The 72,089-nt window shown below is 43.4% G+C and overlaps 1 protein-coding gene across 6 annotated transcripts; it reads right to left on the bottom strand.

Moving 5' to 3' along the window:
• Positions 1–15,795: 15,795 nt before the first annotated feature.
• Positions 15,796–70,006, bottom strand: RHOH (ras homolog family member H). 6 transcript variants are annotated; one of them, XM_010384623.2, is made up of 5 exons: positions 69,806–70,006; positions 68,010–68,179; positions 63,903–64,082; positions 17,547–17,668; positions 15,796–17,210 (listed from the first exon to the last, which is right to left on the bottom strand). In XM_010384623.2, exon 5 carries the CDS (start codon positions 16,999–17,001, stop codon positions 16,426–16,428), a length of 576 nt encoding a protein of 191 aa, XP_010382925.1. In that variant the 5' UTR covers positions 17,002–17,210; positions 17,547–17,668; positions 63,903–64,082; positions 68,010–68,179; positions 69,806–70,006; the 3' UTR covers positions 15,796–16,425. The 6 variants fall into 6 exon arrangements, with proteins under 6 accessions (XP_010382925.1, XP_030777597.1, XP_030777601.1 ...); XM_030921737.1 differs by lacking the exon at positions 63,903–64,082; XM_030921741.1 differs by lacking the exons at positions 63,903–64,082; positions 68,010–68,179; positions 69,806–70,006 and adding an exon at positions 62,542–63,473.
• Between the last annotated feature and the right edge of the window lie 2,083 nt (positions 70,007–72,089).

Here is a 72,089-nt window from a genome sequence, read left to right as displayed (position 1 = left end):
TACTAAAAATACAAAAATTAGCCGGGCATGGTGGCAGGTGCCTGTAGTCCCAGCTACTTGGGAGACTGAGGCAGGAGAATCGCTTGAACCCAGGAGGTGGAGGTTGCAGCTAGCCGAGGTTGCACCATTGCACTCCAGCCTGGGTGACAAGAGCGAAGCTCCTTCTCAAACAGTAATAATAATAATAAAGGAGTTAAGAAGAAACTGCTTAAGCAGATGATGAGGGTATGGGAATCTTTGGTAAGGTTTTCCTTTTTAATGAAAAGTAGCCCCCAAATCATTTTCTAACAAAGAACAGCCTGTAAAATCGAGCTGCAGACATAGACAAGCAAGTGGAAAGCTTGCACGAGTGAATGCCAGCAGGAAAAAAGCTACCTGGGACTAGGCATGTTCAAAATGACAGCTCCATCTTCCCTTCTCTTTGCCAGCTGCGTGTATAGTAAGAAGCAGACAATATGGTGCCAGGCAAGTGGAAAGTCCATTTAATGGCATGGTAAGATTAGGGTGGGGTGGCCAGGCTTCACTGAGCACTGTGTAAAGGTCACACCGGATCAAACCAATCTGTGGGTCCTACGTAAATCAGACACCACCTCCTCAAGCCTGCCGATAAAATCCGATGCACTCTGCCACTGGCTTGTCTTTCCTTATGGAAGGCACTCTCTTTCACTAGAGGAAGAGCTATTCTCCTTTCTCTTTATTTTGCCTGTTAAACCTCCACTCCTAAATTCCTTGTGTGTGTGCACATCCTAAATCTTCTTGGCACGAGATGATGAACCCTGGGTATTTACCCCAGGCGATGCCGCTTCATAATAATAATTTTAAAAATAGATTTACATTTTAATATGCTCTTGGTTTTTGTTTTTGTTTTTTGTTTGTTTTTTTCATTTTTTTTCCTGCTAACTCTTTGTCCTTTTCTTTTTTTCCCCCTGCTTAGAATTCACTGTGCTTTTAAATCACTATGGAGCTTTTGAAAAACAGAGATAAGGCCAGGCACAGTGGCTCATGCCTGTAATCCCAGCACTTTGGGAGGCCGAGGCAGGAGGAACACCTGAGGTCAGGAGTTGGAGACCAGCCTGGCCAACATGGTAAAATCCTGTCTCTATCAAAAATACAAAAATTAGCCAGGCATGGTGGCACAAACCTGTAATCCCAGCTACTCAGGAGGCTGAGGTAGGAGGATTGCTTGAACCCAGGAGGCAGAGGTTGCAGTGAGCCAAGATCACACCACTGCACTCCAGCCTGGGCAACAGAGCAAGACTCCATCTCAGAGAAAAAAAAAAAAAAGAACTCTCTGGACTTCTTTTAGTATGGACATCTGTCATACTTTTATGACATTTTAGTATGGACATCTGTCATACTAAAATTTTTCTTTCTGGGACTGGATGTTCCCTATAGGCCTTCCCAGTTTATGTAACCAAGGAGTTAGAGTGTGTAACCAAATAGGTGGGCCCATTATTGGAAGGGTGGTAGTCAGGAGGCCAGGCTGGGGGCCAGGTTGCCTGGACTGAATCCTGACTCTACCACATGCAGTGTCTAACCTTGAGTAACTTTTCTCATCTGCGAAGTGGGGATGAAAATTGTACTTTTATCTTGGGTGCTTACAAGAAGTAAATAAAATAATATATGTAAAATACATAGTGCTGGATATGTCTGAAGTTATTACTATGAGCCTAAGCAAGGCTATTTATATATATGTGTATCCATATATATGTGTGTGTATATATATACACACATGTGCATGCACACACCCATACACACACACCCACCTTAGAAGCCCATGAATACAGTAAACAAACATAGTTACAGGTTCCTTGAAAAAATCTAGGCTAACTAACACACTGCCATTACACAGTGTAGGAGTATGTATATTCGTTAACATACTGATACTGAAAGCTGTTCACAATAGAATAAATGAAAAAAGCAGATGGCAAATCAGATTGCAACATACGAGCCTATTTTTGTAAAACTACACACATATGTGGATAAGAAAAAGTCTGGAAGGGTAGAGACAAAAAAAGATGTAACAGTGGTTATTGAAGTGATTTTTATTATCATCTTTTTGTTTCATTGCTTCTAATCTTTTCACCAATGAATGTGCAATATTTGTGGGTTTTCTTAGGATAGACCTAGAAAAACATCAATATAAAGAATCTCTTTCTGTTATGATTTCTTTCACTTGTGCCAACCAGGCTAGACTGCAGATGTTCCTGAGGAGCATTTGGGGAGAAGGGTGGGAGAGGATCCCTGGGGTGCCCCTGAACACACAAAGCCCCAGCCTGAGTTGTTCGGGACCCACAGCTCTAGCGGTTGAGCTTATTGCTAATAAGCCAGGCAGTGTTTCTGGCTGACTAGCATGTCCTGTGTCTTCCTGTTCTCTACTCTTACTGGTTTCATGTGCTGGCCTTTGTCTCTGACATTTTCATTCTTTTTTTTTTTTTTTTTTTTTGAGAGATGGAGTCTCTCTCTGTCACCCAGGATGGAGTGCAGTGGTATGATCTTGGCTCACTGCAACCTCTCCCTCCCAGGTTCAAGTGATTCTCCTGCCTCAGCCTCCCAGGTAGCTGGGACTACAGGCACCTGCCACCACGCCTGGCTAACTTTTGTATTTTTAGTAGAGACGGGGTTTCACAGTGTTGGCCAGGCTGGTCTCAAACTCCTGACCTCAGGTGATCTGCCCATCTCGGCCTCCCAAAATGCTGGGATTACAGGCGTGAGCCACCATGCCCAGAAGGCTTTAAACTTCCATCACAGAAACCTGAAATGAATAGGCAGACTCTAAAGCTCCAGGTCAGAGGCTGGAAGTTCCGAGGCCTGCAGGAAGAAGTGAGGGCCCTTGAGAGCCGAAGCCTGGCCCTCAAGTCCCGACTTGCCCGAAGCCATCTGTGTATCTTGGGCAATGAGAAGAGTCAGTTTCTTCATCTGTAAGATGATAGGATTGGGTTAAATCCTCCCTGAGGTCCCTTTCAACTCCAGAAAATGGGAGTCCAGTAAATAACAGAGAAGCAGGGGAAAATGTTCTGCCATGTTGATTTAGGTTTGGTCTCAATGAAAGGATCTACACTAACTAGAGAGGAAAAAAAAATTGTATGGGTTTGCATGCAGTATCCAGAGAAGTAAGGCAAATACAGTTTGAGGCCTGGATTTATGGATTATTTCCTTCTTTCTGACTATTCCATTTGTTAAACAGAGATAGCATCGATATCTGTTTACTCAATGAATGCCTAGCAGACAACCACACAGTAAGTGGGTTCAGTTAAAAAAATATGCTCTGACGGTAAGGGTGAAAATAGTGACAGGCAAGGCTTGGATGGAAGATCTCACTTCTGGTCAGTGAAGGCATGTGTGTGGCCTGGATGAGCCATGTCTCCCTCCTGGACCTCATCTCTTACACTAACACTTCACAGGGTCATCCTGAGCCTCAGATGAAAGCATCATCAAATGGAAAAAAGGGAGTTTGAAGCGAAAGATCTAAGTACAAATCCTGATTCTGCCAAGCATTAGTTACGTGGGCACAGATGAGTCATTTAGCCTTCCTGAACCTTAGCTTCCTTGCCTGCAAAATGAGTCAAGTAATGATAACCCACAGCATTGCTGTGATGTCATAGGAGACAGCGTACACAAAGTACTTTATAACCTCTAGAGTGCTGAGCAAATACTGGCAATTATTATAATAAGACAAGGAAAAGCACTTTGGAAAATTTTAGAGTACTAAATGAATTAATGTGCGGAGATGATGACTGAGGACTGATTCACTTAAGAAATGTGGTTCAGCATTACTATGGGCACAGCACCGTTTGATGCTAGAGCAATCAAAGTTGGGTAAGAGAGGCACCCCCAGGCTGCAGACAGAAGCCATGAAGAGGAGGAAGAGAAAGCGGAGAGGGAGGAGATGTATTTGAGAAGTACACATGTGCAGTGATTTATCTAGGGCTGTCTGAAAACTTTTTTAAAAAATATCTTCAGTCCAACACCCCAGTAAGTCAATTCCCCGAGACAACAGATCTACAATGCAAGGATGCAACGACTGCCCTTGGGTTAGCTCTGGTGACTAACTCGAAAATTGCACCCCTATCTGTTTCAATTAGTGTAAAAGTTCTACAGACAGGCCGGGTGCGGTGGCTCAAGCCTGTAATCCCAGCACTTTGGGAGGCCGAGACGGGCGGATCACGAGGTGAGGAGATCAAGACCATCCTGGCTAACATGGTGAAACCCCGTCTCTACTAAAAATACAAAAAAATTAGCCGGGCGCGGTGGCGGGCGCCTGTAGTCCCAGCTACTCAGGAGGCTGAGGCAGGAGAATGGCGTGAACCCGGGAGGTGGAGCTTGCAGTGAGCTGAGATCCGGCCACTGCACTCCAGCCTGGGCGACAGAGCGAGACTCCGTCTAAAAAAAAAAAAAATTCTGCAGACAGATTGGGCCGCCTTACTATGTTCTATTTAAACATGGCTATGAAGGACGCTCCACTGCATCAACAGCTGGGCTCCAGCAAGCTGCAACCTCGCTGCTTCTCAAGCCTGTGCTGCCACAAACATACATGCTCAGCCCGCAGATTCTTGGAATCGCTTCTCAGGGCCCTGCAGGCGAGCTCTTCACTCTACTTTGAGTCTTTTTTTTTTTTTTTTTTTTTTTTTGAGACGGAGTCTTGCTCTGTCGCCCAGGCTGGAATGCAGTGGCTGGATCTCAGCTCACTGCAAGCTCCGCCTCCCGGGTTCACGCCATTCTCCTGCCTCAGCCTCCCGAGTAGCTGGGACTACAGGCGCCTGCCACCTCGCCCGGCTATTTTTTTGTATTTTTTTTAGTAGAGACGGGGTTTCACCGTGTTAGCCAGGATGGTCTCGATCTCCTGACCTCGTGATCCACCCGTCTCGGCCTCCCAAAGTGCTGGGATTACAGGCTTGAGCCACCGCGCCCGGCCTACTTTGAGTCTTATGTAGGCCCGGAGTTCTAGTCATTTCCTTCCTTTTGTCCAGAATCCATTAGAAACCGCTTGCCTGTGTAACCCCCAGCACCACCCTGCTTCTATGAATCATACCAATTTTCTGTTCTGGTCTATTTGTAATCCATCCCCTGAAACCGCCCCAGTTCAGTGGTTCCCAGCAGGCAGACAGATGGATTAGAATCCCCAGTGAAGGCAGTCGCTGCTGGAGGGCGCTGTGCAACACCCAACACTCATCATGGCAAAAAGCACGTGTGTCCCTCTCAGGGCAACAGGGAAAAACCGAAGCCTGCTTTCTTTTTCAAAGGGGTTGTTTGTGTTAAAACCAGATCACTGCCGGGCGCGGTGGCTCAAGCCTGTAATCCCAGCACTTTGGGAGGCCGAGACGGGCGGATCACGAGGTCAGGAGATCGAGACCATCCTGGCTAACACTGTGAAACCCCGTCTCTACTAAAAAATACAAAAAACTAGCCGGGCGAGGTGGCGGGCGCCTGTAGTCCCAGCTACTCGGGAGGCTGAGGCAGGAGAATGGTGTGAACCCAGGAGGCGGAGCTTGCAGTGAGCTGAGATCAGGCCACTGCACTCCAGCCTGGGTGACAGAGTGAGATTCCGTCTCAAAAAAAAAAAAAAAAAAAAAACCAGATCACTGATGCAGTCTGTCAACATCATTCAGACCTCTCCTCAATCAGGCCTCTCTCTCCTACCAAAATACTAAATATCCTCTCTCTCTTTTCCTAATTTATTTTCTTCACAGCACCCATCATCCATCTACATTGTTCGTTGCTCTTTTTTTTTTTTTTTTTTTGAGACAGAGTCTTGCTCTGTGGCCCAGACTGGAGTACAGTGGCATGATCTCGGCTCACTGCAACCTCCACTTCCCGGGTTCAAGCAATTTTCCTGCCTCAGCCTCCAGAGTGGCTGGGACTACAGGCACCTGCCACCATGCCCAGCTAATTTTTTATATTTTAGTAGAGACAGGTTTTCACCATGTAAGCCAGGATGATCTCGATCTCCTGACTTCATGATCTGCCCACCTTGGCCTACCAGAGTGCTGGGATTACAGGCGTAAGCCACCGCACCCAGCTACATTGATCTTATCTATTTATTTTATAACTACTGTTTGAACCCCTATCCCTAACTAAATCCTTAAACTCCATGAAAGTGGGAACTTTGGCTATTGCACAGCTTGACACTAAGGCCAAGGTGCAATGATAGAAATACAAGTAAATAGTTAGGAAACAATGCAGCAAGTCCAGCTATGGAGAGATGCTCTGTTAGTCATTGAGTCCTCCACTTTCCCTGAATCAACCCCGTAAAGAACCTAAAGAACTCAGTACATTCTGAATGAATAAACTGGTGAATGGAGATGTCTTCACATACAATAAGGGATTGAGCCTCCGTTGATCCCTTTTGTGAGATACTCAAAGGTGCCTATTTGTGCTAAACAATACTAGAAATAATTCAAGTACAGCAAACATGGATTGAAAGGCAAATATATGAAAAGTGAACAAGTAAAAACCCCAGGTTCCTCTCTTCTTAGGAAGTTTACAGAAAAGAGAAGCAAAGAGTAGGAAGAGTGAGGTGGTCTGGGTCTGCCACAAATTTGTGAGCTTAGGCAGGTCAGGCAATGGTCTCAATACCTGTGTCTTCATCCATAAACAGCAGAATCCTGCCAGCTCTGAGGTGTAAAACAATGGAATGGCATAGCTGCCATTATTGTACTAGACATAGTGTAGCCTTTACCCACATTAGCTCCTTTAATGCTCACTGTATTATTTTCTCCATTTTACAGATGAGGAAACTGACACACAGAGAGGCTAGTTAACTTACACAAGGCTGCAGAGCTTGTGTAAGAGGTTAGTTAACTGATAGAAGGTGGCAGAGCTGAGATTCAAGTTCAGACAATTTTGCTTTAGAACTTGAACTTTAAATTTTTTTAAAGTAATTGTATCATGTACACAAAAGAGTACATAAAATATATCTGGATATTTTGAAGAATAAATAATAGAAAAAAATTAATGAACACTCAAGTACCCATGTCCCAAACTTAAAAATAGAACATTACCAATACCTGTGACACCCCTATGGGCCCCTGATCACCTTTCTCCCCCAGAAGAAGTAATCACTTACTTGAATGATGTGTTAATGATTTCTGTACTTTTTTTTTTTTTTTTTTTTTTTTTTTTTGAGATGAAGTCTTGCTCTATCACCAGGCTGGAGTGCAGTGCCACCATCTCAGCTCACTGCAACCTCCCCTCCCCAGTTCAAGCAATTCTTCTGCCTCAGCCTCCTGAGGAGCTGGGACTACAGGTGCATGCCACCATGCCCAGCAAATTTTTGTGTTTTTAGTAGAGACAGGGTTTTACCATGTTGGCCAGGATAGTCTCGATCTCTTGACTTAGTGATCCGCTCCCCTCAGCCTCCCAAAGTGCTGGGTTTACAGGCGTGAGCCACCACACTCGGCGGAAAACAATTTTTAACCCTAATACTATTATGTTTTGCTTGCATTTGATCTTCATATAACTGAAATTATGCTCCATATATTATTTTACGACTTGCTTTTTTCCTTCAACATTGTCTGTGTTCATTCGTATTGATATGTATATCTAAAATTTATTCTTTTTTTATTGCTGCATAGTATTCCGTGTGTGAATACACCATTTTTTAGCCATTCTCTATTGATGCCATTGGGTCATTTCTAGTTTTTGCTATTACCTACAATGCTACTAATAACATTTTCATATATGTCTCCCAGAAAATCTATGCCAACATATCCCTAGAGCATGACATTTCTGGGTTAAGAGTATAGGATATTCAACACTACTGGGTAATGCCAAAATTTTATACCAATTTACACTCCCGCAAGCAGCATCTGAGTTCCTATTGCTTCATTTCCTTATTAATGCTCAATAGTGTCATGCCTTTCCCCTTCCTTTTTTTTTTTTTTTTTTTTTTTTTTTTTTTTGAGACAGTCTTGCTCTGTTGCCCAGGATGGAGTGCAATGATGTGGTCTTAGCTCACTGCAATCTCTGCCTCCCAGGTTCAAGTGACTCTTCTGCCTCAGCCTCCGCAGTAGCTAGGACTACAGGCACATGCCACCACACTGGCTTTTTTTTTTTTTTTTTTTTTTTTTTTGAGATAGAGTCTTGCTCTGTAACCCAGGCTGGAGTGTAGTGGTGCAGTCTCAGCTCACTGCAACCTCTGCCTCCCAGGTTCAAGCAATTCTCCTACCTCAGCCTCTCGAGTAGCTGGGATTACACGCATGCATGCGCCACCATGCCAGGCTAATTTTGTATTTTTAGTAGAGATGGGGTTTCACCATGTTGGGCAGTCTCAGCTTCCCAAAGTGCTGGGATTATAGGCATGAGCCACCATGCCCAGCCAATGTCATATTTTTTAATTCTCTTTCCAATATGGTGGTTTGAAAATGATATTTTATGGGTAGGTTTTGTTTTCATTCCCCTGAGTACATGTGAAATGAAGCATCTTTTCTAGTGTTTATTGGTCATGTATATTTTTTCTTCTGGGAAGTATCTGGTTTAAAACTGGGCTGTTTTTCTTATTGATTTATGGTTATTCTTTATATATTATGGATAATAGCAGAGCTTCTTGAATATAAATATATTGTTAGAAGATCCACAATTTTTGAATGCTGCTATCCCAGAACTATTCTTTTGTTCATTCAGATTAGAATTAACCAACCTTCTCCTTTCTCTTCCAAGCAAATAGATACTGAGTTGTATTTCCTAGGTTTTGAGGCTCAGGAAAAGGCAATTGCCCAGACCTCTAACTCATCTCTTTCAGTAGGGATTTGAGTAATCATTTAATGACAGACTATGTAGATAACTAATGAGTGCATCACTCAGAGTTCTACAGGAAATGAAATTTATTCCAGGTAGTTCGAATGAAGAGACTTGAATGAAATCACTACTAGGTCAGGGTCAAGGGACCACATCAAGGATGCTGCTGCATCCAAAGACGAGGACCAGCAGGAAGCCATTACCCCGCGTAGGGCTGAAGGCGAGGAGAGGAAGTACCGCCCTAGGGCCCAGTGGAAGCTGGAGCCATGGAAGAGAAGCTTCCCAGTAGGAGCTGGAGCCACGGAGGGACTCATGACTATTGCCAAATAAGTAGCACCAAAGCCAGAAATGTATAGTGATAAAACACCCAGCTGTTCTCCCCTACTACCCTCTGATTTCCTGCCAGTGTCCTACTGGTTGAACTCAAGTGGAAGACAAGCAGGAAGAGATCCAGGTGATTCAGTCCACAGGCTTAGCCTCCCAGGCGCAGAGGAGGGCAGGGAAAAGTGGAAGATGGAAATGGGGAAGTGGGGGCAGCAAGCAGAGAGCAGCCAGGACAGTGGGATGTGAATTACCTGAGACTTTATTATGGGAAGAATGACAAAAGGAAGCTCCTGTAGGAAGACTGCCAAGTTCGCATCATCACCATTTCCCCGCAGTATGTAACAAGGATCGTTGTCACCATCTTAAATTAGCAAGTGTAATGAACACTTAATATAATTATAGATATAATTTTTAGCTGGTCAAGTTTAATTATGCCAAAATTACGTGGTAAAACTGGAACATTTTGTGTTTTGTTTTGTTTTGTTTTTTGTTTTGTTTTTTGTTTTTGAGACATAGTCTTGCTCTATCCCCCAGGCTGGAGTGCAGTGTGCAATCTTGGCTCACTGCAATCTCTGCCTCCTGGGTTTAAGTGATTCTCCTGCCTTGGCCTCCAGAGTAGCTGGGTTTACAGACATCTGAAACCACACCTGGCTAACTTTTGTATTTTTAGTAGAGACAGGATTTTGCCATGTTGGTCAAGCTTGTCTCAAACTCCTGGCCAAAACTGGGACATTTTGAAAAGTAACTGTAAAGGGGAAATATCTCTATATGTCTGTCTCTCTCTCTCTCTTTTTTTTTTTTTTTTTTTTGAGACAGTTTTGCTCTTGTCACGTAGGCTGGAATGCAATGGCACGATCTCAGCTCACTGCAATCTCTGCCTCCCAGGTTCAAGTGATTCTCCTGCCTCAGCCTCCTGAGTAGTTGGGATAACAGGTGCCCACCACCATGGCTGGCTAATTTTGTTTGTTTGTTTGTTTGTTTGTTTGTTTTTTGAGACGTGGTCTTGCTCTGTCGCCAGGCTAGAGTGCAGTGGCGCAATCTTGGCTCACTGCAACCTCCACCTCCTCGGTTCAAGTGATTCTCCTGCCTCAGCCTCCCAAGTAGCCAGGACTACAGGCGCCCGCCACCACGCCCGGCTAATTTTTGTATTTTTACAGAGATGGAGTTTCACCATGTTGGCCAGGATGGTCTCTATCTCTTGACCTCGTGATCCACCCGCCTCAGCCTCCCAAAATGCTGGGATTACAGCTGTGAGCCACCGCACCCAGCCCAATTTTTGTATTTTTAATAGAAATGGGGTTTCACCATGTTATCCAGGCTGGTCCTGAACTCCTGGCCTCAAGTGATCCACCTGCCTCGGCCTCCCAACGTGCTGGGATTACAGGTGTGAGCCACCGAGCCTGGTCCACAATCATTATTGTACCAATATTTATAGAGTATCCTAGGAATTCATATCTCTGCTTTAAGAGAGGGACACTAAGGCTGAAAGACACACAACCCGGATTTTCTGACCCCAAAATACATCACAATTGTATGGTCTCTCCACTCCCTCATCATGGCTTTCTATCCACCATTAATATTGAGTTCTAAGTCAGGATGCATTTTAGAATCCATCAAAAAGTTAATGTAGACTTTAGGTTTAATCAATAACTTTTTATGAACTTACAGCACAAATAATTTTTGAGCTTATCATTTCCTGTGAAAACCTGCTTGACATCTTTGCCATTGATTATGTTTCTTTGCTTTATCCAGACAGATACAGTCTCAGGAAAAGTAGGTTCCTACTATTGAGTTGTACTGATCCCACTCACCTTGTAAGCATTGCTTTCTCACACTGGGGCTGAGCACTCACAGAGCCCAGTCCCCTCTGTCATGTCACTCTACAGATGCGCCAAAGTGGGTCCTTCCATCACATCTCATTCTGGGTAAAGGGCCCCTCCTAAGTACCAAATCCTTGAAAGAAAAGAGGCAGACTCTCCTCTCCCCTGTCACTCCTTTATTCAAAGGAAATACCTGAAACCTGAGGGGTGGAAAAGTGAGATAAGAAAAAGAGAATATTGACCAGGCACAGTGGCTCATGCCTGTAATCTCAAAACTTTGGGAGGCCGAGGTGGGTGGATCACCTGAGGTCAGGAGTTCAAGACCAGCCTGGCCAACATGGTGAAACTCCGTTTCTACTAAAAATACAAAATTAGCCAGGCATGGTGGAACATGCCTGTAATCTCAGCTACTTGGGAAGCTGAGGCAGGAGAATCACTTGAACCCAGGAGGCAGAGGTTGCAGTGAGTCGAGATTGCACCATTGCACTCCAGCCTGGGCAACAAGAGCAAAACTCCACCTCAAAAAAACAAAAACACCAACCAACCAACCAACCAACAAAAAAACGAAGAGAAAGAGAATACTGGCTGGGCACAGTGGCTCACACCTGTAATCTTAGCACTCTGGGAGGCCAAGTTGAGAAGATCGCTTGAGCCCAGGAGTTCAAGACCAATCTGGGCAACATAGCAAGACCCCGTCTCTACAATAAATTTTAAAATTAGCCAAGTGTGGTGGCGTGCACCCGTGGTCCCAGTTACTTGGGAGGCTGAGGTGGGAGGATCGCTTGAGCTCTAGAAGTTGAGGCTGCAGTGAGCCATGATCACACCACTATACTCCATTGTGGGTGTCAGAGCAAAACCCAATCTCAAAAAAAGTTTTTTAATAAAAAAAGAGAAAGAGAATATTTCCCAAGCTTTTTATAACATTAAATCATAGTGTATTTCATCTCTGCCAATTTACATCCAATCAGCCTTTGGAATCATGCTTTAAATACCAAGGGTTGGAATGGAGACCTTTGCAAATGATGGTGTTGTGTGATATAGGTGGATCCCATTCTCATTGCCAGAAAGAAAAGGGGAGGACAAAGGTCAGACTTGGAAAATTTTATTTAAAAATATATTTTTAAAAATACAGGCTACTTGACTGACGGGGGCAGGGCCGCAAGCTACATGAGGTCGGATGTGGCGAAGCCATTCAGTCAAGCTGCTCTGGGAGGAAGTGGGGCAGATGGTTTTGAGCAGAGCTTTGGAGTCACACAGACCTACTTGAGACTCCTGGGGCAGCCACTCACCTGCTGCATGGGCTCGGCCTTGTCACATCAACATGCTGAGCCTCAGTTTCCTCATGTAAGATGGGACTCGGTATAATGTGGGCCTACACACATGTGGCAAAAGAGTGCTTCACACAGTGGCTGGCACAGCACATCTGAAGCACTGAACAAACTTAATCAGGATGCTTCTAGATTTCTTGTTACCACACTGGATTCTGCTGCCCAGTTAACTAGTCAGTGTAAAGTTAGACAGAATAGAATTGCTATGGATGGAATGTTTGTGTCCCCACAAATCTCGAAATGTTGAGGCCTAATCCCCAGTGTGACGGCATTTGAAGGTGAGGACTTTGGGAAGTATTAGATCATGAGGGTTGAGCCCTCATGAATGGGATTAGTGTCCTTAGAAGATGAAACACCAGAAAGTTGATCTCTTTTTTTTTTTTTTTTTTTTTGAGACGGAGTCTCACTCTGCCGCCCAGGCTGGAGTGCAGTGGCCGGATCTCAGCTCACTGCAAGCTCCGCCTCCTGGGTTTAGGCCATTCTCCTGCCTCAGCCTCCCGAGTAGCTGGGACTACAGGCGCCCACCACGTCGCCCGGCTAGTTTTTTGTATTTTTTAGTAGAGACGGGGTTTCACCGTGTTAGCCAGGATGGTCTCGATCTCCTGACCTCGTGATCCGCCCGTCTCGGCCTCCCAAAGTGCTGGGATTACAGGCTTGAGCCACCGCGCCCGGCCAAGATGATCTCTTGCTCCACCATGTGAGAACACAGCAAGAAGACAGCCATTGCAAACCCGGCAGAGGGGTCTCACCAGAACCCAACCATGCTGTCCCTGGCTTTGGACTCCCCAGCCTCCAGAACTGTGAGAGAGAAATTTCTGTTGTTGAAGCCCCCTAGTCTGTGGTTTTCTACTATAACAGCCCAGACTGACAGAGGCAAGAATGAATTACCTGACCATGAAAATTAACTCTTTAATGTCATCAAGAACATATTTAATGTTGCTACTTGGAATAGTTAAGAATCAATATGCAATAGTTTACAGAAAGGTACCACAAATTTTGAAGTATAAGAAACCTGTGTGTGCATCTAGGCAGGCAAAAGTAAGTATGTGCTCATGTAGAACACACAACACATGGATTCTACCCAGATGACCTGTTTTTCTTCTTACTCCTGCAAGGCTAGTGAGCGTCTGCTTCCTTTCTATAACCACTGTGTGGCACAGAAGCCCAATTACTGTCTTTCTTTCCAGTTCAGTTCAACACAACTTTAGCTCCATTGCCTTCCCTGTGCTGAGCCCTGGGGACACTGAGGACACCAGGAGCCAGTGCTGCCTTCAAGAACAGCAGTCTAGCAGGAAGAAAGACACTTATTGGCTCCATTTCTGCCAGCTTCCGCCACTGGAAAGGGTTTACACATAGATTCCTGGTCTCAGGTGTGAGGCTTCTCAGAGGGAGCTGTTAAGTTTGGCTCCTGCCAACAGGTGGAGGTCTCACCTGTGTGTCCTTGGCCAGGTGACAGCAAAGCCATTTGACTGTGCTGTCTCTGGTCTTCCCTTCCTGCTGTGCTGCCACCGTGGAACCACCTCCTTTTCCCTTACTTAGGATCATGTATGGTGGCCCTTCCCACTTTCAGATACCCACCCGTCTCTCTTCAACAAGAGAGAAAGAAAAGCCTTGGGGACAGCCCACTGCAGTGAATAGAAATTCCTTCCCACTGACATGTTAAATACCTCTCACCACAAAGGCTGGCCCTGAACACCTGCATTTCGTGATTTAAGACTCTGTGTGTTGAGAGAGAAGAAGAGAATCCCAGGGATATCAGAGGATATGAGATCCCTTCTCCTCCCCTGCTCAGTCATCTTTCAAGCTCCCCCTCCCCACCCTGGGCTGAGAACTAGAGACAGGGCTCTCGAATCAAGGGAGGCAGGTGACTCAGAGGTGAGTACAAGCCTGGAGTGCTGAGAAGTCTGGGTGAAGGCAACTGTGTCAGCCCCCAGGGAACCGAGGCAATCCTGCCACCGGAGATTAAGACCCCAGTCCCAGGCCTTTTACTGGCTGTGGATAGGAGGAGAGAGAGAAGGAGAAAGCAATGTGTGAATGAGCACACATTTGGTTTTTGATACTGATTATAGCTGTAAGGAATTGACCACACAAGGGAACAGAGAAACTGGTTTGGCTATGTCAACATAACTCTAATCAAAGTCATTTATGCCAGCCACCTTACCTTTTGTGTGTAATAGTCACATTAACCCATAACAATGATGTACCTTCATAAAGGTGGTTCAGAGTGTTTCTAAGTTTTGATTAGAGCAGTAATTGATTGATCTATCTAGGCTCCAGCCTTTGCAATTTCTTTCTTTCTTTCTTTCTTTTTTTTTCTTTGAGATGGAGTCTCCCTCTGTTGCCCAGGCTGGAGTGTAGTGGCACAATCTTGGCTCACTGCAACCTCCTCCTCCCGGGTTCAGGCAATTCTTCTGCCTCAGTCTCCCAGGTAGCTAGAACTACAAGCATGTGCCACCACACCCAGCTAATTTTTGTATATTTAGTAGAGACGGGTTTCACCATGCTGGCCAGGCTGGTCTCGAACTCCTGACCTCATGATCCACCCACCTCAGCCTCCCAAAGTGCTGGGATTATAGGCACGAGCCACCGCACCCAGCCCAGCCTTTGCAATTTCTACCTTAAGTTATGTAGTCCTCTATTCTCAACTTTAACAGATGAGCAACACCATTGCTTTTTTTTTTTTTTTTTTTTTTTTGAGACGGAGTCTCGCTCTGCCACCCAGGCTGGAGTGCTGTGGCCAGATCTCAGCTCACTGCAAGCTCTGCCTCCCGGGTTAACGCCATTCTCCTGCCTCAGCCTCCCGAGTAGCTGGGACTACAGGCGCCCGCCACCTCACCCGGCTAATTTTTTTGTATTTTTTAGTAGAGACGGGGTTTCACCGTGTTAGCCAGGATGGTCTCGATCTCCTGACCTCGTGATCCGCCCGTCTCGGCCTCCCAAAGTGCTGGGATTACAGGCTTGAGCCACCGCGCCCGGCCCACCATTGCTTTTAAACTATTCGATAGAATGGGGTTTGAGTTGTGTGTGTGAGAGCAGGTTGTGTGTGAGTATGTGTGTATCTATTTATTCAGTATTTCCCCTGATAACTTCCTGTTATCTGAGCAGTTGCTATAGAGCTTTCTTTTTCCTGGGTTTGGAATTTGATTTTTCTTTTTTGAAGGCTGTAAATTCTACCTTTTCCCTTACATACACATATATATGTAGATACCCTCCCAATAATCCTAATTAGATCCTACAATTCATAAATTATATTGCCACAACAGCTCAGTTTAGACAAATTTATAAGAAATTTGTCAAGTTAACAGAACTTTGAGCCCACTGTCTTTCACAGGACCTGCAGTCACCTGGGAACCACCCTACCAGAGGTGAAAATGACACTCTCTCCCTTCTGTTTCAAGTTCTGTTGCTATTGCTTGGAGCAGTCTGATTCTCTACCTGAAAGATGGTGTTTCAATCAGTCATGGTGAATGAGAGGAGAATATTTAGTGCATAACTGGAGCTGAGTGAAAGACAATATTGTAAATAAATGAATGATGTTTTATCATTTCAGAAAAATACAGTGATAACTTTAAAATTATTAGGCAGTATTAGGATATCCTATGGAACTGTATTTTATATCCAACTCTGAATAACAGGTAGGTAGAAAACAAATTGCAAAGATTCATTTATGGTCATTTTTACATTTGATTACCCATTTAAATCCAGCAGCCAAGTGGTTTCAACAGACTTTCTACTTGAGGTGAAAATAATAACACCACAAGCATATGGCAGAGCTCCGTACAGGTATTTCACTCACACGGGAGGTTATGTTTTCGAGGATGTAGGAGAAGATTTTCCGAGTGTGAAAACTAAATATATACAAAAGCAATCCATTTTGTTATTAGTTAAATAAAATGTGTCTTTAAATATGGAATTCTTTGAAAAACTCACTTCATCGTCCAAAATGATGGAGACTATTTCACTATTTTAATCAAAAATGGAATAGTCATTACAGTTCCCCAAGGGATTTTCTGACCGGCCCAGGCAAGGAGTTCACTTGTAGAGTGTAGTTAGTGAAAACATCCAGTGGCCAGGCCTCATCAATAACTGTATCCTAAAGCAGACACTGCTTGGGGAGTACCCAGAGAAAACACCAAGCTTTCCTGGCTTCCCGGCCCTCCCTCTCCCCATTAGTCTTTGGGGTGCATACATAAGTGTTGTGTGAAGTCTCTTGGGGTTCAGAAGATCTTGCACTCGTTGATGGAGAAGAGTCTTCTTCTGTTTCGTCTCCTGGCCTGGTTGACGGCAGTTCGGACTGCGCACTCAAACACCTGCTGTACCCCCCGGTTGCTAAGGGCTGAGCACTCCAGGTAACCCTTGGCTCTGACATCCTGGGCCAGTTTCTTCCCTTCCATGGCATTGATGCAGGAGGCCCTGTGGGGCCCCATCTCCCGCTGGTCAGTCTGGGTGGCCACCACCAGCACAGGGGTACAGGGCAAGTTGCTCCTGATTTCACCAATCCACTTGTTTTTCAAGTTCAGGAATGAGTTATGGTTGGCCACAGAGTAGCACATCAGCACCACGTCTGCCTGCTGGTAGGACAGGGGCCGGATGCTTCTGAAGGCATCGTTGCCGGCTGTGTCCCAGAGGCCCAGGCTGATCTGGATGCCATCCATGAAGACGTCCACCCCCGTGTTCTCGTACACTGTGGGCTTGTAGGCCTCCGGGAAGGTCTCAGAGGTGAAGCGCACCAGCAGAGAGGTTTTCCCCACAGCAGAGTCGCCCACCAACACACACTTGATGGAACTCAGCATCTTCCCAGCCTGCTGTCCTACTCGCAAGTCCAGAATCCCAGGGAAAAGAGCCCTCAGTGGGCGGCTGCAGCACACGCCATTCAGCAAGGGGAAGGCAAGCCAGGTAGGTCTGTGTCCTCAGGACCTCTGACGGCGATTTGCAGAATGTTACTTCTCCCCGCCCATCCAAGCACTGTCTACTTTGAAAACCTCCAAAGCCCAGTCTTCAACTGGAACAGAAAGAGAAGGGGGAAAATGAAATCTTTCTTTCTTGCCTTTTTTGAAGATAAGAGGCTTCCTCATTGGCAAACAGATTAAATGTGGGGCAATCTCTGTATAGCCAACCAACCCCACTTGTGCAATCTACTCTTCCCCTCTCAGGGAGAGCTTAGATCTGTCTTCGCCCAACACACACACACACACACACACACACACACACACACACACACACACACAACGCCTCCCAGTCAAGAAGCAGAAGCTGACTTTATCTCTAAAATCATTCAAGCCCTAAAAAACACAAGCAACTGTTCTGATTGCAACATGAAAAAGACCTCGGTAGCAACCTGGTGTGTGAAGGAGATGTTTCCAAACAGGTCTCTGTCGGCTTCTACTCCAAGAAGTGGCAAAGGCCCCTGAGAGCGTTCTCCGCGGCTTCAGTTTCTGATGGATCTAGCCACCTTGGAAACTGCAAGAAACAAGAATGTTATGAGTGACAGATACTTTATGCATTTCTTTTTGTTTATTGACTAATCACACAGTCCTTGGTTTATGGGAATACGTGTTGTAATAGGGGAAAAGAAATTACTAGAACTCTAAAAATTTGCTGTGGTTTTTCCCTTGAGGTTTTTCCAAAAACTGGTAAGAGATGCAGCAGACTGGCCTTAGAGTTATCTGCATCTGAAATCAGGTACTGTCACCTACACATGGCTTTGAGCACACTGCTTGAACTCCACGCCTCAGCTTACACATCTGCAAGATTGTGATAAATTTAGGAACCACTTCTCAGAGATGCTGTGAGGATCAAGTTATTTCTTTCTTTTAACATTTTTGGATGGCCATCTGTGTATCCCAAACTCTGCTAGGCCCCTAGTCAAACAAAATAACTTGCCTGAAAGCAGCCATATTCAGTGCCTGTCACTTAAACAGGACTGCATAAATGGAACAATCTGAATTTCGTGAAAGGCCAAATAAATTCTCGTTCAGTGCAGTGGGAAAACTCCAGGCAATGAGCTCTGCCTTGGAGACACTGTCGGGTCTGCTGCGGCACGGTATCACAAAGCCAGCCCAGCTCCAGACGAAGGAAAAGTCTTTCAGACCAAAATTCAGAGTAAAGGTTATTACTGCGATCTGGGCTTATAAACTCCCCTCCTTGACGATCTTCCTGACATGTGTCATGCAAGACAATACAAAGCAAACCTACAAGTCTGATGTAAGACATAATTTTTAAGTCACTTCTCTAAATCCTGGCATTCCTTTCCAAAACATTTCTTTTTCTTTTTCTTTTTTCGGAGACAGGATCTCACTCTGTTGCCCAGGCTGGAGTGCAGTGGTGTTATCACGGCTCACTGCAGCCTGGACCTCCTGGGCCCAGGTGATCCTCCCACCTTAGCCTCCCGAGTAGCTGGGACTACATGTGTGTGCCACCAACCTGGCTAATTTCTTGCTTTCTTTGTAGAGATACAGTCTCACTATGTTGCTCAGGCTAGTCGTGAACTCCTGGCCTCAAAGACCCTCCTGTCAGCCTCCCAAAGTGTTGGGATTACAGGCGTGAGCTACCACGCCCGGCAGCCAAGACATTTTTATCCTTGTCAACCCACGGTCTCTGTTGTTTAATTATACCTAATAGCCTTTGCAAATGAGTTAGCCAAATAAATAATTCACATGATATTCACATATTCATGTTTTTAATGAATATGTGAATATATTCATTAAAATATATTTTAAATATATTTTATTTAAAAATTCACATGTAAGCCAAGTGACCTTGGCCAAATTACTTAACCTCTCTGAACCTTGATTTTGTCATAGAAATGAAAATAAGAAAAGGACTTTCTTCATGTGATCATTGTAAGGATTCAGAATGTGAAGAGTCTGATTTAGCACAAAGCCTGGCATCTGGGAATTACAGGAAGCCATCAAGTTATCCACTTCACTACCATCTGAAACACCAAATACTGAATGTCCGTAGTGGAGGGACCACTTTGCCAAATGTTTACCTGGACTCTTTCTCCAGACTGACACCAGGTTACTGTCACACACCATGGTCATGGACCCCATTTGAGACTAGACCTTTGAGGAAGGACTCCTTGAGGGCTCCATAGGCTTTAGTTAGACATTAGATCCTTAGACCAAGTGGCAACTTAAATATATGCATTTGTGACTTAGTCCAGAGCCAAGAACTCTTAAGATATTTTTACGTTTTTTTATTTAATTTAATTATCTTATTTTTTATAAATGGAGTTGGCAGTCTCATTATATTGCTCAGGCTAGTCTCAAACTCCGGAGTTCAAGTGATCCTCCCACCTCAGCCTCCCAAAGTGCTGGGATTACAGGCATGAGCCACCATGCCTGGCCTTAAGTTTTTTGTTTTTTTTGGAGCGCAATTATTGCATTGTGCGTTTTAATATTTCATTTTTGAGAATTTAAACGAGCATTTAAATATCAAATATTGTGCTATTATTTATTTTTATTATTATTATTGCCTATTTCCTCCATATTTTATTTATTTATTTATTTATTTGGCCTTAAGTTTTATTTGACCCCAGTGTAGCAGGGCCAGAATTAGGAAAAATGTACACACTTCAGGCACTTATTTGTTTATTTATTTATTTATCTTAATTTTATTTTTTTGAAATGGAGTTTTGCTCTGTTGCCCAGGCTAGAGTGCCGTGGCTCGATCTCAGTTCACTGCAACCCCCACCTCTCAGGTTCAAGCAATTCTTATGCCTCAGTCTCCTGAGTAGCTGGGACTACAGGCATGCACCATCACACCCAGCTAATTTTTGTATTTTTAGTACAGATGGGGTTTTACCATGTTGCCAAGGTTGGTCTTGAACTCCTGACCTCAAACGATCCACCCGCCTAGGCCTCCCAAAGTGCTGGGATTACAGGCATGAGTCACCGCACCCAACCACTGGCCACCTTTATTTATTTTTTGAGACAGAGTCTTGCTCTATCTCCCATGCTGGAGACAGAGTACGATGGTGGCTCACTGCAGCCTCCACCTCCCAGGCTCAAGTGATCTTCCCAGCTTAGCCTCCCAAGTAGCTAGGACTACGAGCACTCACCACTGTGATGGGCTACGTTTGTTTAGTTTGTATAGAGACAAGGTCTCACTATGTTGCTGAGGCTAGTCCCGAACTCCTGGGCTCAAGTGATCCTCTCGCCTCAGCCTCCCAAAGTGTTGGAATTATAGGCATGAATCACCACACCCAGTCCTTTCAGTTATTTGAATAAACTCTCCAATAAACTGACTGAGCTAAAGCCAAATTTTCTGAGTGAATATCTGCAAAAGGAAATTAATAAGGCATAATTGTTAAGGTCATGGGCTTTAAAGTCAGGTAAACCTGGCATTGAATCCGAGCTGCCCAACCGACTACCTATGTGACGAACTTGGAAGATTTTCTAACCTCCTTAAGCCTCAGTTTCCTCCTCTGTAAAATCAGTGCAATAATATTATATCTGCATCACAGGTTGTTGAGAGTATTTAAGTGTGCTTAAAGCTTAAAGCTTAGAGCACAAAATTCTTTCTTTTTTTTTTTTTTGAGACTTGAGTCTCGCTCTGTCGCTCAGGCTGGCGTGAAGTGGTGTGACCTCGGCTCACTGCAACCTCTGCCTCCCAGGTTCAAGTGATTCTGCTGTCTCAACCTCCTGAGTAGCTGTGATTACAGGCGCCCACTACCATGCCTGGCTAATTTTTGTATTTTTAGTGGAGACGGGGTTTCACCATGTTGGCCAGGCTGCTCTCAAACTCCTGGGCTCAAGTGATCTGCCTGCCTCAGCCTCCCAAAGTGCTGGGATTACAGGCATGAGCCACTGCGCCTGGCCTAGAGTGCAAAATTCTTAGCAGGTGCGTAATATAAACATACTGTATGTACATAGTAAACACACAGTAAGTAGTCCCTATTAATAATATTCTGAAATAACAATTACTAAATATAATGATAAACAGTTATTAACGCTAAGTAGGGAATTTAAAGTAGCACAAAAGAGGTTTCTCCAACAAAGGGTGTTCTGTGTGTATCACACCCAGACATGGCTACAAAAAGAGAGAAAGAGAAAGAGAGAGACTCCTGTCTAAGCTTTGCTACCCAGCGAGTCAGAAAGGTGAAAACATCTCTGTTCCATCAAGTGACCCTCAGGTGCCAGCCAGTTCTGACCCCAAGTGGCTCATCAAGTCAGCTTTCAGGGCCTCAGTTTCATAAACTGTAAAGTAGTTCTTGACAGTTTTATTAAAACTGAAGCCAAAGTACCTGCTGCTGTGAATACAAAACATAAACCACTGCATTACCGTGCGGCAGTAAAGATGGATGATAAGCCTTGAGGACAGGAGGAGCCTTGGAAGATGCCTAAATATGGAGCTGGGGGAGGAGGGGAAGTAAGGGAGGAGCTGCGGTCCGAGGCAGAGCCATACCCTATATGGACACGACAGATAATCTTCAGAATGGGTCACATGTGTCCAGGAGTGAGCCGCCTCGAGTTACATCATCAGCATGTGAGTCTGATGGGCTTGATTTCAGCGAATTTCTCCTAAAGAAATTCTCCCTAGAAGGGCTTCTGGGTGAAAAAAGTGAGTCTTCCATGGTATTTCCCAAGTGGCTAACTGGCAAGAGTGGCCCAAGTATGTCTCTTCGTACGGAAGAGTTACGAGAGCGTCATGGGTGACGACACTGAGTGGCTCTCCAGGCTGTTCTTCTCAGGCCTTGAATCAGATAGAATCAATGAGCCTTTACCTCCAGAGCCTCCGGGGTCTCTGTAATTTGATGCTCTTGCCCTTTTTCTCTTTCTACCATTTTCACAGAAAAGGGTCCCTCAACAGGCCTCCAGGGTTCACACGCACAGAGACAGAGGAGGGAAGGGAGGCTTCATGTTGCAAAAGCAACAGGGTTGGGCCTTTCTGCCCACTCTGGCAAACAGACCAAGATACACACAAGTGAGGGATTAGGGGAAGAGACATCCTAACCCATTTCCTCCTCCGGAGAGCTGAGGGCTGTCCAGTAGGAAATCCTGGTTTCCTTTTGGACTCAATTCTAACGGCCGTGCTAACAGACACTCATTCTCCACCTGACGCCCTCCACAGGCTCGCTCTGTGCCATCCTACTGGCTGGAAAGACCCGCTCTTCACTCAGCCCCCAACTCACACTCCTTCTGGAAAGCCTTCCTTGACCACCAGCGATCCCCAGCCCCTGCCAGATCAGATGCCCCCTGCTGTGTTCCCAAAATACCTCTACGTACATCTGACACAGAAACTACCACTCTGCCGAAATGGCTCATCTTCTCAGTTGAAAAATGGAATGAGATCTGCGCTGCCTTCTTCACTGGGAGCTCATAAGGATTAGGTGGAAATGGTAACAATACGGAAATAATTTCGGTTTGTACTTTTACAATACTTTGTACGTTTGGAAATGCTCTCTTGTTGGTTTTGCAAGAAAGTCTTTTTATAACAATACAGCATAATATAGAGCTAAAGTGAAATTATGACTACTATTAACTGATTGTTATTATTGCAGGTTTGAAGTTAGCTGGGCTTTGGTGGAGGTAGCTCACTTCAAAATGCTGATGGAATCCTCAGCTGTCTTTTTAAAAAATATGAGTCCATCACCAGTTGGGGGTGACCTATCAATTATAGACAATATATCTAAATGTCATCCTCCTCAAGGAGCTTTGGACAAAGGACCTGTGCTGGTAGCAGCCGATTCGTTCAGTAAGGAAATGGATTCCACTATGAATCTAACACAATTAAATGGCCAGGAAGTCACCACGCTCCTCAGCAACCTCTAGCAATCTCTAGCCTGCACCTTCAATAGCCCCTTCCTAGCCTAGCAGGGACATCACAGCAAAAGCCAGCCTTTCTCAGGATGGGTGAGCCCATGCAGGGGGCTCCCCAACTGGGAAGTGGGGCTGAGTGCTTTGTTCCTTTACGGAGTCTCACTGTGTCCCCCAGGCTTGTATGCAGTGGCATGATATTGGCTCACTGCCGCCTCCGCCTCCTGGGTTCAAGTGATTCTCCTGCCTCAGTCTCTTGAGTAGCTGAGATTACAGGCATCCATCACCATGCACAGCTAGTTTTTTGTATTTGTAGTAGAGAAGGGGTTTCGCCATGTTGGCCAGGCTGGTCTCAAACGCCTGACCTCAGGTGATCCACCCACCTCGGCCTCCCAAAGTGCTGGGATTACAGGCGTGAGGCACCATGCCCAGCCAGTGCTTTGTTCTTGTGGGGGAAGGGAAGCAATTCCAAAAATCTTAAGCAACTTTAGAAAAAAGCAGTGTAACCATCTCTAAACTTTTTCACTCCAAAATCTTACCGGTTTTCACTATCTAACAAATAGACACTTGTATGTATCTTCTAAATATTTTTCAGATTTAAGCTTTTTTAAATTTCAACATTGTCTACACACTTGCTAGATTTCAGCTAAATAGATTTCCACTGTTTCAACAATTCCTAACTGCACAGCTATTCCTCATTGCCTGTGGGTTAGTTCCGTATTTCACCATAATTAGCTACATATATGTACATATGTGTATGTGTAGAGATATAACTTTATATATGTAAGGTATAGGTAAGTAACTTTTTTTTTTTTTTTTTGAGATGGAGTCTCACTCTGTCATCAGGCTGGAGTGCAGTGGCGCGATCTTGGCTCACTGCAACCTCCACCTCCCGGGTTCAAGCAATTCTGCCTCAGCCTCCCGAGTAGCTGGAACTACAGGCGCCCACCACCACGCCTGGCTAATTTTTTGTATTTTCAGTAGAGACGGGGTTTCACTGTTAGCCAGGATGGTCTCGATCTCCTGACCTCGTGATCCACCTGCCTCAGCCTCCCAAAGTGCTGGGATTACAGGCGTGAGCCACCGCTCCAGGTTGTAACCAGCTCTTCAGATCAGGTCTCCACTCCTCTTCCTACAAATAAACCAGTTCTTGATTTTTTTTTTTTCTTTTTTTTTTTTGAGATGAAGTTTCACTTATTTTGCCCAGGCTGGAATGCAATGGCGCGATCTCAGCTCACTGCAACTTCACCTCCCGGATTCAAGCGATTCTCCTGCCTTAGCCTCCCGAGTAGCTGAGATTACAAGGTGCATGCCACCAAGCCCGTCTAATTTTGTATTTTTAGTAGAGACAGGGTTTCACCATGTTGGTCAGGCTGGTCTCAAACTCCTGACCTCAGGTGACTCGCCCACCTTGGCCTCCCAAAGTCCTCGGATTACAGGTGTGAGCCACCATGCCCGGCTCAAGTGCTTTATGTTTTAAAGGACATCTGTTGCTTCCTGATCTGGATGCTGGTTTCACAAGTGTGTGCAGTTTGTGAAAATCCACCAAGCTGTATACCCATGAGGTGTTCACTTAGACAAAACTTCAATAAAAAACATTTTTAAAAATAAGGTTACCACCTTTGCGGTGAACATCTTCTCAAGTGGTATTTTATAAGTTTTACTTGCAAGAGTTTATTTCACTAATCTGAATCCTATCTGAATAATTCCCCCTACTGTGTTGCTAATTGCTACAAATAATCACTAAATTTTCTCTCAAAATCACAAAAAGAAATCATTTATAAGTCAGTGTATTTTCATACATAGATCATCTCTGAAACAGATTTTGTTCTGAAAGTTTGTTTGCAAGATGCTGGTTTGCTTGGCCAGGCACAGTGTCTCACGCTTGTAATCCCAGTGCTTTGGGAGGCTGATGTAGAAGGATCACTTGAGGCCAGGAATTCAATGCCAGCCTGGGCAACATAGCAAGACCCTGTTTCTATTAAAAAAAAAAAAAATGCTGGTTTGCAACTTTTAACATAAGTTCACCAGAATAAAAAATGTTAAGCAGTATTTATATTCCTAAGCCTGAAGCATATTAAACCCCTTTGTAGTTGAATTCAAACAAAACATTGCCAAGTCCTGAAGCCTTTTATTAGTTCAACATATTAAACTCTGAAACCTCTCTGAGCCGTGTGTCCTGCCCTCTGACTCCCAACCACGCCAGGACCGTGGTCCCCTTCCCCTCCTCTGGTCCAGCAACTCTGCCCTGACTGGTCTCTTCCACTCCAGGAGCACGATCAAGGAATCATTGCCTGAGGTCTAGAGTTCTTAGCCTGGTTCAATTTCAGAGTCAAATACAAGACTAGCCAGCTAGACAACTGCCCAGAGCACCCTTACAACCTCATCTCAAAACTAAAGTGATGGGGAAATGCATTTCCTACTACTTTTCTCAAAATAATTGGAATACCCTGAAAAACTGCTTGGAGTTGAGGGTGCAACCCCAGGAGGTACGCTCAGGGAAGGACACGTGGTCTCTGAACTTCTTTTAGGGAATGTGGATCTTGTTTACCAAAGGACTCGTGTTTTCTCAGTTGGGTATCCATTTTTGGGGCCTGAGCTGAACTATTCTAGGAAAAAGAGAGCAAAAAGGCAAATCATGCCTATCTAATCATTCTGTAACGTCACGATGCTATAAATTAAGGTTGTCAAACTATGGTTCATCCATGGCTGAACCCAGCCCGCCACCTGTTTTTGTATGGGCCATAAATTGAGAATGGTTTTTACATTTTATTTTATTTTATTTTATTTGAGAGGGAGTTTCACTCTGTCACCCAAGCTGGAGTGCAGTGGCATGATCTCAGCTCACTGCAACCTCCGCCTCCCAGGTTCAAGCGATTCTCCTGCCTCAGCCTCCCAAGTAGCTGGGATTACAGGGAGTTTTTACATTTTTTAATGGTTGAAAAAAATCCAAAGGAGGAAAATATTTTATGACGTGAAAATTACATGAAATTCAAATTTCAGGGTTCATAAATAGCATTTTATTGGAACACGGTCATGCCCATTCATTGACATGTTGCCTATGACTGCTTTCTTGCTGCAACATAAAGTTGCAACCAAGTCTAAAATATTTTCAATTTGGTCTTTACACAAAAAAGTTTGCCAACGCCTACTAGACAGAAAGGTAGTTCAGAGTAAGAAGGGGCACATAGACCTGGGGTCTGGCAGGCTTGGTTTGGCTCTAATGTCTGCCACTTAAATGCATGACCTTGGGGCAATTCCTTAACTTCTCTGAGCTTCGGTTCCTTTGACAACAAAGTCAACTATGCATAATGTCTACAGCATGACTGACTCCGGAGCCATACTGCCTTTCAGCCCCACTGGCTCTGTGATCTCATGAAGGTCACTTAACTTCTCTAAGCTCCTCTTCCCTAATTGTAAATAGGCAATAAGAATGGTACATACCTGGTGTGAGTTGGTTGATGGTATTATTTTTAATAATAAAAATAAAAATAAAATACTGGTACCTACCTTACAAGGTGGTTGTACAGAATTAAAAGGGTAGTGCACGTAAACCACATTGCATAGTGCCTGGCACAGAGTGAGTACTGTAGAAGTATTTACCATTATTATCATTTACCTTGAGGGGTTGTCGTAAGATGGCTCTGAGCTAGTGTATGTCCTGAGCCGAAAACAGTGCCTGGAACAAAACAGGCACTAGCAAATAGTAGCTGCTATGATGATGATGATATGAACCAGTACTAAAGACACACAGGAGAGGGAGCATTAATTCTCGAGATGGGAGAAAGGAGTGGTGATTCGGGAGCCCTGCGTTTGAAAGGTGACAGCTGATCTGTAGGATGAGTAAGATTTTGATAAGCAAAAGAGAAGAAAGCCTTTGTGGGTGGGGAGAAGCCTGCGCAAAGGCCCAGGGGCATGAAAATGCATGTTTGATTTGGGGAAGTAGAAGAAGTTCAGGGAGGTTGCACTGTGGGCTGCTCAGTGGGGAGCAAGACATGGCAGGTGGAGGGATTATGGGAGATGAGACTGTGATTCAACACAATCCAAGGTTGCCTTCTGCTCATCAGCAGCCACAGCACACTATTAGCTCCAACTGACTCCAATTAAAATTGGTTAACAGCCAATTAAAATCCCCGGGTCTTTGGCACATAAAACTGTTACTAGCCAAGCACAGTGGCTCCTGCCTATAATCCCAGCACTTTGGGAAGCCAAGGCAGGAGGATCACCTGAACCCAGGAGTTCAAGACCAGCCTGGACAACATGGTGAGACCCGCCCCCACCAAGTCTACATTTAAAAAAAAAATTAGCTAGGCATGGTGGAGCATGCCTGTAGTCCCAGCTACTTGGGAGGCTGAGGCAGGAGGATTACTTGAGCCCAGGAAACTGAAGCTGCAGTGAGCCATTATCATGCCACTGCACTCCAGCCTGGGCAACAAAGCGAGACCCTGTCTCAAAAAACAAAAAAACTGTTACCAATCCACTCTCTTTTAACTTAAATGTTACTAGCCTCTTTGAGCACCTACTCTGTGTCAGGCATTGAAGTCAAGTTAAAGAAGACACACTTTCTGCCTTCAAAAAACTTATAGTCTAATGGCAACACTAGACATCAACTTCAGCAAGGATCTAAGGTAGGAACAAATAAAGTGCCAACAAAGGGAAAAAGTGCTACTTGCAACTAGCAGGAATCAAGAAAGGCTTTGTGGAGGCCATGATATTAGAACATGACCCTTAAAACCACTGAGCTTGAGATGCACAGAGAAGAAAGAGAAACATGAGCAATGAAGGAAAAATCTGGGGCACCTAGAAGGGTGAGAGGCAGCTCAGTTGGGCTAAAAGGCAGAGCCCAAAATGGGAGATCAAGCTGGGCTGTAGGAAACTCATTCTTGTGGCAGGGTAGGCTGGACTGCAGGCGGGAAAGACCAAAGAGGCAAGTGGGAGGCTCCTGCCGTTGGGATCAAGGATGGCTTTATCCAGAGCAGATGCTGTGAGACAAGAAACGGGGAGAGGGGCCCCAGCAACATCCACAAGGTGGAACTGACGTGCAGGCCTGAAACAAGGTGATTCCGAGGTGTATAGGCCTGGGCGCCTGGGAGAAGCTGCTGGCAAACCCAGGCAGCACCAGAGGAGAAAGACGGACCTGTGACATCCATGAAGAGGTGGGTGTTTCCCACTGGGGGGCCTGCTGAAGAGACAGAGCGCTTTCAGGAGCGCCACCGGGCTGCCGCCAATGACAAGGCTATCGTTTACCGAATAAAGGGGAAGAGAAGTGGGGCAGCCAGGGTCGTCTTCCTCTCCCATGAGCTTTGACATGGAATCTTTAGCTAGAAACATGTTCTCCTCTATGTTATGTACAGCCAAAAAAAAAAAATCACCTAAGAATAGGTGGGTCTTGCACAAGCCAGTTTGTTCCTATATTGAAACCATTAACATAACAGTGTACAAGTCTATTCACGGACACAGGAAAAGGCTTCCTAAGCTAAATGGGTGGAAAGCAGATTTCTTTTTTTTTTTTTTTTTTTTTGTGAGGCGGAGTCTCGCTCTGTCGCCCAGGCTGGAGTGCAGTGGCTGGATCTCAGCTCACTGCAAGCTCCGCCTCCCGGGCCCACGCCATTCTCCTGCCTCAGCCTCCTGAGTAGCTGGGACCACAGGCGCCCGCCACCGCGCCCGGCTAATTTTTTTGTATTTTTAGTAGAGACGGGGTTTCACCATGTTAGCCAGGATGGTCTCGATCTCCTGACCTTGTGATCCGCCCGCCTCAGCCTCCCAAAGTGCTGGGATTACAGGCGTGAGCCACCGCGCCCGGCTGAAAGCAGATTTCAAAATTTTCTGTACAGGAGATTCCAGAGCTGTGAAAACATCTAGAGTGTTGCCTACCTCCATGTGAAGCTGGCTTGTCTCTGGGTCCTGGGGTTGTATGTGATTCCCATTTTCTTCTCCTTGCTCACGTGCATTTAAAAATGTGTCCACGATATGCATGTGCTATTTGTGCAGTTTTGAAGAAGTGCTTCCTGTATGTTGTTTTGTCTTTTTAATGTTGGCTTAGAAGGGAACGAAAAGGCTGGGCTGGTGCCTTGAAGCTACAGAAAATTTCTGGGAATCTCTATCAGTGACTCTGAAAATTTTTCTAGGTCTACACTGCTGAATTCGTTTACAATTCCTAGAAGCACTAACTCCAACTTCTGATTCCCTTTTAAAGGTCTGTTTCATTCTCTCCTCCTTGCAAAAGAGATTAGCAAAGCTGAATAATTCTGCCTCCTGAATCACAGTTGTCCATAGCTATCCTCAGCCCCAAGCCATCTCTTCTTTCTTCTTACTCGTAAGAGTTTTGAAAGTCCAGGCTGAGAGCCAGGCGTGGTGGCTCACATCTGTAATCCCAGCACTTTGGGAGGCTAAGTGGGGGTGGATCACTTGAGATCAGGAGTTCAAGACTAGCCTGGCCAACGTGGCGAAACCCCAGCTCTACTAAAAACACACACACACAAAATTAGCTGGGCCTGGTGGCAGGTGCCTGTAATCCCAGCTATTCGGGAGGCTGAAGCAGGAAAATTGCTTGAACCTGGGAGGCAGAGGCTGCAGTGAGCTGAGATCACACTACCGCACTCCAGCCTGGACAACAGAGGGAGGCTTCGACTCAAAACAAGTCCAGGCTGGGTGCCGTGACTCACGCCTGTAATCACAGCACTCTGGAAGGCCAAAGCTGGTGGATCACTTGAGGTCAGGAATTCTAGACCAGCCTGGCCAACATGGCGAAACCCCATTTCTACTAAAAATACAAAAATTAGCCTGTCATGGTGGCTAATAATCCCAGCTACTCAGGAGGCTGTGGCAGGAGAATCGCTTGAACCTAGGAGGCTGAGGGTGCAGTGAGGGGGGATCGTGCCAGCTGCACTCCAGCCTGGATGACAGAGTGAGACTCCGTCTCAAAAAAAAAAAAAAAAAAAAAAAAAAAGAAGTCCTTTTTATATTCTTTTAGATATTCAAATAAATTTGAATATAGCCTGGGTATTGGATGGCATTAAATAACCATTGCTAATTTTGTTAGGTGATAACTGTATTGTCAGGCCCTTATTTATCAATTTGTCAATATTTTAAGGCCCTTATCTGATAGAGATGTTGATGTATTGATAGGAAAATAAATAAGATGTCAGGGATTTATTTTATATTATTCCAGAAAACAACAAGTAAAAACGATGGATAAAATAAGATTAGAAAAGTGTTAAGAACTATTGAGGTTGAGTGGCGGGTACACGGAGTATATTAGCCTGTTCCCTCTTCTTTGGTGTAGCTTCAAAACTTTTTGTGTTAAAAGTTTTAAAGGGTGGGGGCTTTTGGTTTCTTTCTTTCTTTTTTTTTTTTTTTTTTTTTTTTTGAGATGGAGTTTCAGTCTTGTTGCCCAGGCTGGAGTGCAATGGCAAGGTCTCGACTCACTGCAACCTCCACCTCCCGGGTTCAAGCGATTCTCTTGCCTCAGCCTCCCAAGTAGCTGGGACTACAAGCATGTGCCACCACGCCAGCTAATTTTGTATTTTTAGTACAGACAAGGTTTCTCCATGTTGGTCAGGCTGTTCTCAAACTCCCAACCTCAGGTGATCCACCCTCCTTGGCCTCCCAAAGTCCTGGAATTACAGGTGTGAGCCACCGTGCCAGGTCCCAAGCTGTAGTTTTATTCTTACTATCTGGTTATAGAGAAAATGGAGAAAAGCATCACCAAAAAAGAAAAGTATACTTTACGCTATAGTGACTTTTTTTTTTTTTTTTTTTTTTGAGGCGGAGTCTCGCTCTGTCGCCCAGACTGGAGTGCAGTGGCGCAATCTCGGCTCACTGCAAGCTCCGCCTCCCGGGTTCACGCCATTCTCCTGCCTCAACCTCCTGAGTAGCTGGGACTACAGGCGCCCGCCACCTCGCCCGGCTAGTTTTTTGTATTTTTAGTAGAGACGGGGTTTCACCGTTTTAGCCAGGATGGTCTCAATCTCCTGACCTCGTGATCCGCCCGTCTCGGCCTCCCAAAGTGCTGGGATTACAGGCTTGAGCCACCGCGCCTGGCCTATAGTGACTTTTTCAAGTATTTGAAGGCATGTGCGTGGAAGTGGCAAAAGGATGACAGCCCAGAAGCCTAGAGCCTGCCTCCTGGTGGAGGGATATGGAAGAGGAAAGCCACAGTCCTGGGTAAGGATTCCCAGACAAGTCAGGGAAGAAAATCTCGCACTTCAATACAGACTCTACCTGCAACTCAGTAAGACATCACTATCTATTCTGAGGAAGTAAGGGCCATCTCTAGAATATATTCCAACCAAAGGAGGCCCCTGAGATGACCCAAACTCAACTTTCTAACTGGTATCATTACCTTCACTAATTTCCCTTGGCTCTCCCTGGATAGAATTCTGCAGAATTAGCTCTTTGCAAAAGAACAAATGTCGTAATGAAAATACCTTAAAAAGAAAAGAAACTCAAGAGTGAAAATGCATTACCCACATGAAACCAGATGAGAAGTCAAAGTAACTCTGAGAGTGGGGAAGACCCTCTGCCTTGGGGGTTCTTGTTGTCTGAAAAGGTGAGGGGGCTTTGGGAGTTTTCTATCTTAGTATTTTGTGTTTTCCCCTTAGACATAAACGTAGCCTTTGTCTGTGAAAATATGAAATCTGCCTGATGTCTGGATAGACCTCCACCAAGTCCAAGATACTCCCCAGCTGTAAAGCGCCATCTGTGACTAAGAAAACCATCACATCTCAGGGTTTCCCCCATCCCTAACCCCAGAACCACCAACCACCACCACCATCCAACACACATATTCAAGCCATTGGTGGTGGACAGCATTTCCTGCTTTTACTTGCTGGTCCAAACAGACTGAAGATGACCTCCCTATTCTGGCTAAATTCTCTCCTCATTTTTTCCAGACCATTTCTATATATCCTATTTTCTGATTATAAAAGTAGTACATACACATTATAGAACATTTCAAAAACACTAATCCAAAGAAGACGAAAATCAGTTACCACCTAGAATCAAAAGCTGTAAAATATTAGCGTACATTTTTCTGGGGTTTTTTTTCAGTGCATCATTTTTTTCCAAAACTAAGAATACCATATTTTATATGTGGTTTGGCATCTTGTTTTTCTTAATTTAACATTTAGGTCTTAATTTAACATTCTATGTCAAGATTCTTGACATAGAAAATGGCTGCATAAAATTTGATTATATAAACATAGCATCATTTATTTAACCAATTGCCTACTGTTGGATAGTTTAATAATTCCTCATTTTCACTACAATAACATTGAGTGAATATTTTTAATATAAATATATGATTATTTCTTTAGGATAAATAGATATGAGAGCAACTGCTGGAACAGAAGAGATAAAAAATTGAACCAAGTTATATTCTATGTATGGGCCTATCATCTCATCACTATCAACTCTTCCTGGGTATAATATTTGCAAGTTTGATTTGTTTTCATTTGCATTTCATTTACAACTAGTGAAGATTAAAATTTGCTCATCTGTTTTTTGACAACATATATTTTTTCTTTTGTAAGTCATCGGTTTTACCTACTTTTCCAGCAAGATGGTTATGGTTTCTTAATGACTTTTAAAATCCTTTTAGAGGTTAAGGATTCAATGTGTGGCAAATATTTTATATATATACATATATATATTTTGTGTGTGTGTGTGTGTGTGTGCCCATGTATTCTGGGAATTTCCCAAATTCCTGGTACTCCCCCTTCACTAAGCAAGCCCTAACCGAATGTAAAGTAGCATGTTCCCTGCTGCGGAAAAAACTCAGCATGATGAGATGGCTGAAAGGTCATCTAATTCAACATACTCATTTCCCCCATGAGGAAACCAAGGACTTGAGAGAAGTGGTTAAGCTGCTGGGGGCCCACACGAGGCCCAGAAACTGAGCCAGCTGAGTCAGCACACTTTCCATCTACACAGGATTTTTTTCAGATACACATTATGTCTACATCGTATAGCCCATACTTAATTTCCTTAATATTTTAAGCACAATGCTCATATAGCTAGATAGATACGCCAAATTATTCATACAGTAGCAACCTTTATTTCTTTGCCTTTTTCCCAGAGATTTTATTGTGTACTGATGGGTTTTTACTCAAAAGGTAGCTCCCAATGCTTTTTTTGTTTGTTTTTGTTTTTGTTTTTTGTTTGCTTGTTTTCAGACAGAGTCTCACTGTCACCCAGGCTGGAGTGCAGTGGCCAGATCGGCTCATTGCAACCTCCACCTCTCAGGTTCAAGTGATTCTTGTGTCTCAGCCTCCTGAGTAGCTGGAATTACAGACATGCACCACCACACCCAGCTAATTTTTATCTTTTTAGTAGAAATGGGATTTTGCCATGTTGGCCAGGCTGGTCTCAAACTCCTAACCTCAAGTGATCTGCCTGCGTCAGCCTCCCAAAGTGCTGAGATTACAGGCGTGAGCCACCACACCCGGCCACAGCTCCCAGTTTTAATATAAAAATACTTTTCAAACATCTGTTCCCTTTCTCATCCACTTGCTTAGAGATGGATCATCTCTCTTTAGGAGAAATCATTAGGCTTTCCAGCAATCTCTAGAAGTAGGATAAACCCCTAACTTGCAGATTGCTTAAGCTATAAAAGAAGTTGAGGCATTTAATATTTTGTTCTGGATATGCAGCCCAGAGCACTGGAAGGAGTGAGGTGTTTTAGTTTTAGTTTCAATGTGTAAGACTGCAGATATGCAATCATTTGCAAAAAGCCCACATTGTGGAGTTGACAGTCATGGTTAGATTTTTCTTTTTTCTTTTTGAGATGGAGTTTCACTTTTGTTACCCAGGCTGGAGCGCAGTGGTGTGATCTCAGCTCACCACAACCTCCGCCTCCCGGGTTCAAGCAATTCTCCTCTCTTAGCCTCCCAAGTAGCTGGGATTACAGGCATGCACCACCACACGTGGCTAATTCTGTATTTTTAGTGGAGATGGGGTTTCTCCATGTTGGTCAGGCTGGTCTTGAACTCCCAACCTCAGGCGATCCACCCACCTCGGCCTCCCAAAGTGCTGGGATTACAGGCGTGAGCCACCGCGCCTGGCCAGTCACGGTTAGATTTTCATCTCCCTCACTGAGCAGCAGTATAACCTTGGGCAAGTCACATAACTACAACTGCAAAATGTGAATAATCATGCATCGTTTGTAGGATTTTTTTTAAGGCAACTGAAAAGAATCTATTTCCTATGCCTAGATGAATGCCCGATCCTTAGCAGATAAGGATAACAATAAACACACACATTTGCCAGACGTTGTTTTAAGTGCTTTATAAAAATTACCTCCTTTAATCATTACAATAAGACTGCATGTGGTCAATACCATTTTTGTCTCATTTTACAGCTGGGGGAACTAGGGCACAGAGAAGTAATGTACCTTGCCCAAGATGACAAGCTAGTGAGAAGAGATGCTGGGGTTCAGGCTCTGGCAGTCCAGCCTCTGAGCCTACTCATAGGTCTCTACCTCCCCTCTCCCTACCTCTCTCTTGGCGGGAGCCTGCCTATCCTTGAAACCTTGATGAAACTAAGCAATCCTAAAGCAATGGCAGAGGGTGAGGAAGAAAGGCTGGAAATAAATTTTTCTGCTGGCAGGTGATTTCCTTCTTACTATAAGCCTGATTTCTTACAGCATTTTAAAGAATCAGACACTCACACACCATTTGATAAGCACAAGACCACCATCTTTGTAGAGGGCAATTGAATAGAATCCAGAGCATCCTTAGTGTATTTGACACCCACAACTGATCATCTATCAACCTCTCTCCTCTAGGTGACAAAATTATTTTCCTAGTAATGTGTAAGAATCAGGAATAGTCTTTTTATTTTTTTATTCATTCTTTAGCTTTAAAACGAACAAGTTCCTTTTTTTTTTTTTTTTTTAATTGAACTTTAAAAAAATCATTCAGGTCAGGTGTATTGGCCGACATCTATAATCCCAGAATTTTGGAAGGCCGAGGCAGGAGGATTGCTCGAGGCCAGGAGTTTGAGACCAGCCTGGGAAATATAGCAAGATTAGCATGCCTAATTACATGGTGCATGCCTGTAATTCCAGCTACTTGGGAGGCTGAGATGTGAGAATCACTTGAACCTGGGAGGTGGAGGTTGCAGTGAGCCGATCTCACCGGTGCACTCCAGCCTGGGTGACAAAGTGAGACTCTGTCTGAAAACAAACAAACAAAAAACAAAAACAGACAAACATCTCTACCAAAAAGTTTTCTTAATTAGTTGGGCATGGTAGCATGTACCTGTAGCCTTAGCTACTCAGGAGGCTGAGACAGGGGACGGCTTGAGCCCAGGAGATCAAGGCTGCAGTGAGTCATGATCACAACACTGCACTCCAGCCTGGGTGACAGAGTGAGACCCTGTCTCTAAGAAATGATAACAATAATTCAGTAAAATATTTCATGTATGAATTAAAATTTGTACTTACCAATCAAAATTAATTATACTCTGTAGTTTGCATTCTGCTTTGTTATTTTAAATTTAAATACAAAACTCTGAGAGAATAACAGAATTGAAGTAACTCGAGTTCTGTTCCGGGGTTTCTGCAATCACTGTGCTATCATTGTTTATGTCTAATCTACAGCTTAAACTCAGGACTGTGCTGTGCCACAGGAGCTGAACATGCAGCTTGGCCCCAAAGCTCTAGTGAAAGCTGTACACACCATTAAGAACTTACTCTGACTTTATCACTGCCAGCGCATGGTGATAATAAAAACAGACCCGCACTGGTTTTATTACTGTTTTAAAATTCTACGTAAATGATACACCCCCTCACTTCCTGTACTTAGGGGGGACCCCTTGCACCGCTCCATCCTTTAAATCCTTGCCAGTGTCTATTACACTTTTAAATGCATAGACCTTTTAATCTAGCAATTCCAATTCTTTGAACACATTGTACTGATGTGTCTGCACAAGTAGGCAAGATATGCAAGAATTTCCATTGCTACATTATTCATGACAGCAAAAAAAGAACTGGAAAGAACTGAAAGGTCCATTAAGAAGCAGGGGTTAAATTAATTATGCCATATCTATTCCAGATAATCCACTCAGCGTTAGAAAGAATTAGGTCAGCCTCTTTGTATTGTGCAGAGAAGGTATGATGTACAGAATATCTCAGAGACATCGCAGGTCCAGTTCCAGACCACTGCCATAAAGTGAATCTTGCAATAAAGTGAATCTTGCAATAAAGTGAATCTTGCAGTAAAGTGAGTCACACAAATTTTTTTGTTTCCTAGTGCACATAAAAGTTATGTTGGCCAGACGCGGTGGCTCATGCCTGTAATGCCAGCACTTTAGGAGGCCGAGGCGGGCGGATCACCTGAGATTGGGTGTTTGAGACCAGCCTGATCAACATGCAGAAATCCTGTGTCTACTAAAAATACAAAATTGGCCGGGCGCAGTGGCTCAAGCCTGTAATCCCAGCACTTTGGGAGGCCGAGACGGGAGGATCACGAGGTCAGCAGATCGAGACCATCCTGGCTAACACGGTGAAACCCCGTCTCTACTAAAAAAAAATACAAAAAACTAGCCGGGCGAGGTGGCGGGCGCCTGTAGTCCCAGCTACCCGGGAGGCTGAGGCAGGAGAATGGTGTAAACCCGGGAGGCGGAGCTTGCAGTGAGCTGAGATCTGGCCACTGCACTCCAGCCTGGGCCACAGAGCGAGACTCCGTCTCAAAAAAAAAAAAAATACAAAATTAGCCAGGCATAGTGGTGCATGCCTGTAATCCCAGGTACTTGGGAGGCTTAGGCAGGAGAATCACTTGAATCAAAGAGGCAGAAGTTGCAGTGAGCCAAGATCGTGCCATTGCACTCCAGCCTGGCCAACAAGAGCAAAACTCCGTCTCAAAAAAAAAAAAAAAAAAGTTATGTTTACACTATACATGATGCCTAAAAGTCTACATGGCTTAATTTTAAAATACTTTATTGCTTAAAAATGCTAACAATACAGCCTGGGCAACACAGTGGGACTCTGTCTAGATAAAAATTTTTTAAAAATTAGCCAGCTGTGGTAGTGCACCCTTGTAATCCCAGCTACTCAGGAGGCTGAGGTGGGAGGATCACTTGACTCCGGGAGGCTACAGTGACCTATGATTGCACCACTGCACTCCAGCCTGGGCAACAGAGCAAGGCCCTCTCTTAAAAAAAAAAAAAAAAAAAAAAAAAAAGTTAACAATAATCTGAGCCTTCAGCAAGTCCTAATCTTTTTGCCTCAATATTGATGGCTGCCAGTTGATCAGGGTGGTGGTTGCTGCAGGTTGGAGTGGCTGTGGCTATTTCTTAAAACAAGACAACAATGAACTTTGCCACATTGATTGATTCTTCCTTTCGTGAAGGATTTCTCTGTAGCATGAAATGCATTTTATCCACAGCAGAACTTCTTGCAAATTGGAGCTAATCCTCTCAAACCCTGCCACTGTTTTATCAACAAAGTTTATGTAATATTCTAAATCTTTTGTTGCCGTTTCAATGGTTTTCACAGTATATTCACCAGAAGTAGATTCCATCTCAAGAAATTACTTTCTTTGCTCATCCGTAAGAAGCAACTCCTTATGCATTAAATTTTGTCGTGAGATTGCAGACATTCAGTCCCACCTTCAGTCTCCACTTCTAATTATAGCTCTCTTGCTCCTTCTACCACATCTGCAGTTACTTCCTCCACTAACATCTTAAATCCCTCAAGTCATTCATGAGGCTTGGAATCAACTTCCTCCAAACTCCAGTTAATGTTGATATTTTGACCTTCTTCCATGAATCACAAATGGCATCTAAAATGGTAGATCCTTTCAGAAGATTTTAAATTTACTTTGCCTAGATCCATCAAAGGAATCATTATCTATGGCAGCTATAGCCTTACAAAATGTATTTTTTAAATAATAAGATTTGAAAGTTGAAATGACTCCTTGATCCATGGGTTGCAGAATAGATATTGTGTTAACAGGCATGAAAACAGCATTAATCTCCTTGTACATCTCCATCAGAGCTCTTGGGTGACTAGGTGCATTGTCCAAGAGCTGTAATATTTTGAAAGGAATCTTTTTTCTGAGCAGTAGGTCTCAACAGTGGGCTTAAATTATTCAATAGACATTGCTGTAAACAGATGTGCTGTCATTCAGGCTTTAGTTGTTCCATTTACAGAGCACAGGCAGAGTAGATTTAGCATAATTCTTAAGGCCCTAGGATCTGTTGGAATGGTAAATGAGCACTGGCTTTATCTTAAAGCCACCAGCTGCATTAACCCCTAACAAGAGAGTCAGCCTATTGACTCTCTTCGAAGCCTTTGAAGCTTCGAAGCCAGGTGTTGACCTCTCACTAGCTGTGAAAGTCCTAGATGGCATCTTCTTCCAATAGAAGGCTGTTTTGTTTCCACTGAAAATTCTATTGTATACTGTAGCCACCTTCATCAATGACCGTAGCTAGATCTTCTAGATAACTTGCTGTAGTTTATTCATCAGAACCTGCTGCTTCTCTTTACACTTTGGTGTTATGGAGATGGCTTCTTTCCTTAAACCTAGTGAACCAACCTCTGCTATCTTCACACTTTTCTTCTGCAGCTTCTTCACCTCCCTCAGCCTTCATAGAATTGAAGCAAGTTAGGGCCTTGTTCTGGATTAGTCTTTGGCTTAAAGAAATTGGTTTGATCTTCTATCCAGACCGCTAAAGCTTTGTCCAAGCAATAAGGCTGTTTCGCTTCCTTATCATTCATGTATTCCCGGGAGTTGAACTTTTCATTTCCTTCAATAAATTTTCCTTTGCATTGACAACCTGGCTAACTGGCACGAGAGACCTAGTTTTCGGCCTCTCTCAGCTTTCAACATGCCTTCCTCATTAAACTTAATGATTTCTAGCTTTTGATTTAAAGTGAGAGACACATAACTCTTCCTTTCACTTAAACATTGAGAGGCCATTATAGGTTTATTAATTGGCCTAATTTCAATATCGCTGTGTTTCAGGGAATAGGGAGGCCCCAAGAGAGGAAGAGAGGTGGGGGACAGCCGGAGCAGTCAGGACACATACAGCATTTATCCATTAAGCTTGCTATCTTATATGGGAATGATTCACCGTGCCCCAAAGCAACTGCAATAGTAACGTCAAAGATCACTGATCACAGATCACCATAACAGATACGATAATAATGGAAACATTTCAATTATTTTGAGAATTACCAAAATATGACAGAGACATGAAGTGAGCATATGCTGTTGGGAAAATGGTACTGATAGACTTGCTCAACACAGAGTTGCCGCAAACCTTCGGTTTGTAAAAAAATGCAATACCTGTGGAGTGCAATCAAATGAGGTATCCCTGTACTAGTAACTGAAAAAAAGCAACCAGTCGAACCATCTGGGAAGGGTTTTCCATTTATGTAGAAAGATAAATGTGCAAACTTAGTCTAGTGAGATCTATCTTCCCTTGCTAAGAAGGACATCGGCCCAGGCAGAGGAAAAGTCTCTGCAATGATGGGCAAATCGAGGTTTACTGGGAATTCTCAGCTCACCTGTCACATGTCCCTCTCTAGAATAAATTGTACTAGGAACACAGCAGTTACTCCCTCAATTGCCTAAGGGAGAAGAGGAACAAAGAGGAATAATCTAAGAACACAAGTTTATTCAGATTTTCTTAGATTTTTTCAATCTTCTTTTGAAATATAGACATAGGTACTTTTTATACAGATAATATTGTAGATACAGAGCAATAGGATAAAACATTTCCCTAGATGCTCAGCTTCTAATTAAGGATCAGAAAGATCAAGAAACTGAACAAAACAAATACATAATGACCCTGAAACTACCAGGATATTCCAGAGTAAAATTCTTTTTTAATGGTTCAGTTCATTGCTTACGCATATATAGTGTTCTATTAACATGACATTTCAAATCCACAGAAGTCTATAAAAAAGTGACACAATATCTGCCTTTAATTGTCTTTAAACTAGGCCTACTTTAAAGGAGCCTAATGGGACAGAAGATAATAAAGAAAATGTTAATATAGTTTAGACTAGGCCCAAAGGTTTAAATTTTTTTTTTTTTTTTTTTTACTTAGTTGATAATGTCTCTGGCCCTCACTTTTTTTTCTCTATAGAAGAAATTATTTCATTTGGAGAGGTCATGCAATGGCCACACAAAGGCAGAATGGTGTGGCTGTACTTCATCACCATAAAGTACCATATAGCTAGGACCTCAGAGAATAAAATGCTAAATTAGAGAGAGGAGACGCAATGTTCTGCATATAAATGACCTCACTCTGGTTCATCCTGCAAAAAATTAAAATTTAAACAGCCAAGTTCTATAATAAAGGTAAATGCAAAATGCCAAGAGAACACTAAGGACAGAGTGTTAAAATCTTCCAGGGTTGTGGGGTGGGGAGGGGGAGAGGAGGAACATTTGAACCTGGTCTTGGAGGAGAGAAAGAAAATAGGACTGGTGGACCGCATGCAGGCAGAGGAAGTGGCTGGTGCCCAGGTGTGCACGTGGGTATTTGGAGAATAGATGGGGGGCTATGATGGCTGAAGCACAGGTGGAAGATGATGTTAGAAAGGGACAGTGGGTCCAATTTGTAAAAGGCCCTTTATGCCATATTAAGTATAAAATAACCTGCATCCAGCCGAGTTCTCTCTCCTTACTTTTCTCCTCAGCCCTGTCCCTGCTTTACCTAGCCAACACAGTTTCTCATACATTTTTCTGAAGCTATTACATTATTACATAAATTCACATGCCTGTAAGTATGAATGCATATAATGATTACACACACATTTTTATATACAAACAGCAGCATACTACTCTGCTGCAATTTCTCCAGACTATGCAACATCGCTGATACTCTCCCTGGCCTTTTCTGCTTTGACAGCTTTAATCCTGCTGTCATAGGCTTTCCTGCCCCGGCTCTTCCTGGTGAACTTCTACCCATCCCAGAGCCCAGCTCAGATGCTACCTCTTGCATGAGGCCTTCTCAATAAGCAATATATTTCTCCCTTATTTGAGCTCACATGTCATCTTTAAATGTTTTACATTTTTTGAATAGTGATTACATGCCTATGGTAACATTTTAAAAGTATAAAAGTGAAAAAATATACCTCCCTTCTATGGTGCCCAGGCCATTTTCCCAGAGGCAACCATCGGACTAAGTTTCTCATGCACTTTTGCAAAGCTATTACTTTATTACATGAATTCACATGCACATATGTATGAATGTATGTGTGTAATTATCACACACACACTTTTTTTGTTTTTTTGAGATGGAGTCTCACTCTGTTGCCTAGACTGGAGTGCAATGGTACAATCTCAGCTCACTGCAACCTCCGCCTCCTGGGTTCAAGTGATTCTCCTGCCTCAGCCTCCCATGTAGCTGGGACTTCAGGCATGTGCCACCACACCCGGCTAATTTTTGTATTTTTAGTAGAGACGGGGTTTCACCATGTTGGTCAGGCTGGTCTCAAACTCTTGACTTCAAGTGATCCACCTGCCTTGGCCTCCCAAAGTGCTGGAATTATAGGCATGAGCCACTGCGCCCGGCCAACACACATTTTTATATACAAACTACAGCATACTATATACTATACTCCGTGATGCCTTTCTCACTTAGTAATAGATTGTAAATCTTTTTCCTTATCAGTAGATTGAGTCACCCAACTCTTTCTAAATTCCTTTAGTACAAGACTAAACAATTCCTTCCATTATGGATCAATCTTAAAATACAAATATAATATTAAATATAAACGAAAAGTCAATGTGAAAAGGCTGAGACTTTCTCACTATACTGTATATAGAGGCAGCTTGTGGTGATCAGAGCCCTGGACTGACTGTCAGGCTTGAATCCCAGCTCTACCACTAGTTATATGACCTGGTTCACGCCATTTAGCCTCTCCAAACCTGTTTTCTCATCTGCAAAATGAGGCATTGAACTAGACGGGCTCTCAGGGCCCCTCCAAGGCTGGTAGTTCACGTTTCTGTGAACCATCGATATCATATACTGCCTTGAGAGCAGATTTGAATAGAGAAAAGGGTGAAGGAGCAGAGAGCCTAAAGCTCCTGCCACCAGATGACCTTTTCCTGCTCCCAGGCTGTTCCTCATGCCTTCCTTGACTTCCCTAGCCTTCCCTCTCCACCCCCAGCCGCGGCCCAGAGGCATGCCTGCAAAAAAGCCCTCAGCCTGGGTTCATCAGCCAAGCTAAGCACAAGGGGCCCTAGCAGGTGCCTGATTTCCAAGACTGTGTTCAGTAGCCCCTATCTTAGATTTACACAAGGTAGACCAGAATTTGGGCATGTTTTCCTGGGAACATATGCCAGCCCAGTTTAGAGTCCACTGGCCTCATTCTAGAGCGAATGTGCATCTAATAAATGCCTTAGAGAGCTCTCGGAAGCTTGGAGAAACCACCAGCTCATCTGCAGACTCTCAGTAGCAGAACAACCATGTGGCCAAGGAGGCTGAGAGGCCCAGAGGTGAGTGTCATTTGGGCTTGATGAAATCCTTCTGTTCTCCAAAGCATCCTTATGCTTTGCCGGACAAAAAGGCAGCCATGGTCATATCACTCATTTGCCTCCCAAATGTTCACACCAAGGACAGAAGTTTTGGACCTTGTACAAAGCATTCCACACCTTAAAAGAGTCAAATATCATGGACCAGATGTCCATCAGGAGAGCAACTGGTATATGCCCTAAACTGGAAAGGTGCTCACTAACCACCTGCTCTTAGAACGATGATTTGTGGCTCTCATTAGATTACCCACAGCTCCAATATGGAGTTGGACATCCATCTTTGACGCCAACTCGAGTAGCCCACACAGCTACTATCGGCATATTTGAAACCAGGAGGCATAATCCTAACTCCGTTTCTAGCAGCAGGGACTTTCAGAAAACATACTCCTTGTGGGATTAATTTGCCATTTCCATTCATTCTTGCCTTAATTTGTCTCTACTTCGAAAATACAAGTCAAGCTGCCACACAAAGTAACTTTTATAAGGTGGGGGGAAGACAATACGCCTCTTTTATCATTGAATTCCTTACTATTGTAGAAAAAATATTTAATAATGTGGGGGAAAGTATGTGGCAACATTGTTACATAGATAAAAGAAAAGCAAGGCCAAATTGGTATGTGCAACATAATCCTGATTTCTTAGTAAAAATAGGGGGAAAAAGTCAGAAACTAAACCAAGATTTTAACAATGCTCATATACTGGTACAATTACAAACTGTGTGTGTGCTTATCTATGTTTTCTGAGTTTCCTTCATAGACATACATCTCTTCTATAACAAAAAAAGTAAAAATAAAATCTCATGACCCTTTGTAAAAGAAAATATAAACACATCCTGTAATTTCTTCCTGGGAAGAGGTAACATTTGCTAGTGTCACTGGATAGTCACTTTAAGAAAGTACGGCCAGCAGGACTGGGTCCTGGATCAGGATTGGCCCCTAACTGATGAAATTACTTGAACAACTCTGAGGCCCCCGACCCTCCTGCCACATGTGACAGAGGAGCAAGTCTCAGTAGGTCTGTAAGTTCCCTTCTCACTCATTCTGGAACTCCTCAGAGCGGGGCTCTTTCACACACCACTCAAAAAATTTTTTTAATTTGTAACATTCCAGTGATTTGGATTGTGTCCAGCCCATCCTGCTCAGCATGCTAGAAAGATTTCTAGGAGAACTAAGATCCTAGGAATATTGGTTTCTTGGATAATATGATTGGGTTCCACTGTAATGACATCGGAACTTGTTTCCTTTTGTCATTGAGACCAGAATAGTCAAGCTGGTCGAAATCTGAAAGATCATCTTCTAATCCTGCCCCCAAATTTCAGTCATCTGATAACCATATTTGAACTATTATTTATTTGATGTGTTTTAAAAATCAACTCTAAATGAACTCACATGGCCTTGTCCTAAGCAATTAAATAGATGAAATCATAGATTCGATTGTCACTTATAATTTTTTCTGAAAACATTCAAAGAAACATATACCTATTGAAAACATGTTTTAAATGCTGGCCCTAAAAAGATCTTGTTTCCCACCATTGGTGCCCACATTGTGCTTGCGGAAATTTATATCCAACCCAATCCTCAAAGTTTTCAGAGAAACTGACACTTAGAGAAATAAACCTCTTGCCTAAAGACTCATATTTTTGTGAAAAGTCCTTGTGTTTTATTATTAGTATTATTACTATTATTGAGATGGAGTCTCACTGTGTCACCCAGGCTGGAGTGCAGTGGTGCAATCTCGGCTCACTGCAACCTTCACCTCCTGGGTTCAAGCGGTTCTCCTGCCTCAGCCTCTGGAGTAGCTTGGACTACAGAGGTGCCCGCCACCATGCCCAGCTAATTTCTGTATTTTTAATAGAGATGGGGTTTCGCCATGTTGGCCAGGCTGGTCTCAAACTCCTGGGTTCAAGCAATTCACCCACCTCGGCCTCCCAAAGTGCTGGGATTACAGGCATAAGCCATTGGACATGGCCTAAAAACCATTTTCTTAAAAGTATCAAAGAGCTAAAAAAAAAAAAAAAAACAGTAACTGTCAGGCCAAAGTCTAGGAATAAAGAGAAGCCAGTGAGGTAAACAGCATTTGTCAGCTGAAAGAAAAGGAGATGAAAAAGCGGAAAACGAGCTGCAGTTCCGATGGCCTCATGGGGCAAGGATGACAGAAGTCAAAGGTCAGAGTCCACCCAGGGTGGAAAAACTAATGGACCCCAATATATATATTTTACTTATTTGTTTGGTTTTTGATACAATCTCGCCCTGTCACCCAGGCTGGACTGCAGTGACATGATTTTGGCTCACAACAACCTCCACCTCCCAGGTTCAAGTGATTCTCATGCCTCAGCCTCCTGAGTAGTCGGGATTACAGGCATGCACCACCACGCCAGGCTAATTGTTATATTTTTAGTAGAGACCGGTGTTGGCCAGGCTGGTCTTGAACTCTCGACCTCAGGTGATCCACCTGCCTTAGCCTCCCAACGTGCTGGGATTACAGGCATAACCACTGCGTCCGGCTTCCCAATATATATATTTTAGCCAGAACCCCAAAGGGTACACCGTAAGGGTAAGTGTGAGTCAGAAGTAATTCCACCCCCTTCCCTATCCGAAGAAACTGGAGAGGGACATTACCTTAGGCTCTGGTTAGAGAAGGAAGGAAAGGAAGGAGGGAGAGAAGGAGGACCATGAAAGACATATAATGCTTGAAAGACTACAGTCCACCCGGGTAACTAGCATAAGTTTTCAGAACCCTCCCTGAAGAAATATTTTTATCCTAGGCCTTGGGAAACCCATACCAATCACTTTTCTATGGCAATGAAGAGCCCACAAAGACAGACCTTTTATTATCTTAAGGCATGCATTACTACCTAAAGCAAGAGGGACAAAGGGAGAAGAGAAATTGCTGTGGTGTTCACAACTCATGGTCTCCTCTTTCCCTCATTCTCAGGACTCCAGCTTGGCACCCACTCCTGATACTCCTGATGTCTCATGAGAGAAACCTCACTGGACATATGGTGTTGCAGTTTGAAAGAAAATGGGCAGCTTTACCAGGTAGTTTTTATCAAGATAATGAATTTGCCATGGTTCTTGGCTTTACCTCTTACCCTCAGAAATCTGATTCCCTCAACTAACAAGAAAGTATCTGACTTTACAGAGCGAAACTCACTTTAACCAAGGTCACAAGATTTGCTTATATATCGGGATGCCAATTCATTTGCTGACCATGAGAAACGCAGCTCTCATGAGGACTAGAATACCATCAACACGGCCTCTGTATTCTTTCCCCATGGAGAGAGCTATCGGAAAGGCAAGCTCTGACACCAAGATGTTCCCTGGTCAACAGGGACCCAGAGTGGAAGGACACAAGAACATGCTTTAGCCTAAGCCTTACCTTCTCCCCCATGGTCTTATCCATGGGGTCATAACTGGGGAAGTCCATTAGCCAAGGTCCTCTCTCCACTGACAATGCATGGATGGGCACGGCCAGAATATGATTCTCAAACATGCCTGTTTTCCATGGATGACAACTCCCAACTTTCTGATTAGTATCTCTTCATACAAATCCAACTTCTCCGGAGGACTCTAATCCTCTTCATGTACCAGGCTTCCCTAGGCTTGCCTTGGTAGCCCCAAGCCTACCTGAAATTACTTTCAAGAGACAATTGTAACGCAGAGGCTGAGGTGGGAGGATCACTTGAGGCCAGGAGTTTGAGACCAGCCTGGGCAATATAGTAAAACTCTGTCTCTAAAAAATAAAAATAAAAAAGAGACAACAAAGAAATACAAAAGAGCCCACTCCAGGACATGAGCATTAGCTAACCTTCTGAAATCTCATAACCCCAAAGTGAATTGAAATGTACCAGAGGGTAATCCTCAAACACCATCCACCTTTCTCTAGCCCTCTCACCACCTGTGCATGATGCCCATATCTTGTAACATTCTCGTGTAGCGTGCAAACATTCATCAGAAAGCTTCCTTCTGCCCCGCCATCCCCAAAGTGCCACCCGTACCACCACCCGCCAACCAAATAGCAAAGGAAGAGATTAAGGAACCTGCATTACATCAAGCAAGTCTTCACAATACTGTACGCTTCGTGCATTTAAGCTTTTAAAACAAAGGAACTAGGCCAGGCACAATGGCTCACACCTGTAAGGGAAGCTGAGGTGGGCAGATCACTGGAGCCCAGGAGTTGGAGAGCAGCCCAGCCAACATGGTGAAACCCCATCTCCACTAAAAATACAAAAATTAGTCGGGCACGGTGGCACACGCCTGTAATCCCAGCTACTCGGGAGGCTGAGCAGGAGAATCACTTAAACCTGGGAGGCAGAAGTTGCAGTGAGTGGGGATCGTGCCACTGCACTCCAGCCTGGGTGACAGAGCAAGACTCTACCTTAACAAAAAAGAAAAAATGTTTAAAAGAAACTAGAAGAAGGAAAATTACAATGGAGAGGCTCAGGCACCATGGTCTAGGGCAGCTGTCCTAGGGTGACCTAGCTGAGTGCAATCACTACCCGGGTACCATCTGGAATTTTTGCCTCCACACCTCTCTCACCAGAGCGATTCTTTGGTAACTAGGAACTACGGCCTCACATCTGTTGATATTAGTTGTCTTAACCAGACCCTAACAAGGATTTCTTTTTAGATAATTTTTGTTTTGTTTTATATTAAAAAATCTTACTAAAATTAAATTTTAAAACCTCCCAGTGGACTCTTCCGTGTTCCGTTTCCCATGAGGCTTTACGAACCTGGCCCAAGATGGGTGTGTGTGTGAGAGAGAGAGAGAAACAGAGAAATGAGAGAGAGAGAGAGAGAGAGAGAGAGAGAGAGAGAGAGAGAGAGAGAGAGAGAGAGAGGAATCAGGAACTAGAAGAGTGAGACCCACACTTGCCATTTTTCTAAAACAAGGTTCAAGGCAACTTTCACTATCATAGTTAGTTACCGGTGGGTAAACTGTGTCCCCTCTTACATGCACCTTTGTTCACATAATGATACAGAGGGGTGTGTTTCTCTACCACACAAAAAGTCTGTTTTCCCTTCTCCCTCCTTTAATGATATTCTCCTGGCTGAATTCTAGTGTCTTCCTAACCATGAGTCATCACTGCTATTCCTGCATAAAATAGAGTGTTCTGGGCCTCTCACTTCTAAGAAGGACTATAGTTTAGAAAAATCTGATAAGATGATAAGATCCCTACAGCACGTGTCTTGCTCTGAGATTATTAGAGACCCAGTTTAGGGGAACCCTTCCCACAGGGAGATGGCAAAGGAAGCAGTTCCCCGATCTATCAGCAGTGGCTGCCACCCCCATGATAAGGATCCCATGCAAGGAAGTCTGACTCTCGGGATTTCAGCCAGCTGGCACGGCCAGCATCCAACAAGTCCCCATCAGGGAGCATCTTACCAGAAGGTCCCTGCCTACATGGAGTGAATCAAGGGTGATAAAAAGTCCTCTCCCTACCAAATATATCTTCCATCCTTGGAGCAGCCCTTTCTCCTGAGGTTTGGTACTTCGTTGAAATGTAAATATCATTGGAAGGTAAAGACTTTTTTTTTTTACCATTAGCACGTTTACACAAATGTGCATCCAGTCCCATTCTTTCCTCAAAGCCAGTTTTGATTGGAGGAGAAGGAAGTTTAAAAAAAAAAAAAAAAATCACCTATATACAAAAGAGAGGTGAGGATCAGAAGATATACCTTACTGGGCGTTGATCCTATTCTCTGGCCCATTCCCAGATAAGTGTAAGCCCTCAATGACTTCAAACAGCACTGGTAGCCCACCAGTTTGCCATGTCATCTGTGGATTATCTGAAGTGACATGAATCTGAACTCTCAACAACTATCAATCATGCAATCATTCCTCAAATATGTGTTGCACTCTGATGACAGGCTGGGGAATATTCTAGATTTAGCACACAGGACGAAGTAAACTGAGGAACTCTAATCCATCCCAAGGGTCAAGTGTCCAATGTATGGATGAAGATTGCCTAGGTTCGTAATATTCATCATAACGAAGATGTTAAGGAAGGATTTGGCAGTTAATTTGTTTCATTTGCTATCCACCCCACAGTCCTGGGAAGTATCTCTATCATAATTTATACAGCAGTCGAGGCCCAGGGTAGTGAAGTCAGGGCAGCCTCCAAATTTAATCATCTAAATCATTATATGCCCTGGGAGTTGTTTACAATGTTTTCCTGGGAAGCTGTATTTTTAAAGCATCGGATGACTCAGAAGCACAGTCCAGCTGGAGGAATACTGTTAGACAGCTCAGGGCAGCTTTCTCAGACAGCTTTTCTTTTTTTTTTTTTTTTTTTTTTTTTTTTTTTTTTTTTGAGACAGAGTCTTGCTCTGTCACCCAGGCTGGAGTGCAGTGGCTGGATCTCAGCTCACTGCAAGCTCCTCCTCTTGGGTTCATGCCATTCTCCTGCCTCAGCCTCCCGAGTAGCTGGGACTACAGGCGCCCGCCACCTCGCCCGGCTAGTTTTTTTGTATTTTTTAGTAGAGACAGGGTTTCACCGTGTTAGCCAGGATGGTCTCGATCTCCTGACCTCGTGATCCACTCGTCTCGGCCTCCCAAAGTGCTGGGATTACAGGCTTGAGCCACCGCGCCCGGCCAGCTTTTCATTTGACCGTCACAATTCGAGAAGGAAGGACTGTGACATTATAATTCCCATTTCACAGTTGAAGCAGCTTAGGCACAGAAAAAACAATCCGGCTAAAACGTAAAACAAAACAAAACAAATCTGCTCTCTTTTTCCATTTTATTTCCTTTTCATCTGTTACAAACAAACTAACGGAACTATCAGAACAAATTATCTCATGAACAATCATTTATGACTCCACTGTTTGCAAAACCTCTTTCGGTCTTTGTACCATCCACATAAGAGCAATCAAACAGCTCGCTAAAAACCCAATGAAACTACCCCCAAGACATCACCTATGACACTTAAATGTCTTCCTGCATCACTTCATTTTTGCCATTAAAAATAATCAACATTACACTTTGGGAGGCCGAGGCAGACAGATCACTTGAGGCCGGGAGTTCAAGACCAGCCCGGCCAACTTAGGGAAAGCTCATCTCTACTAAAAATACAAAAAAAATTAGCCAGGCGTGGTGGTGTACATCTGTAATCCCAGCTACTTGTGAGGCTGAGGCACGAGAATCGCTTGAGCCCAGGAGGCAGAGGTTGCAGTGAGCAGAGATTGCACCAACTGCACTCTGGGATGGGTGACAAAGCGAAAGGCTGTCTCAAAATAAATAAAATGTTTTTAAAAAAATAGAAATAAAATATATGTTAAATAAAATGTTATTTGTTCCATTCAACTTACAAAACATACCTCTTGAGGGACTAGTGTGCTAATATACAAAGATATACATCCAAATAAGACACAGTTCCTACTTTTAAGATGTTTACAGTACAATGAGAGAAGACCAACAATGACAACATAAAGTAAGCTGTTCATTAATTTATGACATTCTCTATAGCAGGCATTGTTAGTTTTCTGCTCCATACCTGTGCCTCTCTTTGTCATCAGTCATAGATAATATGCAAGCTTCGGGCAGTGGATCATGTTTGGTCTAGCCCAGCATTTCTCAACTTTTTTTTCAACATCATCTCCTCAAGAGCATTTTTAGATGTTTTTTTCCTAATTACCCCTTCCATGAAATTTTAATACCATAGATAAATTATATGTCTGTATATATGCTGTATGTATGACTGTGCTTTATACATATAAAGAGTGAGATATTTTTCCTGCCTTTTCCCTCCCACAGAAGCAATATCCTTCCGGTAAGGGATGATATCAACAGCACCACCCTATCCACACCCTACCCCAACACTCACGCTGTTCTCCACCATGCTCCCCACACCCACCCACTCTCTCTGTTAGCAATGTGTGGTCTAAGGGAGTTGTTAATAATAAGCCTATCTCCTGTTTCCCACCTTCATGGGAGTTGGGGTGGCTGTGTAACCTTGTTCTACCAATGACAGGGAAGCTGGTATCTGTTTGGGAGGTCTCCGGGAACATTCTTGGTTTCCTGGAAAATCAAACAGCCACTGCCAACTCATCCTCCTTTCCATTCCAACCTTCCCGTGCATCTTGAATGGAGCACATAGCTAGAAGCTGCGGCAGTCATCGTGCAGCTATGACGAAAGACAACAGAATGGTAGGCAGTCTCACTGAGCCATTAGCCCAGGGCCGGAAACACAGACCTCCGACCTTCCTGTTACGTGGAGAAATGAATCCTGGTTGCTTTAAGCCCTCCCGTTGGTAGGTATTGTATCGCTTTCAATTATACAATCGTTATACAAAGCATGTTAATTGATCAGCTGGGTGCCTTACAAGCAATAGCTGTCCTCTTATGATCACGAGTTATTGGTAAACCAAGCCGGAAAGAAACACACACACACACCCCCACACACACAAATGTAATCAGGAATATTACTCAAATCAGACACGAGATTTCACTCCCATTTAAGAGGAAAAGTATTTTTCACTAAACAAATCAACATTTCAAAGAGTTATATGGTATTCCAACTAATATTTGGCATTTGGAATTAACAAACTTTTAGATATTTGGTATTACTGTGTAGAAAAATGGTCATGAAAAGATACAAGATAATTTTCCTTTATTTTCCTACTTTACACAAAATGGATATATTTATGATTTACCTAGGAGATATGTCTTTCAAAATATTTGAAAGTCAATTCTTTTCTAATTGAATATTTAAGATGCATAAGGAAAATGTGCTTCTTAAAGGATCTCTTAACTGGACGCCATGTCTCAGGCCTGTAATCCCAGCACTTTGGGAAGCCAAGATGGGTGAATTTGCTTGAGGAGTTCAAGACCAGTCTGGGCAACATAGTGAAACCCCATCTCTACAAAAAAATACAAAACTTAGCCGGCATGGTGGTGCATTCCTGTAGTCCCAGCTCCTCGGGAGGCTGAGGTGGGAAAATCACCTGAGCCCAAGAGGTGGAGGTTGCAGTGAGCCATGATCGTGCCACTGCACGCTAGCCTGGGCCACAGAGTGAGATCCTGTCTCACTAAAAGAAAAAAGAAAAAAAAAATTTCTTTGGGAACCTTTTTACAGGTTAAAATGGAGAAATAATCATCTGTATTCATCACTTGAATATTTTATATTTTGCTTAAATTATGATACTAGCTAATGCTAATTATCTCATATTTTAAAAATAGAAACCACTCACAAACTTAACTGATAATTCCAACATCTCTCACTAAAAGTGGTTTTTTATGCTTTGAGAAACTCAAAACCCCTCTAAATCTAAAGAGCCTCTAAATTTTATTAGATACAATTTAATTATAGACTTAGGGCTTTCAAAGCATTAGGTTTCTTTTAAAATGTCAAAAAAAAAGTATCATGCCAGAATCATTTTAATTAATTTCATTATTAACTTCACACCAAAAACTGACATTCTTTTAATAAAGACTATTGGCCTTTTTTTAAATATACAAACAATATATGCTACTTATAGAAAAGACAGGAAAAAATGAAAAACATTTTAAATCATGTAATCTTATCACACACTAGATAATTTCTAACATATTTATTTACCTCCATATTCTGAATTCAAGTATAAGAATACATATATAGGCCTTTTTATATTATAAATACAAATATTATATATATATATTTTTTGAGACAGGGTCTCACTTTGTCACCTTTATCACCTCATACATTTCTGTTGGGCATTTTAAGTTGTTTCTTGGTTTCTCTATTATTAGCAGACACCATTTGGTTGAGAAGTCTTGCTTTTATAATAAAACACCTGGCCGGGCGCGGTGGCTCAAGCCTGTAATCCCAGCACTTTGGGAGGCCGAGACGGGCGGATCACGAGGTCAGGAGATCGAGACCATCCTGGCTAACACGGTGAAACCCCGTCTCTACTAAAAATACAAAAACTAGCCGGGCGAAGTGGCGGGCGCCTGTAGTCCCAGCTACTCGGGAGGCTGAGGCAGGAGAATGGCGTAAACTCGGGAGGCGGAGCTTGCAGTGAGCTGAGATCTGGCCACTGCACTCCAGTCCGGGCGACAGAGCGAGACTCCGCCTCAAAAAAAAAAAAAAATAAATAAATAAATAAATAAATAAATAAATAAATAAATAAAACACCTTGCATTGTTTTCTTAGGAATAATTCTTAAATGTGGTAAAAGACCATTAACAACTTAAAGCTGATCATTCATGTTGTTGCCTAACAACTCACAATTTTTCTGAAAAGAGGCCTTTCTAAAGTCTCCTAAAACAATTCCAAATAATAATTTAGAATAGAGCATATTAAGTGGAGAGAAGAAGGGATTATTTGGCTCGTTTTCCTGACCGGCTGATGATATTGTTCATAAATTGTTCTTTGGCCAATATTTTGTAGGAAAAGAAAAAACTTGATTATAATTTTAAAGTTTCTAAGCAAACCTTAAAGACTATAAAGGCAACTGAACTTGTTATTTATTCTGCATTTTACATTGGTTACTAGTTTGTTAATGAAATAGTTCTTAAGAGTTGTTAAGCAATCCCAAAATTGGCAAAGGAAACAAAAAGTAACTATAATTAATGGATAAAATAATGAGCTATGTACCTGCTGAGAAATAAAACCAATCATGACAAAATTTATAAAGGAAGGAGCACTAACATTGAAATTCCAAATAGTCCGAGTGAGTGTAGGGAAATAAACAGAGTATGACCATTTCAGTCCTCCAAAGAAAGGACAAGTAAATCAGAGGAAGCTAGAGGATAATATAACTTTATAAGGTTGGTTTGTCACAGGTCCAAAAAAAAGTAGATAGAAACACAGGCTGAAAACACTGGTGATTTTTTAAAAAACACAACTGTACCATCTAGTTTTTGTTTTTGTTTTTAATATTTTTTGAGACCAAGTCTCACTCTGTTACCCAGTCTGGAGTGCAGTGGCATGATCTCAGCTCATTGCAACCTCCGCCTCCTGGGGTCAAGCAATTCTGTGCCTCAGTCTCCCAGGTAGCTGGGATTACAGGCGTGAGCAACCATGCCCGGCTAATTTTTGTATTTTTAGTAGAGACCAGGTTTCACCATGTTGGCCAGGCTGGTCTCAAACTCCTGACCTCAGATAATCCACTCGCCTCGACCTCCCACAGTGCTGAGATTACAGGCGTGAGCCACAGTGCCCGGCCACCATCTAGTTTTTAAACAGAAGCCACAAGCATCTAGCCCCTGCTGGAGGAGAAACTTTAATTTTTCCTTCCATATATGTGTGTGATGGGTCTTTCCTGGTGACATATTAAGTGTGTAGTACTTGGGGAAATCCAAAACTATTAGTTTGGGGTTTGAACTCTGGACCCAAGTTTTACGTAGAGCCCTCCTGTTGCATCCTGAAAACTATCCATGTGTTTTCATAGCTCTAGAATGTAATAGAAACACTGCCACAATCTACATTTCAATTGCTTTTCCTGAAATGTAGAGGATGAAAAAAGAAAAGATAACTATAGGACTCAGATAAAATACTCATAGTTGCCTTTTGTTACTTCAAATGATCCTTTAAGTTATTAGCTGTATTTCTATCACATTAGGAAGCAATGTCAATGTTTAAGCTTCTTTCCGTAGATTTTGCACATCTTGGAGGGAAAACACTGGGATGATAACTTTCTTTTTTTTTTTTTTGAGACGGAGTCTCACTCTGTTGCCTGGGCTAGAGTGCAGTGGCGCGATCTCTGCTCACTGCAACCTCTGCCTCCCAGGTTCAAGCAATTCCCTGCCTCAGCCTCCCAAGTAGCTGGGATTACAGGTGCCTGCCACCACGCCTGGCTAATTTTTGTATTGTTAGTGGAGATGGGGTTTTACCATCTTGGCCAGGCTGGTCTTGAACTCCTGACCTCATGATCCACCCGCCTCAGCCTCCCAAAGTGCTGGGATTACGGGCATGAGCCACTGCGCCCGGCCTGATGGCAATTTTAATACATAAACACTTAAAGACTCACAAATAAGATGTATACAAGTGTATTTAACCTAAAAGTCATATGCTTTATTTGCTACAACAAATATCCATTGCTATTATATTTCTAAAGTAGATATTATTATAGACATTTCTCTGATATTGACAGATATTCTGTGTTTAGGAATATATGACAATATTGTTTTGGCACATATAGGAAATTGTGGTATTGTCAATAAGTAAGGGTTTTTCTGGCTTTTCCCCTCCTATTTCCTGTATGTGCCTCCAACCCTCTCTCCTACTTCCTTATCACGTGAAGAAGACAGAGAAAGACTATTATTGATATAAATTTCAGCAAGTTACTGCCCAAATAGTAGAACTTGAGGAAAATCAGGTTTTATCAAGAAAAAGTATACCAAAGGGGATTTTTAGGTCCCTTAAAGGTTTTTGTAGTTGATTTTACATCATTTAAATTTGACTCTAAATATATTGAGTTTCCTTTTCCTTGTTAGAAGGAATAATTACAGGCATTCTTATGCTTCTCAACCACAGTTGGGATCATTTTCAGCTCAAAACTGGAACAAAGACCAGGAGAATTTTTTGTGGCAACTGAGAAAAAAAATGCGAAAAAGGGAGAAAAAGGTTCATAGTAAGGGTTGTATGTTTAGAGGCTCTCAAGAAGGTGACAGCCTGACCTGGAGGGAAGACAAATGAAAAGTAGGGGTCCTGCCTGAAAGAAAGGAAAAGAGCCAAGGAAAAGATGTGTGCCAGTCCATTCTCTGCATTAGGTTGCTAGACATAATGACCTGGCAGGGGAAAGTAATCTCCAGGAGGTAAGAGGAGTAGAGAGACTTTGCTACCAAACTTTGGTGTACATGGAATATTTGCGTTTTGAGGGCTGTGACTGTATGATGCAATATTATTATTAAAATAGATATTGAAACTTGCAAGAAACCTAGTCATGGATGTGCAATAATTAAAATGGTTATAGAAGTTAAGGCACACTGATTACAGGAACATATCTGTTATAGATTTTCCCTTTCTATCTCAAAGACAGATTTCCAATTTTTATGCTGTCTCACACCAAGAGAACCTTGACTCACAACGTAATTAGTCAATTTCACATTCTTTTTCTCTGGAGGGATGGAGATGGGAGTGCGTTTCTCTTTCTCATCCTGTGTCAATCCACTGTATGACCGTGACATGAGAATGTGGCGTCATCTTACCACTTCCAGCAGGGTTGGCTAATTTAAACAGACGGGTTTGGGGTAAGTCTCCATACCGTGCCTGATACTACAGTCTGGGAGGACAGGAAATGAACAAAGCTTTCAGCTGAAAACACTCAGTTCCCCAAATTGCAGGTCAGATACCCACTAATGGAAGATGACCAACTGGGCTTCTGTGATCAAAAGGAAAAGAACTATCTTCAAAGTTATCAAAGCCCAACCAGATGTTCAGCTTCAGATAGGACAACTACCTCTTACACTCAGAAGCAAGCGTGTTACCCACTGGCTAATGCTAATGCCTTTCACCCTAAAAGCAGCCGGGCTGGTATCCAGTATGTTGCTTAGGGGCATCAGGTGACCCCACACTACTCACTACACTCTAGAGTTGGCCAAACCAGTGTTTACAACCTGCCTGCATTTCTTTTTCTTTTTCTTGTAAACTGAGTCTCGCTTTGTTGCCCAGACTGCAGTGCAGTGACACTATCTCGGCTCACTGCAACCTCTGTCTCCTGGGTTCAAGCAATTCTCCTGCCTCAGCCTCCGGAGTAGCTAGGATTACAGGCACATGTGCCACCACGCCCAGCTAATTTTGTAATTTTAGTAGAGACGGGGCTTCACCATGTTGGCCAGGCTGATTTTGAACTCCTGATCTCAGGTGATCTGCCTGCCTCGGCCTCTCAAACTGCTGGGATTACAGGCGTGAGCCACTTCACCTGGCGCTGCCTGCATTTCTTGTACCACCCAAGGCATCACGAGCTGATAAGTAAGACATTAAAGTGGCATCTTGAGAGACTGCTTTCCCAAATGAGAACCAACCCTGGCTTCACTTGAGAGAATTCAAAACTAACAATTTAGAGCATTAATCATGTTATCTGAAGGGAACCAACTCTAGCCCCACATGCTACTCATTTTAAGGATCTGATGCTATAAATCTACACATGTATCTGCCATCTTACCCTCATTTCAGCCATCAGTTGGAGAAGCAGCATTTCAGTCTTTAGGAGCTTAATCTGATGTCAGTAATAACCAGAACTTCCTCTGCAATAATCCCTCTGCTGAGGCCGGAGCTCCTCACATGAGGCCTCTGGATCCCTGAGAGTCCGTGAATGGGTTTTAGAGGGTCCTTATATCCCCTAAGCCTCTGCAGCAAATGTTCATGTCCCTGTATGAGAAAGTCTTTGGCTCTCATTACATCGTCAAACGAATCCGTGACCAAAAATAGTGATTAGGAAACATTGCTCCAAAGCATAAGCCAATCAGTCCATAAAAAACCCTGTTAGGTGGGGAATAGAATAGTTAGGGCGTGCTTGTAGAAAGAGGTCTGATTTCAGGCGTTAGACCCTTGCACATCCAACAGACCCTGTGAGTTGCGCCTCCAGTGTTAAGATGGGTCGTTAACTTATCCTTGATTTACCACACCATGTCTCGAGAGATTAGAGGCCCTGATGATGCGGAATGTGATTAAAGTAAAAGAATCATCTCCACCGTAAGAAAAGCACAAGACATTGAAGGCTATTTGAAAGCTATTACAATCACTAAATTTCCAAAGCCAGGTGAAGCAGATAATCTCAGAACTGTGGCTACTGCAATGTCATTCACTTTCATATGTTTATTTTGTGATATAAGGTTGTTATGGCGTAAGTTTAATTGTTATGACTATTTTTAGTGCTGAGTTCTGTATATAAAATACTACATTTCATCAAAAAATATACTTTCTTTTCTTCTTTAACATAATGTTATCATACAGTAAGGTCCAGAGTGTTTTCTGTCCATAGCACTCCCATATTCTACTACGGGTTTAACAACCACCTCTCGATGGCCGGAAAGAGACTGTTTATGGGCCCCAGACTCTCCCCATGACCTTCTTTCTCTGTGCTCGTAGTTCCCCTGGCCATGGCTACTTTTAATTTGTTCAGATGCCAGACAAAACTGTTTAAATATGCAAGAGAATTTTGTGCCACAAACTATATTCCTTTAAGGAATATCATAAGTACAGCTTCCTGTTTTGTGCTGTTTGTTTCTATAACAAATAAATAACTTGTCCCTCTGGGCTTTCTCTGTTTTCATTCCCCTTTTATATTATAAGTCCTTCAATTCTGAGCCTTTAAGTAACCACTTCACCCACAATACACACACACACACTCACACACTCACAGATATACCTTCCCTGGACAAAACCAAACTGTTACCTTTATTCCACTAGTGTTTCTCAAAGTGTAATCTTCAGGTAATTCACATCGCAGTCTTCATAGGGTGGGAGGATTTGTTAAAAATGCACATTCCTGCCAACGTCCAGACCAACCGCATCAGAATGCATGGAGATGGAACCTGGATGCTAAATTAGTTAACTCTTCCCGTACTCATCCAGGTGATTCTTAAACACACTAAAATGAACCGGCCAGGCGTGGTGGTTCACGCCTGTCTGTAATCCCAGCACTTTGGGAGGCCAAGGCGGGCGGATCACAAGGTCAGGAGATCGAGACCATCCTGGCTAACACCGTGAGACCCTGTCTCTACTAAAAATACAAAAAAACTAGCTGGGCGAGGTGGTGGCACCTGTAGTCCCAGCTACTCGGGAGGCTGAGGCAGGAGAATGGCGTGAACCCGGGAGGCGGAGCTTGCAGTGAGCTGAGATCCCGCCACTGCGCTCCAGCTTGGGCGACAGAGTGAGACTCCGTCTCAAAAAATAATAAATAAATAAATAAAACTTGAGAACCGTTGCTTTACAAAAATCATTTCTTCTCTGGTTTCAGCCCCTATTTTTTTCGGGTCAAAATGGAGCTATTTTCTTATCCATCTTGTTTACCTCTGAGATCGGCATCTCCTTGTCTCTTCCTAAGAAACCTTCTCTCCCCCGTCTCTCTGGCCTTTGATGGTAGCTTTTCTCTGGGCTATTTCTCAGGCCTTGCAGTCTACTTTAGCAAGTCCTCAGGACACAGTTACTTACTTCTTCCTCCTCCTTAAGCTGCTCTAAAGAAACCCCTTTAGCATCCACAGCTCACACTGCCCAGCTCCAAACTCCCTTTACAATACCCTGCCCAGGGATTCACAGTAACATCTATCGGTTAAAGGTAAGCCCCATGTGGTTCACAAAACTCATAGCCTTCCTCCTAAATATTACAGCTACTCAAGATCACTTATTAACGGGGGTTCTCCAAATTTCTTAAATGCACACACCACGACCACAATAAACGAAATAAAAACAAGTTCTCCTATTTCACCATTCTAACATACCAAATGCTGCCATTTTTTTTACAGCTCACATTTAATTCTTATTCATAACAAAATCAGAATGTAATTAAAAATTTTAATTCTGCTTTTCTAACCTAATATCATATCAAATATATTTTCATAACCATCATAACTATGATTTTTAATGACTTTAAAACAACCCACGGGCTGTGCTCAGTGACGTGCCTGTAATCCTAGCACTTTGGGAGGCCGAGGCAGGAGGATCACTTGATCCCAGGAGATGGAGACCAGCCTGGGCAACAAAGTGAGACCCTGTCTCTACAAAAAATAAAAAGTTAGCCAAGTGTGGTGGCACACACCTGTGGTCCCAGCTATTTGGGAGGCTAAGGCAGGAGGATCAAATGAGCACAGGAGGTCAAGGCTGCAGTCAGCTGTGATTACACCACTGCACTCCAGCCTGGGTGACAAAACAAGACTGTGTCTTAAAAAAAAAAAAGAAAAAATCTCATGGAGTTATTGTTGCCAGAACCCCTATTGCTTAGTGTTTCGGTTATTTTCAGATTTTGCTGCTATACATGATAATACGATGAATATGTTCATGCATATTATTTCTTTCTTCTTTGAATTATTTACTCAGAATAAATTTGCAGGAGTGGAATGAATGGATCAAAGTGTATGAACACTTTAATGGCTCTTGGTACATATTGTCAAATCGCCATATTTGTATTTTACACAGTTCCTCAGTAGTATGCTAGTAAATGTTTAACAACATGCTTGCCCCCACACGCCCCGAAAAAAAAAAAGTGGGGAGCCTGATTTACTGTGTTTGCTGATTTTCACAGTGTAAATACTTTTACCATAGCCAGTTTCAAGCCACCAACATGACATCGCTGAATGCAAAATTGAAAAGAGATGCTCAGATAGCACATTATTATATAGCATTTCCATAATACAGATAAAGTGAAGTCAGTAACTTCAGTGGCTTGGAAAATTTCTGAAAATATGACAATCAGCACTTGTAAGCAAGCCTGTTCTAGAATACCGCTGTAAACATCTCCCTTGATATTTTGCAAGAGCACATCTTTTTTTTTTTTTAATTGAAATTTCACCCTGTTCCCATCTGTGTGACAAACAATGAGCATGCTTTTAGGTCCATAGATGATGCAAATAATAAACAAAATCTAATGCAAAAAAAGGGGGATACAGTGAACATCTAATGCCTGTCTGGGTTGAATAATTCCGTCTACCCACCCTCAAGCATTCATTGTACGGTGTTTTTTCCGTGAGGTCATGTATACAAACGATTCGATCATTTATTTACTTAATGAGGCACTGAATGGATGACTATATGTAGTTCTCAGGCAAATGTGATGAGACCCGTATCTTCTGTTTCTTAACCACTCTCTTCCTTGGTTTTCTTTTCTATGAAATGAGGAAGAGGTCACTGTGACTTCAGTTTTACGAGAAACTGAGTGCAGAGATAAGAAAGGTTCAACTTGTGCTCTAAGAAACACTTGAACATTTAGCAATGCTCTGGAAATTTCTTCCAAAAGCAATTCATTAGCATTCTATTTTACCAGAAAAGAGTGTGATTTGGCACTTTCTCGCTTGAAAGCAGCTTCCCCTCTTTGGACTGCCCCGGAACAATATGTAGCTTCTACATGTATACAACACTTTGGTTTTTAAATTAGTGGCGCCCTATGTTTGCACGTTAAAATGTAGGTATGACTGAGCTAAACATCCTCACACCCTTGACCCAGTCACCCTACTCCCAGTAACTCATCCCAAGGAATAAACTCAAAACAAAGGAAAATACTTTCTGTGTAAAGATATTAATCACAATAGAGAATAGATCAATTTGCCTCATTTCAGCACTATTCAACTTACAGTTTCTGGGGCCCTGGTAGGAGAGTTCTGGATTTTTGGTTCCTAAATCCCCACCTGTAAAACGACCACTTTCCAAGTTGTTTTAGGGCTTGCATTTTTTAATCACACAGATTCCTGGATCTCATGTGAGGGTTGGGATATGAGACATGGAATTTCAGTTTCTTAAAAGCTCCCCAAGTGGTTTTGCTGTCCAGACAGCTTTAGAAACCACTATTCCACACTGAAACACCAGAAACATGATCATTGTCGCTGAACAACTGTCCACATCCGGGCAACAGCATGACAACTTCTTGTGCAAGTCGTCAAAAGGTTGTTCAGGGCATTCAAGCAGTTGCTAGAGTCAAATGGCTACAGGGCCACGGAGGAGCCCTAAGTTTCTGGCACCCTACCACCCCGCTGGGGTCATCCTTTCCATCTCTGACACCCTCCTTGCTCTCACTGCCCACCCCAGCCTCCCACTCTGTCATGCTGCCTCCCAGCCTCCACCTGTGCACCCCATCCTGACCTGTGCCCATCCCTTTTCATACACAAAGCTCCAGAGTCTCCTCCCTTAGGACACCAGTGGGACTCTAGAAGGAACACTACCACCGTTTGACTCAAGTCATCTGCGCACATAATTAGGAATCCCCTGCACAATTAACACACCAGGTGGATTTCCATTTTTTATAGGAGGCTTTTAATCCAAAAAATATTTATAACCTAGAGAGTGGAATGGGGAAGCAGGATGCTTTTTAATCTTGGCTTTCACCCAGATCCAAGCATCCCGAACCCAAATAAGCACTTAATGCCACAATGATCCCCACTCCTAAGTAGAAATGGAATTTTAGCGGTGTGTTAGCACCAAAATTAACACATTGTAAGATAGAATAATTTAATTTAAACTGGGCAAGGAAGAAAGGTCGCGCTCTCTGCCTCTAATGAAAATCACCTCTAGAATTCCACTCAAACATTCAGAGAGCAACATCAAACAAGGAGACCCACAAGTAATGCAGCAGCTACTCGGAGGACCTCTCTCATAAGCTAGAGAAACTGTTACAGAAAGGCTTGAAATAGCAGTTTCCAAGCTTGTTTTCCTTTCTTCATATGTATTCCCACTAGAAAAACATCCAACCCTGTGCCTTGTCCATATTTGGTGCTCAAAAAATGTTAATCCCCAGCCTCCACCTGTCACCCCCCACTTTCCCTGGAAAGGAATGTTGGGATTAGGGGAATGTTGGGATTTGCAGGCTTCTTGCTCTTAAGCCAGGGCTCATAACACCTTCATTTGTGTCAATAGCCAAGTCCTTAAGAAGAATCGTAAGAGTTGTATCTATTGAGAGATTTTTTTTAATTAGGCACTAGGGTACATGCTTTACATGTTTTTATCTCATTTGATCTCTGCAACAACCCTGTGAGGTAGGTATTTTCAGTTATTATTAGTGTTATTAGAGTTATTTTGTGAATTTTTTTAAAAATCTGAGCATTGAAGAAGTGAAGTAACTTGTCTGAGGTTCCCACAGCCAGAAATGATAGAATGGGGATTCGATGCAAAGCGATCTGGTTCAAAAGTTGGGTTCTTATTCACCATGCTGTATGTTTGTAATTATATGGGTTCAGATATTTTATGGTCCAGAAAAAAAGTGTCTGAATTATTACGATCTACTGACTCTCTAAACAACGTCCAGAAAAAGAACAGAAGCATACCCGTGTCATCTCATTTAGACATGCAAAGAAAGTAACACATATTTCATGGAATTTGGGCACTGGCTTTTGAGGAATAGAGACTTGCTTATCATTCATCAACCAACTCGTCCTCCCAAGAGGAAGACCACTTTAATTCCCGGATAATTGAAGGGCCTCCTTAAAATGTAGAAACCAGAGGTGGAGGTCTTACCTGTACCCCGAGCCACACGAACCTTTCTCTGCGTAAATGATGTCCTAAGGGAAGACAGTAGACGGCAAATGGAGGCCCACAGTCAGGTGTACGGATGCAGAAAGCAGCCCCAGTGGGAAGAGGCCACACTCGACAAGCTTCCTCTCACATGGAATTCTGCTAGTGCCGTGAGAGCCGAGGAGGCGCAGCCCAGGGCAGAGGGAGACCAGTGACTATTGAATGGGGTCACTTCTCCCCAGTGCCTGCAAGGTCCTCCCTTTTGCATCCACACCCTAACCGTCTAATCTGATTTCCTGCAATGTGTAAAACAAACTATCTTCTCTTCTCCAGTGTCTCTTCAACTGGCCTTATCATCTCCACGTCAGCCTTGCCTTTGTGCCTTTGTCCACAAGGTCCTCCTAGTCTGAAATCACCTTCCCCTTCTTCTTCTACCAATACTTCGCATCCTTCCAAAGCCCAGATCTTCCGGACGACTCCAGTTTGCCCCCAGACTACCTGCACGGAATTCACAGAACTCTTCAAGCCTGTGCTCCCCACTCATCACTGAATTCTCATCTTGCACTGCTTCCTAAATTTTACTTCTTATCACGACTACTAGATTATACAGCCCTTCGAAGTAGAGATTTTTAAAATAATTCTCTTATATCCTACACAGCACCAGCTTAGAATCAGTAAGGGATCACCAACTACTTGTTGCCTGCTTGAGTACTTCAATGGCACCTTTCATTTAGTAAAGCACCTAAAATCGGTGATTTCCCAAACTTTGTTTAGTTACAACTCAGGCTACTGACTGGTACCTCGTAGCATATCTCCAAATCAAACCACCTCTGAAGAAAAATTAAATTTAATTAAAAACTACATGTTATACATCATAGAGCACTTTTGGGAAATGCGCATTAGCATTGGCGAGAGGTGAAAAACACAACCTAGAAGTTCCAGATTGAAATCTACGTCATTTAGAATTTCCGTTCTGTTTCTTTTCTGAACTAGACAAGTTTAAAGTTCAGATTTGCACAACTTAGTCTTTAGATTTACTTCATCAAACCTTGGGTAGTATTTAAACTACCCATACAGTTGAACCCAGCCACCGTCAGTCACAAGCATATGCATTCTCTAGAATATCTGGAAAATCAAAAAGCCAATGGTTGTAACTTTTAATGTTTCAAAAATCTTGTTAGGACTGTGGTGAGGGGCAGTGAATATCAAAACACCCCCCGGCCGTCCCACTATGAATTAGTTCTACACCTTATAGCAGGTAGATCAGAGTCATTACAATGTTTGGCCTAGAGTAAAACCTAAACAAAATTAGAAAAATTTCTTTTGACACCAAAGAAATACTTTTAAAGAAGCAAAATCCTTACCTGTTGCAGAATGCCGAAGGAATTTCTTGACAGTAAAATGACTGACTCCGGAAATCAAATTTGTTCAGCAAAAGGATGTGAAAACAAAAGCGGCCCAAGCCTTGTCACTGTGGTTGATTTCCTCCTAGGATCAACCTCTCCCTCGCTCCCGAGAACATTAACTGATTCACACTGGAAGAACTGAAAATACAAGAGTTGGGCTGGCAGGGAGTCCACCCCAAGATGGTTGGGTTTAGTGTGCGTGAGGCAGCAGGAGCAATCCGAATGTGACAAAAGAGATTAGCAAGTTCCTGTGCCTAAGTCAGTTTCCTGTAGCTGGCTTCTCCGCAGAGGGGGTTTCATTTGTGTGGGTTTAGGGGGGTGTGTGTGCACGTGCGTTTCTCTCCATTAGAATATGAAACTTCCCCAGATCAGAGGCAGAATAAGGCCTTTGCTGCATCGCTGGGTTTGCGTTGAATTTATCTCCCACCCCACTCCGAGACTGTATTTCTCTCCCGCTTCACCCCATTTTCCTCCAGCAAAGCCCTACGTAAAACTGAAGAATGGAAGACTGAAGAGTCCAAATGATTCCTCATGGAAGTAAAATTACCAAAAACAAAGAGTCCATGCCACTGATCTGTCTTGGTTAATCCGAGCTTAGGAAACAGCACCTTAGAACTTTCCTCACATCAGCTCGGGGAAAACAGGAGGTGGGTTGTCTGCCTTGCTTTGCTGCATTAAAAACTGTCAAATAATATTTTGCAAAGAACAGACGCAGGTTTAGTGAGAGTTCAAGCAGCCCCTGCCGTGCGTTCACACCTGTGTGGATGGGCACCTGGGCTGGGAGGTACCTGGCGATGAGTTGCTTTTTCAGACTCCTCAGAGTTTCATTATTTGCCTAAAAACACAAGTTTACTTGTTTTGTCCTAATGGGCAATCCAGGTGTAGAGACCATCTGCAACTACTTAGGTTATGGCTAAACGCCTAACCCAACAAATGGAACTTTCGTGATGTGGTCACAACCCCCTGTGCCCCGAATCCCTGAGTAACTGTTGATGCTACCGCTCACGGTGATAGCTTGGTCAAAATACCTGCTGGCCATAAGGATAAAATCAAATCCATGCCTTTTATTTCATTTTATCAGTGCATCAGCCCCACACTCAAAGATTTGGGTTTAATTGGGCTGGGTGGGGACCGGACATCAATATTATTTTAAACCCCTCTGATTATTCTAAAGTGCTGCTGCCACTCTAATGGATGAGAAGGACGAAAGAACATTCCAAGCAGAGGCAAACAGTACATGCAAAGGCCCTGAGGTAGGAAAGAAGTTGGCATGTTCAAAGAAGTGAAAGCAGATGACTGTGCTTGCAGCATAGTTGTAGAGGGAATCAATGGCACAAGGTGAGCATTCTTATCAATAGACACACAATTACCAAGTTCACAAGACTTTCATATGAACCCAAGTGTCAATTTGTTGATGCATAGTAAGAACTCAATCTGCCAGCTGAGATCCTTGAGCCTTCTGAAGAGCACATTATCTCCTAGAAAATCCTCTGTGGGAGGCCAGGTGCAGTGGTGGTGGCTCACACCTGTAATGCCAGCACTTTGGGAGGCTGAGGGGGGAGCATTGCTTGAACCTAGGAGTTCGAGACCAGCCTGGGCAACATAGTGAGATCCCATCTCTACAAAAATATAAAAATTAGCTGGGCAACCACACCTGTAGTCCCAGCTACTCAGGAGTCCAAGGCAGGATTGCTTGAACCCATGAGGTTGAGGTTGCAGTGACCTGCGATCCACCACCACACTCCAGCCTGGGGACACAGCAAGACTCTGTCTCAAAAAGAGAGAGACAGAGAGAGAGACAGACAGACAGAAGAAGGGAAGGGAAGGGAGGGAAGGGAAGGAAAGAAAGAAAAGAAAGAAAGGAAAGAAAGGGAAAATCCTCTGTGGAAAGCCAGATCACCATGGTGATGTTATCCGCTGAGCAGAACATAAGCTTGTGGATATTTTATTTACTTCTGGTTTTGTTCATCAAAGAATTTAGAGCATCTTGCAGAAATACTTACACCTTAGCAAAATGAAACAATTAAAAACAAGAAATATGAAAATAGGCCAAGAGAAGTGAAGACAAAAGCGACACTGAAACGGGGGGGTAAGGTTAATTACAGAGAATGTGTGCCATGTGGCTCTACGCTCTTCAGCAACGGGTATGAAGCAGGAAACACCACCACAGAGAAAACTCTTTGCCCACGGGAGAAACATAAACAAAGAGCTCAGAACTATGAGGTCTCCCTGGCTCCCCAGTGCTGAGATTAAAGAGGAACTCTGCCCCCTGGATTCCCATAGAGAGACAACATGGCTGAAGTGAAACACCATGTTTAGACTCCACGCAGCCAGCCACAAGTCTGTGAGGTGGTTCCTTACACTTTTCCTCCATGTATGCTGATTGCATCTCACCAAATTGTTCACTAAAAGCAACTCCAGGGCATGCAGCGGGGAGAGTGCAGCAGGAGATTAACAGAGTGTGCCACCCCACAACACCGCTGTGATGTTCCAGTTTTATCCAGAGATGAAAAATGACTTCATGGGCCGGGCACAGGGGCTCACGCCTATAATCCCCACACTTTGGGAGGCCGAGGCAGGCGAATTGTTTGAGCCAGGAGTCCAAGACCAGCCTGAGCAATATAGCGAGACCCAGTCTCTAAAATAATAATAATAATAATAATAGGCAGAGTGCGGTGGCTCACGCCTATAATCCCAAAACTTTGGGAGGCAGAGGAGGGCAGATCACTTGAGGTCAGGATTTCGAGACCAGCCTGGTCAACATGGTGAAACTAAAAATACAAAAATTAGCTGGGCATGGTGGTGCATTCCTGTAATCCCAGCTACTCAAGAGGCTGAGGCAGGAAAATTGCTTGAACCCGGTAGGCAGAGGTTGCAGTGAGCCGAGATCACACCACTGCACTCCAGCCTGGGCAACAGAGTGAGACTTCAGCAATAATAATAATAATAATAATAATAATAATAAAGAAAAATGACTTCAGATATGCTTCAGAAAATTCAGGATAAAAAGTTTGTCTCATTCAAGTTTCTAAAAGATTTAAAGAGGCAAAGAGTTCAAAACTGGTTGCCCCTCCAACAAGAGATCCAGTGTCCTTTAAGGGGGACACTGTCTCCCCTTCAGAAAGCAGAGGAGTCACACAAGGACGGCTTCCTGTACGGACAGACCCCCTCCATCTCCTAAGTAGAAAGGGAGGTGAGGCTCTGCCCTTTGGGAAACAAAGCTAGAAACGCCACCAGCATGATTTATCATGAGCTCCAGGCCTCAGGTCTTGCACCATTTTCTGCACGAAAGTGGAGACATACTCCAGAGTCAGGATGGACTGGGTGTGTCCTCAGGCACAAGCACTCCCACCCCATCCTGGAAGGGACTAGGAAGGGCACTGTCATGCCTGGGCTGCGAGACCCCTGTCCCTTTCACCCCATGGCTGACCACCTTTCTGCTTCTGAAGAACTGGCTTTCTGTGCCTGGAATTGCCAGTTTTAGATGATCTCGTACAGGCCAGCATTGGGCTTTCTCCTACTCCTGACTTACACGCCTCTAATCTTCACACAGTTTAATCTCAGAGAGGATTTTCTTAGACAGAGGGGACAGGGGGTCGCCATCTAATTTTCTTCCTTTCTTGAAAATGTCTTTTTGGTGTCTCTCTCTCTCCCCACTCCCCTCCTCCCCCACCCCGCCCCTCCTCTCCTCTCTCTCTCTCTTGTTCTCATTCTTTTAACAGACTTTTAACCGACAGGGGTAGCGGTGAGAGGAGGAAGCAAACGCTGAAAATACATGCACACATTCACAGACACACACGCACCCGCACCCGAGCCCCAAAGCGTGTCCCTTCGGATGCTGTGTGGTCGGTCCTTGGGATGGGGTAGGGGGAAATCCTGGGGACTTCAGAGTGGCAGGAGGAAGGAAACCGTGGGTCCGCAGTCCCTAACCGGGAATCAGAGGCCCCCTCTGAGCCATCTTCCAGGAAGCCATCTGTAGCCACCACCCACCTCCCCTGCAAGCCCAGTGAGGTGCCCTCCCAGGGGCTCCACGGCACGTTGTGTTAACACAGCCGGAGCACTCACCAAATGGCCCTGTGGTGTTCACTTCAGAGGTCCCAGGGCTCGGGGTCCAGCCTTGCTCACTCAGAAATCCCAGGCACTGAACAGTCATTCAACAACCGCTTTCTGACCAGTAGATTGATTCTTCCATCTCACAGCCTCACAGCTGCCCTTTACGGTAAACACTTTAAACCCTGTTTTAACAGCCAAGGAAACAGAGACTTCAACGGGTTAAATGATTTGCATAAGACCCTATGGCCTACGAAAACCAGAACCCAGATTCACCCCATTCATCTGTTCTGGCTGTCACTCCCACTGCCTCCCCACAGAGAGAACTGAACCAGTGCGGGCAAGGAGGAGCAGCCAGAGCCCCGAGGCCCAAGGCCCATTTTCTTGGCCCTGAACATGCCCCCTCCAGGATTCCCTGTGCAAATGGTCCCGGTCAGGTCAAGGTGAAAAAGCAACGACTGACTTTCTCAAAACCACCTGCATCAGAAATGTTCTCTGATATGGCAAAAGAACAGCTTACTTTTACTTTAATAGTCTCCTGTGAACAAAGACCTCTTTTACTGAGGTTTTTAAAATAATATGACAACTACCTGTGTACCCTGAACTCATGCATAAGCACTATGTTTGCTCATTGCAAAGCTGTTATGCCACTTACGCCAGCGAAAACTCTTAATGACAATTGTAATTGTATGAATAGTAAATCTTAGAAACCTTGAGATGTGATTCATCTACTAAATTATTTCAACGCTGGGTTAGTAAGATGCCTTTCCCTCCCCCTCGCTATTGGCATATTAACTGAAATGATTTTGATTCAGTGGGTAGCTTTTAATGTTTATACGGACCCTCATTTATGCCACCTAATAAAATATTTCAGTGCGTTGTGAAGATAGGTAATATGTACTGAAACCTTGTCTGAAGGCTCTGAATTTCAAACCCAGGCCATTAGTCATATGGCAGTTATTCTCACCCAGCTCCCCACTGGATGATGAACAACTGTATTAAAACAAAATATCCTTTCTTTCTGATTGAGAGATTTCATGATGGAAACTACAAAAGGTTAAGAGAATGATCTTAATTCTGATGTAACGTTTAGTGTAAAAATACATTGATATAAACACTTTCTAAATTCAGAATATTGAAATAGCTTCAAAATGCCACAGGCTACAAATCTCGGGTGGTTCCCTCCTCATGCATTTAATTCACTGTAAAAACTCCCTGCCTAACCAGATCATAGTGTCTGAAGCATCTTCTAGCTTCCCTCTTACTGCTATAACCATAAAAACATCATTTCCCCTGCTGTTATTCTCATCATCTATTTTCTCTTTAAATATGTTAATGTATCATAACATATTGCTTTTTGTTTCCGTGAATATTCGGTTCTCAGGATTCTCAGCTGCTGTGTTCATTCTGGTTTGTTTGCCCTGGATAATTGTGTTGATCTAGCAAACATTCACATCCTGGTTCTTTTTATTGCAGAGCCATAATTCATAAGAAGACAGGGTCTTGTTGTGGAAGATGATAGCATCCGAAGTGATAATTCAAGCTGTGGCTCTAAAGTTATGATACACCTTTTTTTTAAAAAAGCCTGTCAGAGCAGAGCAAATGTAGTCAAATGACCGTTTCCCTTCAAAGCAGTCCCTCGATAGTTGATGCACTTAGGCAACATTGCAGACATTAGTCAAAGTGCATTTAGACCCTTTTTACAATATCCTTGAGAGACAGCTTAATAAACTACAAAACAAAACCAGTATCTCTGCATTCTGTTCACAACTTGTTTTTGACTCAAAATAGTACCTGGCTTTTTAACCCACCTTATTCACTGGATGTAGCTCCGAATGGCTGTCTCCAAAAATCAAATCCATTCTAAAAGGAAAAAGATTTTGCCATCATTGACAAGGTTTTTAAAGATTGTGCTGCAGGCTCTGGGAGTGAGTCCAGAGGAGGAGTTTAAAATGTAGTGTTAGTAAGAGCAGTATCTTTGGGTCAAGTGTTCGAGTTCCTAGGGAATGACTGCAAAGCACAGGACACGCACAGTGATGTAGAAATTCATCAGCGGGAGGAGTGAAGAAGAAGGTCATCACTGCTTCTTCTCAAACTCATGTCTTACTCGTTGCATTGATAGGGATCTTCAGTTTGAGCACAAACATCACAGGGTAACTGCAACCCAGCACATCTGCTCACAGCGGGCGCTGCAAACATTTCAGTTGTGAGGCAGGGCAGACCGAGTGTTAACTTGCCATCTTTTCAAAATAACAGATCTCCTCTCTGTTCTGTAGGGAACAGGTTGAAGCTTACACTGAAAGGCAATCTGAAATTTTGGAGAAATACAAATTTGGATTCAGACAAAACAAGATGCAAATCCTGGCTCCACTTATTACTAAAGATGAGGCCCTGATCTGCCCATCTGCAAAACAGGTATAATATCTAACTTGGAAGAGTTTTATTTAAAAAAAAAAAAAAAAAGCCGACTAGTGCTTGGAATACAGTAAATACTCAATACATAGTGGCTGTTATTAGCCACTCCTGTTTTGGACGTTTGCTTTCTGGAGTTTTTCCCCCTCCATCCCTACCCCCTCTTTAAATAGCAACTGTTGAATTGCAAAATTTGGAAAGCTTTGGCAGGGCCCAAATTCATGTGGAATAAAGTCATAGAAGCTCACACATCACTCAGAGGATTCTAATGTCATGTGTTTATTGTCGTGATGAGTTAAAAGGATACAGAAAATTTAAAACCAAATTGTTAACGATATTTTATTCCTTATGCATAATCTGAGCAACGCAGAATCTTCAGAGGTGCCTCCTGAAGCCATCTGGTTGCCCCACTACAAATGCCCTAAGCTAAATGAGAATTTTTCCTTTCATTCAACAAACATTTACTGAACACTTGCTATAATCCTGATTGAGCACTGGGCTAAGTGCTAGGGAGATAGCAGTGAACAACAAGAACAAAAACAGCCTGCTCGACGGAGTTTATATCTACATACTAGGAAGACAAGCAATGAACATGAAACTCTAGTAGTAGAATATGTTACAGGGAGCTAATTACTAAGAAGAAAAACAAAGTAAGGAAGGGGGATTGAAAACTTGGAGGGTGCATATTTAAAAAGGATGGTCAGGAAAGTCCTTGACAGAAAGATGAAAAATTTAGTCTTTTAAAAAATATCCAAAAGCCATTTTAATGTTCAATGGCCTATTGTGTGTGTGTGTGTGTGTGTGTGTGTGTGTGTGTGTGTGTGTGTGTGTGTGTTTGAGACAGACTCTCCCCGTTGCCCAGGCTGGAGTGCAGTGGCACAATCTCAGCTCACTACAACCTCCACCTCCCGGGTTCAAGCGATTCTCCTGCCTCAGCCTCCTAAGTAGCTGGGATTACAGGGGCCCACCACCACACCCAGCTAATTTTTGTATTTTTAGTAGAGATGGGATTTCACCATGTTGGCCAAACTGGTCTTAAACAAACTCCTGATCTTAGGTGATCTGCCCTCCTCGGCCTCCCAAAGTGCTGGGATTACAGGCATGAGCCACCGCGCCCGGCCTACTTATGTTGTTTTGAGATGGAGTTTTTGCTCTGTTGCCCAGGCTGGAGTGCAGTGGTTCCATCTCAGCTCACTGCAACCCCCACCTCCCGGATTCAAGCGATACTCCTGCCTCAGCCTCCTGAGTAGCTGGGATTACAGGAGCCCACCACCACGCCAGACTAATTTTTCTATTTTTAATAGAGACAGGGTTTCACCCTGTTGGCCAGGCTAGTCTGGAACTCCTGACCTCAGGTGATCCGCCCCGCTTGCCCTCCCAAAGTGCTGGGATTACAGGTGTGAGCCAGCACTCCCCACCATAATGTCCAATGGTCTTTAACATTGGCATAAATTCGTAGGTTTAATGATCATCAGGTATCACCAAGTCCCAGCTCCTCCTTGCTGAAGCACAGTCCGCTTCCTGTTCTATCCATACCTGCCAGCGGGAGAAGCTGACCACGCAGCTTTACCCTGGGGCAAGTTGGTGCTCATCTCTCAGCCCCATTCCTCCACTTAACTGCTCAGTCCTCCACCTTTCTGAGTCCTTTCTGAGTCTCTTCTCTGAATCTTTGAAAGTCTTTTC

The sequence above is a fragment of the Rhinopithecus roxellana genome, chromosome 2 (genome assembly GCF_007565055.1).
Source record: "Rhinopithecus roxellana isolate Shanxi Qingling chromosome 2, ASM756505v1, whole genome shotgun sequence".
Classification (NCBI taxonomy): domain Eukaryota; kingdom Metazoa; phylum Chordata; class Mammalia; order Primates; family Cercopithecidae; genus Rhinopithecus; species Rhinopithecus roxellana.
Note: the sequence above shows the minus strand (reverse complement) of the source record. Positions and strands in the feature narration are given on the sequence as shown.

What these genes read in the sequence shown, in the direction of transcription:
- RHOH (XM_010384623.2), bottom strand. Translation starts at nt 17,001, where the DNA reads ATGCTGAGTTCCATCAAGTGTGTGTTGGTGGGCGACTCTGCTGTGGGG.